This window comes from Colletotrichum abscissum, assembly GCF_030869225.1.
Source record: "Colletotrichum abscissum strain IMI 504890 chromosome Unknown Scaffold_95.1, whole genome shotgun sequence".
Classification (NCBI taxonomy): domain Eukaryota; kingdom Fungi; phylum Ascomycota; class Sordariomycetes; order Glomerellales; family Glomerellaceae; genus Colletotrichum; species Colletotrichum abscissum.
In genome coordinates, this window is record NW_026850542.1 from 1 (window position 1) to 50,771 (window position 50,771).

General features: G+C 52.7%; 19 protein-coding genes across 19 annotated transcripts; 12 read left to right on the plus strand and 7 right to left on the minus strand.

The window, feature by feature from the left end:
* Nucleotides 1-93: 93 nt before the first annotated feature.
* Nucleotides 94-888, plus strand: CABS01_16369 (uncharacterized protein; the record flags this gene model as incomplete). Its single annotated transcript, XM_060549700.1, has 1 exon — nt 94-888. A coding segment is annotated over one exon (795 nt), but the record flags the coding sequence as incomplete, so codon positions are not given.
* Nucleotides 889-3,502: 2,614 nt separating this feature from the next.
* On the plus strand, nt 3,503-4,944 carry CABS01_16370 (uncharacterized protein; the record flags this gene model as incomplete). Its single annotated transcript, XM_060549701.1, has 2 exons — nt 3,503-3,674; nt 3,860-4,944. 2 exons carry the CDS (start codon nt 3,503-3,505, stop codon nt 4,942-4,944), a joined length of 1,257 nt encoding a protein of 418 aa, XP_060389436.1.
* Nucleotides 4,945-5,845: 901 nt separating this feature from the next.
* On the plus strand, nt 5,846-6,250 carry CABS01_16371 (uncharacterized protein; the record flags this gene model as incomplete). Its single annotated transcript, XM_060549702.1, has 1 exon — nt 5,846-6,250. The coding sequence occupies one exon, from the start codon at nt 5,846-5,848 to the stop codon at nt 6,248-6,250; it is 405 nt and encodes a 134-aa protein (XP_060389437.1).
* Nucleotides 6,251-7,146: 896 nt separating this feature from the next.
* On the minus strand, nt 7,147-8,657 carry CABS01_16372 (mitochondrial chaperone bcs1; the record flags this gene model as incomplete). The annotated part of the gene is made up of 3 exons (XM_060549703.1): nt 7,147-8,157; nt 8,302-8,399; nt 8,450-8,657. 3 exons carry the CDS (start codon nt 8,655-8,657, stop codon nt 7,147-7,149), a joined length of 1,317 nt encoding a protein of 438 aa, XP_060389438.1.
* A 1,786-nt stretch (nt 8,658-10,443) lies between these two features.
* Nucleotides 10,444-10,986, minus strand: CABS01_16373 (uncharacterized protein; the record flags this gene model as incomplete). Its single annotated transcript, XM_060549704.1, has 1 exon — nt 10,444-10,986. One exon carries the CDS (start codon nt 10,984-10,986, stop codon nt 10,444-10,446), a length of 543 nt encoding a protein of 180 aa, XP_060389439.1.
* Nucleotides 10,987-12,803: 1,817 nt separating this feature from the next.
* On the plus strand, nt 12,804-13,701 carry CABS01_16374 (uncharacterized protein; the record flags this gene model as incomplete). The annotated part of the gene is made up of 2 exons (XM_060549705.1): nt 12,804-13,005; nt 13,055-13,701. 2 exons carry the CDS (start codon nt 12,804-12,806, stop codon nt 13,699-13,701), a joined length of 849 nt encoding a protein of 282 aa, XP_060389440.1.
* A 361-nt stretch (nt 13,702-14,062) lies between these two features.
* Nucleotides 14,063-14,612, plus strand: CABS01_16375 (uncharacterized protein; the record flags this gene model as incomplete). The annotated part of the gene is made up of 2 exons (XM_060549706.1): nt 14,063-14,140; nt 14,289-14,612. 2 exons carry the CDS (start codon nt 14,063-14,065, stop codon nt 14,610-14,612), a joined length of 402 nt encoding a protein of 133 aa, XP_060389441.1.
* A 726-nt stretch (nt 14,613-15,338) lies between these two features.
* CABS01_16376 (uncharacterized protein) lies at nt 15,339-15,548 on the plus strand (the record flags this gene model as incomplete). Its single annotated transcript, XM_060549707.1, has 1 exon — nt 15,339-15,548. The coding sequence occupies one exon, from the start codon at nt 15,339-15,341 to the stop codon at nt 15,546-15,548; it is 210 nt and encodes a 69-aa protein (XP_060389442.1).
* Nucleotides 15,549-15,952: 404 nt separating this feature from the next.
* CABS01_16377 (uncharacterized protein) lies at nt 15,953-16,531 on the minus strand (the record flags this gene model as incomplete). Its single annotated transcript, XM_060549708.1, has 1 exon — nt 15,953-16,531. The coding sequence occupies one exon, from the start codon at nt 16,529-16,531 to the stop codon at nt 15,953-15,955; it is 579 nt and encodes a 192-aa protein (XP_060389443.1).
* Nucleotides 16,532-18,237: 1,706 nt separating this feature from the next.
* Nucleotides 18,238-20,256, minus strand: CABS01_16378 (uncharacterized protein; the record flags this gene model as incomplete). The annotated part of the gene is made up of 6 exons (XM_060549709.1): nt 18,238-18,878; nt 18,932-19,278; nt 19,332-19,438; nt 19,488-19,709; nt 19,770-20,055; nt 20,105-20,256. The coding sequence occupies 6 exons, from the start codon at nt 20,254-20,256 to the stop codon at nt 18,238-18,240; spliced, it is 1,755 nt and encodes a 584-aa protein (XP_060389444.1).
* Nucleotides 20,257-22,184: 1,928 nt separating this feature from the next.
* CABS01_16379 (uncharacterized protein) lies at nt 22,185-23,015 on the plus strand (the record flags this gene model as incomplete). The annotated part of the gene is made up of 2 exons (XM_060549710.1): nt 22,185-22,207; nt 22,325-23,015. 2 exons carry the CDS (start codon nt 22,185-22,187, stop codon nt 23,013-23,015), a joined length of 714 nt encoding a protein of 237 aa, XP_060389445.1.
* Nucleotides 23,016-23,620: 605 nt separating this feature from the next.
* CABS01_16380 (uncharacterized protein) lies at nt 23,621-24,709 on the minus strand (the record flags this gene model as incomplete). Its single annotated transcript, XM_060549711.1, has 3 exons — nt 23,621-23,652; nt 24,186-24,576; nt 24,626-24,709. The coding sequence occupies 3 exons, from the start codon at nt 24,707-24,709 to the stop codon at nt 23,621-23,623; spliced, it is 507 nt and encodes a 168-aa protein (XP_060389446.1).
* Nucleotides 24,710-27,210: 2,501 nt separating this feature from the next.
* Nucleotides 27,211-29,109, plus strand: CABS01_16381 (uncharacterized protein; the record flags this gene model as incomplete). Its single annotated transcript, XM_060549712.1, has 1 exon — nt 27,211-29,109. The coding sequence occupies one exon, from the start codon at nt 27,211-27,213 to the stop codon at nt 29,107-29,109; it is 1,899 nt and encodes a 632-aa protein (XP_060389447.1).
* Nucleotides 29,110-30,140: 1,031 nt separating this feature from the next.
* CABS01_16382 (uncharacterized protein) lies at nt 30,141-30,966 on the plus strand (the record flags this gene model as incomplete). The annotated part of the gene is made up of 3 exons (XM_060549713.1): nt 30,141-30,549; nt 30,601-30,718; nt 30,834-30,966. The coding sequence occupies 3 exons, from the start codon at nt 30,141-30,143 to the stop codon at nt 30,964-30,966; spliced, it is 660 nt and encodes a 219-aa protein (XP_060389448.1).
* Nucleotides 30,967-32,399: 1,433 nt separating this feature from the next.
* CABS01_16383 (piwi domain-containing protein) lies at nt 32,400-35,612 on the plus strand (the record flags this gene model as incomplete). The annotated part of the gene is made up of 2 exons (XM_060549714.1): nt 32,400-32,589; nt 32,656-35,612. 2 exons carry the CDS (start codon nt 32,400-32,402, stop codon nt 35,610-35,612), a joined length of 3,147 nt encoding a protein of 1,048 aa, XP_060389449.1.
* A 268-nt stretch (nt 35,613-35,880) lies between these two features.
* On the minus strand, nt 35,881-39,755 carry CABS01_16384 (RNA-directed RNA polymerase; the record flags this gene model as incomplete). The annotated part of the gene is made up of 2 exons (XM_060549715.1): nt 35,881-38,792; nt 38,888-39,755. The coding sequence occupies 2 exons, from the start codon at nt 39,753-39,755 to the stop codon at nt 35,881-35,883; spliced, it is 3,780 nt and encodes a 1,259-aa protein (XP_060389450.1).
* Nucleotides 39,756-43,623: 3,868 nt separating this feature from the next.
* On the plus strand, nt 43,624-44,102 carry CABS01_16385 (uncharacterized protein; the record flags this gene model as incomplete). The annotated part of the gene is made up of 2 exons (XM_060549716.1): nt 43,624-43,689; nt 43,758-44,102. The coding sequence occupies 2 exons, from the start codon at nt 43,624-43,626 to the stop codon at nt 44,100-44,102; spliced, it is 411 nt and encodes a 136-aa protein (XP_060389451.1).
* Nucleotides 44,103-46,005: 1,903 nt separating this feature from the next.
* CABS01_16386 (uncharacterized protein) lies at nt 46,006-47,841 on the plus strand (the record flags this gene model as incomplete). Its single annotated transcript, XM_060549717.1, has 1 exon — nt 46,006-47,841. One exon carries the CDS (start codon nt 46,006-46,008, stop codon nt 47,839-47,841), a length of 1,836 nt encoding a protein of 611 aa, XP_060389452.1.
* An 835-nt stretch (nt 47,842-48,676) lies between these two features.
* Nucleotides 48,677-49,474, minus strand: CABS01_16387 (uncharacterized protein; the record flags this gene model as incomplete). The annotated part of the gene is made up of 1 exon (XM_060549718.1): nt 48,677-49,474. A coding segment is annotated over one exon (798 nt), but the record flags the coding sequence as incomplete, so codon positions are not given.
* Nucleotides 49,475-50,771: the final 1,297 nt, after the last annotated feature.

Sequence of the window (50,771 nt, forward strand, 5' to 3'; positions counted from 1 at the left end):
GGTAACCTTATACAAGGGGGTCATACACTCATTATATAGATATGGGGTTTCTTCCCATAGCCATTCGTTCGTCATACTCATCAATATACACAGAATGACCCCTGCCTGTCTAACTGCTGCTCGATACGACTAATCGACGACTCGTTGAGGTTCGATGAGTTCGCAACTAAACGGTTGTGGAACCATCTCTTTTCTAAGGAGATTTTTTACGAGAAGGAGTTTGTCGTGGGCCCTGAGCAGCCTCCAAAATATCTGGAATCTCGGAGACGGGTCGACTTTATCATTGAACGGTTCGACGGCCGAGACTTCGTCTGTCAGGTCATGGTCGAGCTGAAGAAGGCCAAGTCTGGGCCTCAAGACGTCTTAGATGCGGAGCATCAGCTGTACACCGCTTGTTACGAATATTATCTGGAGAACCCCGCCCAGACACGAATGTGGACGTGCAGTATATGGGGTCCCAATGTCCGCATCTGGGCTTTCGACGCTGGGCAAGGCTTCCTGACCCCCGCACTCCCGGCCTATGGCGACACGGGGGACAAATCGTCCTACCTCGACTTTCGAACGTCGGAAGCAATTCTGATGGAATACTTCGAGAAAATCAAGCGAGATCCGCAGCTGCTTGACCAGGTATTCGAATCAGACGACAGCATGACGGACAATGTGATCTTGGAGGAGTTGGACCCAGCGAGTGTCACATTCGCCGTTGCGTTCAAACGGCGAAGCCAGGGACCGAAAATCAAGACACGAGAGGGCGTCGAAGTCAACACTGACAAGACTAGATGGGAACCAGCGCAATGCATGGTGGAGGGGACGATGGCTAAGGGCTACAAGTATGTCGGTAACTCGGGCACTGTCTATTTCTCGACGAATGTCGAAGATTGGTTCTAGTCTTCGAGTGTATTCGCTCGTGTATCCGACGAGCTTTTGTCGATTAGCTTTGTTTTAGTTTTAGTGATCACCATCTGTGTTGCTGTTGACCAAACCTCCAACGTGTCCCCGTGAGAGCAAACCGTCCATCCTCCATCGTCGCAAGTATCCTTCCCCTGTGAGCGGGAACCTCTGATCATCACCATCCGGTGATTTGGGCGCTCTTGTTGTTGAACGACCTTGAATGAGAGCTGCTCCACGGCACCACATCTTTCAGCTAGATCAACCCCTATGCGACACAGCCCCAACGCCTTTTCTGTGCCATCAAGATACTCAACTATAAGACCTCGACAGAATTGAGCTTCCTTGTCGCGGAATATCCAGACGGATTTCACACATGACAGTATAGCCATCGCATGGCATGCGTCTTGAAATGGTGGGTTTCCTGGGGCCGGGAGGGCGCCAACTGAGCAGGCATCGCCTTCTGTTAACACACCCCGAATGACGACAAGGTCGTTTCGCGCCACAACACACAAAAGAGTCGATCGCGATGTGGTGTGAACGGCATAATGTAGCCCCGGTCCAACTGGTGGTGGACCAATATAAAAGTCTCCTCTGTGGGGTGTCCTAACCTTCGGATTGTTAGCCAGACCAATCGGTTCTGTGAGGTATGAGCTTACGAAATAAGTCCGTTGATTCAATTGAAGTTTGCCTCGTGTTATCCCAATCCGAACCCCAAACGCTGAGATCTTATCTCGAGGGGGATTTGGGACATAGACCCACGACACGAACGGCTGAACCATCATCTCAATTTGTGCGAAAGTGGTATCTGCGGTTGGCGCCACGGGTGTATGAGCGTGAATCGCATGCAAGTTCCTCTTAAACAGGAAGAACGTGATTCCTGAGCAGTGATCCAGATCAACGGTGGCGAGTCGATCACCGTGCTTTGGGGACGGAAATTGAAAGCCTGCCTCTGGTGACAAATTAGGCCTGTCTGTGAGTTGGAGCGTTCCTGATTGAGGGGGCGTTGCAAGACGGCCCACACCGAACTGGGAAAAGACGTCAGAAAGGAGCGAACAATAAAGATGCAAACGATACCAACTTGAAAATTAATAACCAAGTCGTCATCAACGCTGACCGTGGTGTATACATCGAATGGGGATCGCAGTCGCGCAGTCGAACACCCGGACCTCTCTAAGCACCTAATGCCCCTTGAATCAATCGCCATCTCTATCGGGGAGGACGAGCCTGCCGGAGCTATAATCGGGAGTTTCCCTCGGTGCCAGAACTGGACTTGGCGAAGTGGTCCCGACAAGGGCGAATCAAGACCCTTGAGGTGTATGAAGTCGATAGTCTCAAGCACGCAACACAGACGCAGAAGATCATGTTGCCCCAAATGCCCCCAAATCATTGTTGTCAGTTCAGGGGGAAGCTTTGCAAGTCCGGGCATCTTGAATTCGGCGATGACGAGCGTGATGGCGCGCTTGCTGGCGCGCGTGATATCCGCGGTAGGAGGAAGCAGAAGGGCTGTGCTCCGCGGCCACGGATACCTCGCAATTGAGAATACCAGTAGTCTGTATAATTTGTCTGGAAGTTCTGTTCGCGAGCTGTAGAGGTTGAAGCAATCCCTGTGAACGGTGGCCGTATCCGCAGCCGCTGAGCACGTTCCGCAATGCGGATGCCGACAAAAGAGGTAGGTAGCACGGGTTTGTGGTGTTCCTATTGCGGCAAATGTTGATGCATCACAGGCGGTAATACGCGTTGAGGAGGCGCGCACTGAGCAGTAATCCATGTCAGCTGAAGTCATTTCGTGTGGAAGGAGTGAAGGCCTCTCACGTGCAACCAGATGATCTCCGAAGACAAATAGAAATCCGCACGCTCCGCATTGGCGATGAACACGTACGTGCTCAAATTTTACCACTTCCTGGGGCTTTTTCGGATGCGACATGATTGCAGGTGTCGTACCAAGGAAGAGGTAAGATGATAGAGTATGGAGCGATAAATCCAGCGAGGCTGATATACGACCTGATTAGTCAGCGGAGTAGTATTCCACCGATACCGATGTCAATCATCGGGCGGCGAAAGCGTTAGATCCTTGAACAGGCAGAAATTAGCAGCGCCACAACCCGATTCGTAAAATTATTTGGCGCCATGTACTCGTCGTGAACCCCAAAAGGGGTCACGCAGTCATGATGGAAACCCATGGCCTCAAGAGCAATTATGGCCACTCCACCGCGGAGTTCGCAGACCCTTAGACAGCAGTCAAATCGATTAACACCGTAAACTCCCTCAACCCGCATGCCGGGGGAGCCGCGCGCATCCCACGAACATCTTCGGCCGCCTGGGCTCGGCCAAGGCCCTTTGATCGGCCGTTCATGCGGCCGTCCTGCGGGGTCGGGCCGACAAGAATGCGTGCACGCTCGGGGAAGGCGCCAATTGAGTTTGCGACAAGAATGCTTTTCGCAAACTATCCAATCATATGCTCTGTTTAAAGCAGGAGAAAGGAAGGGGCAGATCTCCACGCTTCAGCTGTCCACTCCGCACGCAGGAAGGAGAACCCGACGCCACAATCCCCGCCAGACCACCAAGCCAACGTCCGATCTTGATGAGCTGAAAGACCTTCTCACCGGACTTTATGCTGAACTACAGAAAATACAGGAAGAGGTTTCGCGAAAATCTGAGCAGCCAACTCAAGAGACTTTACCTGCCGATGCCGCATCGCCGAGCTCAGCGCTCTCTTCCCCGCCGTCGTCTGTCGTGCCGGACGAACACTCGGACCCACCCGTGGACCATCCGGCGCCCTCACCGTGAGTGGTCGCTCTGCCCACCAACCAGGAGACCGTCCCCAGTCCGCCTCCGGACGCCGGTGGACCCCGCGCAGACCTGCAGCCACCCACGGCGGCTGGCCGGGACTCCGCGGCACCATCACCACTTTCCGATCTGGGCTCCGACGTGGAATAGGCTTTGCAGCATGCGGGATCGCTCCTCGAAGCGCAGGGCGAGTCGCTGACCGACCCAATTCCGCCTGAGCCTGCACCGATCGCGACCAGGCCCAAGTTCAGCTTGACGACTGAGGAAATGGGTGTCAATTTGGTGCCGAACATCGCCAAGATGGTCAGCGACGAAGACTTCACGGGCAAGGTCCGGATCACAAATCTGCCAGAGGTTGACTGGGCCAATTTGAGGTCCAGCAGGTCCAGCATCGGGCAGCCTAAGGATCGCGACCATCTGGGAAACGTGTACACCAAAGGTCCCGATGGGTCCGGATACTCGTTCCTGAAGCTCTCGCCGTCGACCAAATTTGTCCTCCCGGACTTCTCTCAGATGCCAGAGAAGCCGTCGGAGGACGAGATCACAGCGTTTCTCGACGACATCGCCAACGACCCCCCCAAGGGGTCCATACCGTATTATGCCGGGCCGCCACTGACGTCCAGCATCGAATCGTTCCTCCACCCAGGCGACGCTCTTGCGTCCATGGAAGCCATTGCCGGCGGGAACTCGCCTTACACGTACATCGGCGCCAAGTATTCCGGCACCGGCTGGCACGATGACGACGCTCTTCTCTGGTCATGCAACTATGTCAGCTTCGGCTGGAAGCTGTGGCTCGTCGTCGCAGAACACCACAGGGCGAAGTTCGAAGCCTTCATCCGCCGACACTGGAAGGCAAACCGATGCGCGCAGTTCGTACGCCTCCTGCCACTCTTCATCGGTCCGTCAAGGCTTCACGAGGAAGGTATTGACTTCATCGTACACTGCGCTGGGCCCGGCGACATGGTCATCATCCGCCCCGGGCAGTATCATGCCGTCGTCAACTTCTCTTCGTGCTTTGCCACGGCGATCAATTTCTCGCTGCCCGGAGACTGCGTCATGCCGCCAGATCTCGCCGTTTGTAAGCAATGTGGTCTATACCCTCTGCACCGCCCGGACTTCCGCGTTGTCTCGCCCCCTCCCTTGGAACCCGTGCCAGGCGTGGAGACAGAACATGTCAGCATCGCGCAGAGGACAAAGCTCGCGAGACGACCGGCGGCGCGGCCACAGTATTTACAGCTAGCTAAGAGACCGAAAACTTCTGGATGAGGTTATCAGCCAGGTTCTGAAGATCGACAAACTCTGCCACATTCCTCGTATCGACCATAGAAACCCACCAAGCCCCGAAGTCTTGAAGCTCTCCATGGCCGTTGGCAGCCGCCCGGCGATTCAGCAATTCTGCGACCTCGTCCGCAGTAGACGGGAACCAAATAACACACGACTTTGCCTCTCCCATGGCTTGTACACCCGCATCAAAGACCGTCTTGGGGTTATTTCGGTATCTCAACGGCGAACGGCGTTCGAGAAACTCCTAGTTCGCTTGAACTAATTCCACCTTGCTTGCGAAATCAAGCAGGCCAGAGATGGCCGCATAAAAGCAGACGGTGCGGTTCTTGCCGAGATTGCTAAAAAAGCCGGCTGCTCAAAGGACACGCTAGCTTATCATCAGAAAATTGGCAACAGGTTGATGCGTCTTTGTGGTGACCGGCACCAGTTGCTGTGCCTAATCTTCCTGAACAGCAGGAATCCGTTTGGTATATCTCCGGACGCATTTAATGGGCTGGATAACGCCCAACTACAGACGCTACACGACCTACTCGACCAGCCCTACTTGATATCGATATGCTCGGCGGCAACGCTCTTCATCGTTCGCTCGACAGTTCCTCGGAAGACGTAGACTTTCGCTGGGAACATGAGTCCCTGGTCACGGCGGATCTTCCAGAGGAAAAACTGCTCTCGCTCCTCCCAAGCTATACCTTCAATCTCGGAAAATTTGTATGACCCAATCAAACACCCACATTGGGCACCTCCACTGGGCTGGCCTGACGACTATCCCTGGCCAGCTGATCCAACCGCAATTCTTCGTCCAAGCAGCAAGAAATGCGATTTATGTGATGATGTGGGCTGTAACTGCGTACGTCGATTTGTCGAGGACCAAGGTCCGCGTTGCATGCCCCGCATAACGCATTACGGTACCCTGGGCCGTGGACTGCAGGCTGTCGCTACGGAACCCGGACAAATAGCATATCGGAAAAACGAAATCATAGGGCTGCTATTTGGTGAGATCGTGCCCGCAGGGACATTCGACGATGACCACACGCTGGACTTCGTGAGACCAGACCTCCAAGAAGAACCTATCGTTTGCCAGCTTCGCTGCGCTGACGTGGGGAGCCTCTTCAGGCTGTTGAATCACTCTTGCCGTCCGTGTGCTCATCTCGTTCAGATGAGGATGAGTGGAAAGTTTGTCACCACTGTGCAGGCTATTCGAGACATTTTCGATGGCGCTCAAATTACCATTTCGTATGGGAAAAATTGGAAAGGGGACAATTGTCTTTGTGAAGTGTGTCGATCCTGAAGTTCGTTGCCGTGCACGGGCCGAATGTCCATACTCTTCACCTTTTGCGGCGTAGCTTTTGTCGGTTGTATAAACAAACAAGTGCCTAGAGGAAAAGCCTATTCAGTAGGCGGTTTTGGGTCAGGGAATAAAATTTCTCCTCTCAATGAATGGCATGCCAGAGCTCTTTAATAACTATAGCAATTGAACATTTGATCAACATGATAGGATGAAAGTTTAATAATACGCGAATCTCTTTTTATCATTGCAAATGAACACCTGCAAGACTGTACCGATTGCCATGATATCTCCTCCCAACAAAATTCAGGAGCGAAGGTATGCAACATCTCCCTGGCGTCCACAGAGTGAAGTCTGAGTGGCAGCGCCAGACGCTCTGAGGCCATAGGGGGCTCGTCCGCGCAGTGACCTTTCCTCCAGAAGCCGGTTCCCCATCACGCTTGCTGCTCCGAGATAAGAAGCTGTCAAGGAGAATACTTGAGCCTTGAACACATAGCTGCGTGATCGCGACCAGACGTATTGCCATGGCGATTATGACGTGTTGGACGAACTTGAGCGCTATAATCGGTTTAGTGGCACAAATTGCTATCGAAAAGTCGAAAGAGTGATCCACGAGATCGTCGAAGGACTTTGCGACGTCTAATGTATGATCAGCAGCAGTATTGAGGTCTATTTAGCTTTTTTTTGCATGGAAGGAGGGGTCCGCAGTCATAATCTTATCGTAAATCGTTTTGTCGAGGTCCTCTCCACGGTAAGAATCGAGACCGGCCAACATCCACAACGGTCTGTATTACGTATCCAAGTTAATGGCTTTTCTTCGCCCTTGCGTGTACAACAAGGAGTGGCAATTAAACCAAATTAAAAAGGGATGTAGATACAGCACACTTGGCGTCCCAGTTTCAACCACCATGAACCCAAGAATCACCCCTCCTCAGTACTTCCCCCTTTCTGTTCTTCGCTACCCACCCTGCCGCATCGGCCAAAGCGCTTGACGGAGAACTCCTCTTTGCGAGAAGGAACGAGAGAATATCGGCAGGACTATACTCCAACTCCGGAAACATAGCAGCAAACTGAAAAGATAACTGTCGAACTTCCTTATTACTCTTTTCTCTGGCCTCCGCATCAGGGAATTCCTCTTGTGACTGTTCGAACACATTGCAGAAAAGCTTTCTAGTCATATCAGCGTCGGCAAGCTGAAACTCGATTTGCGTGTCAACGCGACCTGGCCGTATTAGGGCGTCATCCAGATGCTCCCGATGATTGGTCGTCATGAAAAGGACGCGTCCCTCCTGTGAAGCTACACCGTCGAGGACGTTGAGGAGTCCAGACAGGGAGAGAGTTGCCGGTGGCTTTGATGGGCTGCGTGACACTTCCGATCCCGAGTCAGACTCATCTGCATCGGTGTTCCGGGCTTGGGTTGTGCCGACTGCGTCGACATCCTCAAGCAGGACGACACAGCGTTGCGGAAGCTCGGCGAACAAGGTGCTCAGACGCCCGTCATTGATTCCAGCAAGGCTGAGGACGTAGATATCCAGTCCGAAGCAGCCCGCGACAGACATGCTGATACTGGATTTTCCGGTCCCAGGTGGGCCGTACAGTAGGTATCCCCTCCGATATGGCAGACCGCGATTAGCGTACCACGAACGCGCCGTAGGATTGAGAAAGTAGCGAATGTCTTCAAGGAGCATCTGCTTTATCTCTTTGTTCATGACGACAGTTTCCATTGGTCTGATGTCTCGGGTCATGGTTCTTTTCCAGCCGTTGTTATGGTGCTCGAAGATCGAGGTTTTGTTCTCCGAAAGCCTCAGGTATTCCAAGCGACACTCGTCCATGAGGTCTCGCAGGATCTGGGACGAACGGCCAAAGCAGGAGACCGTCATCGTCTTGCGCAGGAAGAAGGCCGATTCGTTCTGCGTGCATTGCAGACTGAGAAGGTGCCCCTTATATCAGAAAGACTGCCGCTCTCTCCAAGGGGTGAACCGAAGAGGCTTTTTGGCTGCAGTATCACAGCTGGGTTGAACTAGGGCTCGTCCTCGCCGGCTCTCAACACTGACAAGGGACGAGCATGCGTTCTTAGCAAAGTCCTGCGCAGAGATCCAACATTCGAGCATGTCGTATGCCTCGTCAGGGTCGTGGACATCGGTCTTCGAAGCTGCGGATGTTAAGGCCTTATTAGAGGATTGAGGGAGAAGGGTTACAAACTGAAGTAAGTGTCCACGAATCCTCCAATGGTCCGGCCCAGGAACTTACCACAGACCATCACCAGTCCGCAGATGCACAACAGACCGGCATAGCTATCCAGGTTTCCATTGAGAAGCTGATGGAGCGCAGCCGTGACGCCAGTGAAGCCGGGGAAGAAGATGTCCATGATGGAGACTTGGTGAGAAGTCGGGTGGCTCGGAGGTTGCATTGTGGAAGAGTGTTCTGTGGACTATTCTGGGCAGCGTTGATAACACCACTTGCAGAAGCTTGAACGTCGACTGGTTTCGGACACTCACAACAGCAATGATACTGGCTGGGCACGATTGGAAAGATAGAGCTTTTAAGGGAAGAGGGGGTATGGCAGAGGGTTTTGAACTCATAGGAGCATGGCAGAATAAGTGGCATTGTTACTTAACGCCGGTCCAGGTTGGTGATGGAGACCATCCTGCCGCGCCTCTAAATATATAGTTTATACGCTGTAAGGTGTGGCTTCCAAGGCAAAGGAACGACGAGTTTACTTACACAATCTCTGTATACTGCGGTAGGCTCGTTTATCGGGACGGTGAACAGATCAAAAGCGCGACCCCACGATCAGATCGAGTATGTCTACAGGTCTGGAGATCCTAATGATCAAAGAGAAAGCAACTTACGCTTACAAAGATCTACAGATAGCGGCATGCTGTATTGTAACCCCACGCCTACTACACACTTCCAGAATCAAAGTGGCGGCCTAGAAACGGACCAGGAAGATCCTCCACCTTCAGGTCCCTCAGCTGTGTGAGGGGTGTTCCCAATAACGTGATAGCAGCACTACGTTCTTTTGCACGCAATCATGCATCTAAAAATGGTAAGGGTCATCACGCAACTGTGATCAACAGCCGAGCTCACATAAGTGGGGTACGTCAACAGGCAAGGGTTATCACGTCTGCGTGATCGAGCGAAGCATAATGTCGAAAACCTGTATCCAGCCTGATGTGTTGGCCTGGTTAGCTCTGAAAATGAACGCTTAGACGTCAACATCGGTAACGAACCAAGAATAAATGTTGATTGCGATGCCATGTCTCACTCTAAAGAAGGTGCTTGTGCTTTGCAACCACAACCTCATCATAGCTCAGTCATCCATACTCGGGTCAGTAAACGCCCAAAAAATAATCTAATAAGCACTTGAAATTTGGTTCAACCATTAGTCAGTCAGCGGCCCACTCAGCCTCCTCTCTATAGAAGCGGCATATGGGTCATACTGCCAGGTAAGACTATCAGAATATGGATATGTCAGGCACAATGATTACATATCCAGGGTATGCATATAACACATATATCTCCAAAAATTCTGACGTCGAAATCCAGGAAGAGCACCCCGACTTTTCTTTACCGACTCTTCTTTCCCACAATCATCATCATTATGGATTGATCAATACATATGCTCGTTCAATTCTCTTCCATGTTGACTGTCTTGTACATACACACTCTTGTGACACGTTCGCTGTCTTCTACTCGTTAGGCTAGAATTTACGCTCTTAGCTTTGTATGCCGCCATGATTATATTAGTTATGCTGGTTGCTACGTATTAGATACCTGGCAACACTGCTAATATATCATACTGTCGTATTTAGCCCACACATTAGAACCATGTTGGATTGACGACTGTTTCTGGATAAAGGGATGCTAGGAATGCATTGGATAATATGCAAGAGCCGGTGATGGTGGGTAAATACAACAGAACACTGCTCGGACCGGGATAGGAGGAAATCCCTCAATCAAGCACAGCCATCACCTTTTGATGTTGTATGTCGTTCTTAAAGCTAGTCAATGAGGTCGCAGATGCGTTCGTAATTCCGAGGTACAAATGAGTATAGACGAACGAAAAGCCTAATCTTTTACCTAGGCTTGTAACCCCAATACTTTATGTCCTCCTTATAGTATCAAAATTCCGTTCCATCCTCAGTCTTCACCCTGTCCCAGTCCTCGACCCGGGTGGTAATAATACGGCCTTTTCAATGCTTCCGGAAAAGGTATTTGTCACTTCGGATGAAGCTGTGCTCCTCCTTTGTGATTTTGACCATCTTGTGCGTCGCCCCTTGATGAGTCCCAGTGGCGTGGGAGGGACCAGCCGCAGGTTCGTCCTCAGGATCATCCGGGAGCTCATCAGTCTCCATTGACTGGTCTGGGGGATCCTTTGGGTTGTTCTGAAGCTGTTCCACGGATGAAGTGACCGGGTAGTCTGATTCGAACTGGGTTGAGGGCTCCGGAGGCCAATAGCTCTGGCCGTGATACCCCCCGGACCATGCCGGGATGTACTGATTCGGGCTGAAAGCCGATTCTTCCGCTGGCTGATTGTCTTGGCTCGCATAGCCGTGTGATTCCTCGTTTGGCACTGGGAAGCCCTGGCTTGGGAGAATAGTTGCTTGGCGGAGTGGCCGGTTCTCTTTGATGTAATTGCAGAGTTGTGCAATACAGTCCCCCTCTGCGGAATCTAGCGGAATGAATGCACTGCGACTGCCACGAGGGACATCGCTGAACAGAGGTTCCAGTGCCATGACCTCTGCCGACACTGTTCAAAATCGGAAGCCTTCTCCAATGGTGGTGAACCCGTAGACCATCTCCAGCTCGTGTGCAATTATTGCTTCTCGGGCCCTGGCCAGAAGTTGAGACTCGCCCTCGGAAGGTGGCTTCCATGAGGCCTTCAGTTCCCCAATCATCACCATGAACAGGGTATCGTGGTCGAAGTCGGTACCTTGGACCAGCAAATCGACTCTTGCTGCGCCCCTGTCTACTGATTGCTCGGGATTGATAGCATAGCCTTCTATTGCTGGAAAAAGATTGTCATAAGCGTCTGAAAGGGCGCAACGGCAGCGTATTCCAGATTGTGCTCGCGATGTCTCCTTAGCAAGAGTTTGATGACGGGGTACTGGACAACGAGAGAGCTCATGATGAAGACGTGACTAATCCGTGGACGCGGGCTAACACAATACAAGTGAAGGACAGGACTGAGATGGCGAGCCCCCGGGCAATCAATTCTTTTATACATGTATAATACACTGTACACATATCTTACTGGTCTATCATTTCAATTTGCAGACCGCCTGGCCGTCCATCCATGGCTAACGAGGCAAATCTACATCTCTCATGTGTCTTCCGACTGTGAACTTGTACGAGAATTTGTGCGTGTGAATATACGAACACTGAGAGATATGTTAATTCCTCTTGCCTTAGCTGTCTCGCAGGCGAAACCGATGTACCAATGCACGAATCACGACGTTCCAGTTCACATTGTCCAACTGCATCATTCAACAAAGGTCCGTGGCTGCATTTGAGGGTGGCCGCAACAACACCCTGCACCTGATAGCCCGGATGACCGGTCTGGCCAGAACGGGCTAGATAGCCACTTAACCCCAAATCTATGTCAAGGGTGTTCACCAGAACGTGATTGCCCCACTATTATGCTACTTATAGGTGAAGTCACATAATTAAGATAATCCAATAATTAGGGGTGCTCGCATAAGTGTGTCGGATTTCCTTTGGAATCATGCTAACATCTGTTCTGATTGGGCCCTCCCGTCTGTGGACACCATAATCACAGGCTGTGCTGTCACCTGCTCTGCCCCCTCATAGCCAAGAACCATGGTCTCTCCTCCACAATGCAACTGTTTATCCTTCGATGTCCCTCTCCTGGCTGTAGGTCGAAATCGGTGTCTGTTCAGATGTCCTTTGTTAGCGGTCTAGTTCTCATTTTGTTAGCGTCGATTTCTTACCTTGGATTTTTGAAGAGAATCCCGAGTGATAAGCCGGCCGCTGTCAGACCTTGCCTTTGCCCTTGCAACCCGTGCAAATCCCACCATCTTTGACGCCATTGCCATCACAGTCTCCGCAGTCTGACATGATATAGATGTAGGAAATGAGGTAGAAAGGTAGAAGAGGCGTGGATTTGGTTGTGATGGTGAGTAAACTGTCGACAACGGGATGCACCCGAACTTAAATGTCTTCCGCTCGTTGGGTACAATTAGTAGCCCAACGGCAACCGTGTGACCCAGCCAAGTCAATTAGCACAGTGTGGGGCACCAAACAAGCCTGGGCAGGGTTGGTCAGCCTTAAATTAAGCCCAGGCACCACCCTTTGTTCGTTGAAAAAGGTTGTGTCCCCATATGCCTCATCTGATTCGAACCATGGCTGACGAATACACGCGACATCGTCAATGCCAGACTTGCTATGTTCACTTCCCATCGAGTCAAGAACTGACTGGTCACATCGAGAAATATCGAGTATGTCGCATTCGATTTCACCGATCCCGATTATCTCTCACGTTAACATACAGTCTCGTGAGCGACTCTTGCTTGCCGAATTAGAACGTTGTCGTATGCACATTGCTCAATGCTGCGACGACGACGACGACAATGATGACGACGCCATCAGCAACAAAGGGAGCGGTGGCGACTGTTCTGATAGGGCTCACCAGGGCCCGTTAGCACAACCAAGTACCCTTCACTGTCCTTTCGACGGCTGTGAAAGAAACGAGCCATATACAACTCGAGGCAACCTCGTGAGACACTTTCAGAAGCGTATGTCGCTCGACTACGGCCCGCTGGGTTGCTGAATATCACATCACAGACGTCCCGTGCAACGAGATATGCCCCTTCTGCGGCGAGGTTTTCAAGCAAGTACACCGATACATGAGACACGACTGCAAAAGCAACGAAGATGGATCGAAGAGGCTGTTCGTGCAGCAGAGGATCACTCAATTCAATAAAGATGTGAGCAGAGAGCTGGACGCTTTGCAGAGCCATGGCAAAAAACGGCGGCGGGCTATTCCAGATTCGAACTCAGGACAGGCAGCAACGGCTGAAGGATTCTCGGGACCCATCGCAGAATTTGACGCACCTGGCGGAGCGCCTTATCAGCTTGGCTCTGCTAAGGCGATAGACGGCGAACCAAAGACGAAAGCGCAGAAGCTAGAAGCTCCGGCTAGGTCACTGGATGAATCGATGGCGATCATGGGCGCGAAGAGAGAATGTGACTTGCAATTTACTGCTGAGGAAGTTGACGGGGAATGGGCTTTCGCTAGCACGGGGACGCTAGCATGTGCAAGCAACGACATATGGGGGGGATTGGATCAGTCAGCGCTGGGCTACGGCGAGTGGGCCTTTGCCAACCCAGGCGTGAACTCGACTATAAACAACGCGGATTGGTCATTTGATCAGAACTTTGCTAAGCTGGCCTCGGGCGGCAGTAAATGGGGATTGCCTGACTCGTCGTGATTAGAACTCTGTAAAAATCCCAAAAGAAGCTAGTTTTCCCTCCATGATCACCCGCCTGACAGCTTCGACCGGTCGCCCTCTTCACTTCTGGTATTGGCAGGATCATCGGGTCTGAAAATCAGGGTTTGCACCGTCATGGTCTGATATTGGTGACGTCAGCGTATGATTGGACAGATGACTATGCAGTATGTGCTAACCGGCTGAGGCTTAGCGGGGTCCCTGTGCATTGTCACAGACAGGGCTGCTCACACATTTGTGATGCGGGGTTTTCACTCTGACCGAGATGGGAACAACCCAGAAAATTGCTCCAGTTTGAGAGACTTGACTGAGCAAGCATTATTCCACAACCAACTTGTCATCAATGGCCTCAACCTTTGACCTCGACGACGCTCTAGAAGCCATGCAAAAAGATGGATTCTACTGCATACATGATCCTTCCGTAGGCCACAAAATTCTGGAGATGGAAGAAAACAGGTCTCAATTCTCGACATCTTCTTTTTCCGGCCTAGAATTCTACCGCCTGAACGTATTTCAAGATGAGGTTTGTGTCTGAAACGCAATTCACGATGTTTTGCTAACGCCTGCAGCGCGTACGGACCATCCTCGAATCGTCCTTCGATTGGTGTGCATTGGGAGACTACCGCAGAATTCGTGAGGATCGAGGCCATATCTTCCAACTCCGGAGGGGCGGCGCGAAAGCAGATATTCTGATCGTTCAGCTCTGGAGCGCCAAAGCGCACGCAACGTACTACAGCGGTTCACATCTTGTTTCGCGAGAATCATTAAACAGCGTCCGGGCGGCAAATCGCATGTGGGAGGTACCTCTTGCAAAGCTAGAACGGGCAGGCAGCGAAGCACGAGAGATCTCATTCGAGCAAGGTGGCATGTGGGTATGGCGCACCATCATCTGAAGATTTTTTGCTGATGAATTATTCAGAGTCATTATGGATGCTCGACTCGCCTTTGAAACGACACATGGATCACCGATTACTTGTTCATTTGCCACGGAAGATCAGTTAAAAACCTGGCCGAAACTAGTCCCCCCGAACTTGGACGATGGTAACAAAATGGTGGCAGAAGTACAGTCCAAAAGAATAGGAGCGTATTTTGCGAATGTGGCGAGCGCTTGAATGGTTCAGTCGCTGGGAAAAGGAATCGTCGAGGCAACTGATCCGCTGCCTTGCGCCCGGAAGGGCGCGGGGGCTCCGGGGACCCAGTTTCGGTGCAGCCAGGTAGCAGGAGCATTCTCGGCTCCTAAAAGGCTGACTGCAGGAACATCCTAGAGGGTAGACTCGAATGCTATTCAGATTTTCGCATGATGAAATTGGTATTTTCACAAAATCACTTATATACCACCATCTCCTGTGCTGACTCTGTAGTTTTTCCCTTGCAAGCCGCTTGATGCCCGCGAGTGTTGCCATTTGACCCATCCGCGCCGGCAGTGTCGTTCCTTCTTTGGCCAGCCGATCCGCGGCCTCGTTTCCTTCGATGCCCTGGTGTCCCGGAGACCAGTGCGTCCGTACATCAAAAATCCTGGCTGCTTCTTGGATTTCGAAGAAGGCCTCTTGTGACGAGTCCGGTGCCTTGCCGCGGATACCTTGTATAACGCTGGTGTTGTCGATACATATGTGGATTGGATGACCGCGATTGGTGAGCAGAGCCCTTCTGAGGCCGGCTCGCGCTCCTTCGACCTCGGCGTCGAACACTTCTGCCAGTCCGAGTCGGCCGCACCCTTGCGCTATGCGTTTGGAGTCTCGGTAGATGACGAAGCCGTACCCCACGGCTCCGTTCGTCGCCCTGGAGCCGTCCGAGAAGACGATAGAATGGCTTTCCGGTACTGTCCTTAGCTAGCGCTCGAAAGCTTTCGCAGCCTCTTCTTCTTTGTTAGGGTGGCCGTCTTTACTTCTTCTCCGCCAACATTGTCCTGCCAAGTAATCGCTCGCCTCGGGACGACAGATACATCAAACGGATCACCCGGTGCGTCGTCTTCCGCGCTAAATCTGTCGAGCAGGGCTTCCCGAAGCGCTCGAGCCTTTTCGTTGGTGTCCTCGATCGTCTGGTTGTCCACAACCAGTGGGGGTGCTCTGGTCAGTGGGCTCGCCTTCCGCCAACCCATGATCTGATAGAGGTCCCGGTCTGAAGCGACTCTATCGATCTTTTTGGACCAGTACGCTCGCTTAGCTTTCCTCACAATGCTCAGGAATGCCTTCCGCTCTTCCCTTAGAGAAAGATGTGCGTCCTGCTCCGTCTCCTAGGCTTGTTGGTTGCGGGCAGCCCGGTACGCTCTGTGGGCCTCTGCGCATTCCTCTGTCCACCAAGCCGCGCTTTCCCCGTCCGTCGCAGTGGTGTTGCCCGCCATCGGTGCGGCGACAGCCGCCCAACTCCGAGCCGCTACTGGGGTTGTCTCGTGATTGATCAGTCTCTTGAGGGCTTGGATGACATAGCCACTGGCTTCTTTCGCGATCTGCTTTCTAGAACCGTCGAAGCTGGCGACAACGCTGTCAACGGACTGTGCAATGGTCAGAAAGACGTCTTTCCGTGCCTCGTATTGTCTGGCTTCTTCTGCAAGGGCTGTCAAGACGGACCCTGTGGCGAACCCGGTCGGAGGAGATGATGTAGAGGTTGTGGGCCCTTCGGCCGAGGAAGGGGCGTCGTTGGTGGCGTCAAGCTGGCTTCCCGTTAGGCTAGGCCGAGTCGGCAGTGCCTTGGTGTCGCGTCGTCGCTTAGCTCTTGTGGTGGGGTTCGGCTCCGGAGGTGTCCCGGAGCCTAGTTCGGGGTCAGCAGTGTCGGCCGACATCAGTCCGGTGCCCGGCGGCGGCTGTGAGGCCATCGCGGATGCGGGCTTCGGCAAGGAGAGGTGAAGAGTTTTCGGCTGTTAGTAATTTGGTGGTAGGTTCATTCATTCACTAACAGCAGATGCCAAGAAAAATTAGGCGAGAGGGAAGTTTCTCTTGTTTCTAGTACTTCACTGTCGATACTGGAAAGACAATTGTCTCATAGAATATTGCGAGATGCTTCGCATGGCCTCGAACAGGCATATGTTGCATGCTACAACGCGATCCATATCCATGATTAACCGTCTACTTTTATGCCCTCTTCCTCTTTCTTTTCTGTGTCTTTGCCGGTGGTTTGTGTTTGTGAACCAGCTTCAGGCTCATGTATTTCTCAGCCACCCAAGTATCCTCTTCGTGAGGCCTACCATCCCAGTGAATCTGATATTCTGTCTTTCCCTTACGAAATCTGGTGTTCAACACCTGAACTCCCTTTTCAAAGCCCTCATACTCTTCCTCAAATGTTTCAATCAAGTTGTCATCAAGGAGGTTTTCCCGAGGTTCCCAGCTGCAGGTGCCATCCACCCAACGTAGAAAGAATAAGTTTCTACCCCATCTTCCGAGAATTTGATCCACCGTGAAGGTTTCATTGATATCCCCCTTTATTGGTAGCTGTTGGGGAACGGCTGATTGAGGTAAAGGGTCAGCCGACCGCGGTGAAACATCGTTGTATCCTTCCTCAGCAAGGAGAGATGGATCGACGGGCATGAATTGGAAGGTACCGGCATGTGCTAAACTTTCATATATGTGTGTACTCTCGTCGTCAATCAGAGTTGATCTCTGAGGTTCTCTGCCTTCAGCGCCCGAACGTAAGATAATTCGAACCTTTTTGGGTTGTGAACAGTGTGCCTCCGGCTGGCATGAGATTGAGTCTCTTGGGCTGTCCCTTGATGTACTATCCCAGAGGCCCAAGATTTCATCTGAAGACGTCGTATTTTCGAGATCAGAGGTGCATAATTCCCCATCCAGAGACTCCGGTGAAGGTGGAAATTGAAGGTAAGATTCCATGAATTCATCGCCCGCGATTGTGTTCTCTGTCCCGGAGAAGAGCTCATCATGCATGGGCGTCTTCGAGGTGCACCATGAAATGTCATCTCCAGTGCATTTTGTGTCTGCTTTCGCTGACTCATTGTGAGCCGCTTCGAGTCCGTAATGCAGGTGACCATGAAAAGGTGTGTTGCAGGCCAGCGAGGATTCTTCTGGTGTAGTGTTTGTCCTTCCAACTCGACCAAGCCTTGCCGCAATCTTGAGAAGATGAGAGTCTATCAAATGACACTCTAGAGCCTCCTCATTCTCGAGGGTTTCCGAGCAAAGTGGGCAGAAAGCTGGGTAGATGTTGCGCACTTCCTCTTCTTTAATGTGTCGCACGACCTCTGCATCTCGTTTCCAAGGGCGTAAACGTTCAGCTGGGCTTTTGCCTTCCGCAGCAAGGCACCAAGGACAGTAAGCTGGACGAATAACTGTGCGTCGCGACTCCATTGAGCCGCAGGTCTTGGAAGGTGGCTGTAGATGGGAACGACAGTGCTGGTTCCAAGACTCCCCTTTAATGAACCATTCAGCGCACATGTGACAGAATCGCATATCCCTGGGTAGGACCTGTCGCTCCGCAGCAGCATGGTGCCTGCTGCATGTGTGCGCATGAGAGCTTCGAGCTCTCATTTGACTTGACAAGTTAGCTTCGTACGGTTGCATACAGCGATAAAGCTTACATCGTGGACAAATTTGTGCCGCAGAAACGACAATCGCCACCATCAGGCTCCTCTCCGGGATAATACAAGACCATGCAGTCCTTGGAAGCCAGTTTATAGAGATCTTGGATGGCTTGGCGCATGGATGGTTTGCTGAGTTTGCTCATTGAGACCATCAACCTTTCGACGCGTTCTAATTCAGGGATGAAGGGCGTAAGTTGATTAGCCCGGACGGGTCCCGAAGCTGGTTGAACTTTGCCTCTCGTGAGAACCTTCCAATCTCGCCGCTCTCGCACCCATTCTCGACGATACTTTGTCAGAGCATTTGCTTTCAATCGGCGGCGCAGGCCGTGAAGCGCCCTGCTGACTTGGGGCTCTTTACTTGAATCTTTGACCGAAACGAGCTCTTTTTCAAGGGCGACTACCTCCTCATTCTGCCACAGGGCTCTCTCACGGACAGCAGGCAAAGTTGTCGGAGCTCCTTGCTCGCGAAACTTCTCCACTCCTTGGAAGAATTCCGCAGCGGTATGATCTGGGTTCTCACTGAAGAAAGCGCTGAGCCCGTCCACAGACGAGCAGTTGGCCACGTAGCTGGCACCGAAGATTTTCGTATCTGACTGTGTAATATGCTGCGACCGCTGGACTTCAGTGTACCGTTCTTTATCATATCAGGTCAGCAGGCTGAGGCGATTTACTCTGAGTATGTCATACCGTCAATTTTCTTCCCAAGGTAGCGCCTGATCTGATGCACAGATGCTCCGACATCAACGTAGCCGGCCAAGTCCAATATCCTACGGAACGCTCGTTGAAACACCCCAACGCTCATTTGCTCCCTCGATACAGTACCGTCCCGTTCGATTTTGCGCAGAATTGGGAGATCGAGCACCTTTTCATTCCAGCGGAGGATATTCTCGCTATCGTCAGGTAAAATCTCCAAGTCCCAAAGGTCTTCCAAGGTGTCTAAGCCGAACAGAGCTTGATCTGCGAAGATTAGAGCCTCAAGTAAAGCCTCGACGTTGTGAAGAAGGACAGGGTGTTCCTGCATGGTGGTGCCGAATCTAAGCAAGGGGTCAGTAAAGATCTAACATACGAAGGGACTGCTCTCACGCACGTCTGGTTTTCGACGTTACGGTTATTCTTCACAAATCTTTGATCAAATCTGAAAAAGAAGAAGTAATCGTTGCCCTCAGATCTACGCTTCTGAACAAGTTCGATATCCTTCTCAAATAAGTTTCTGTGTCGTGTATGTAAATCTAGGGACTCTTACCCTGTATGTGACGTTTCCCGCGAAGAGAGCACCGACTCGTGCCCCTGTAGTTGCATAGACCATAAGAATGAAGTGCAACTGGATCCTCATTCTGTCGTGATTGACCTCAAGTTCACTCCAGATGACGTGGAGAATGCGGTCGAGGGCTACGACATCAAGATTATGTTTGGGCCTCTTGGCATCCTCAAGGATGCTCTGCGCAGGCAAAACATAGCGAAGCCACTACTTCGTATCAGCATGGTGATATTGTTTGTTCTTGTCAGACCTTAGTGTAGAGCTTACGTGATAGACCTCACTGCGTTGTTCCTGGCTAGTCTCCGTCTTGGTCTCGAAAGTGAAAGCTCGATAGAAGGCCTCTGCAATACCAATCATAGATTCCACTGTAGGCTTCCCGTTCTTTGCGATTCGACCTCTGCTTGTTTCGATGTAGAAACGAAAGAAATCTTTCACTTCGGTCAAACTTGGAGCCGGCGCATTCTTCTGTAGTATGAATTGTCGAGTGCTTTCGAAATCGGGTGGCATTGCTCCAGAAGCATCTGCTTCATCACTAAGCCGACCCCAATGCCAGCTGACGAGGTTAGCAGAGGGCACGAAGTGTTCCCAAAGCGACTTCTCACATTGCGAACCGTTGAAGTACCGTCGGATGCATTGCCGTCGTGTTTGATCGATACCTCTCGAGGTTTGTCTGGCTATCTTGATCTTTATGAGCGTCTCTTTTGTATCCTTTGGCTTTCGCCAGAGCGATGACGGATTCGGGCGAGGGGGCCATTATGCTAGCGTCCTCAAAAAGATCTCAAGATGCGTTGGTTGGATGAAATTTTTCTGTCCTTGAAAAAGGTGGAATGAGAATAGCAATTCTCACTAAATAAATAGTTTTTTTCACTCTGAGCCCTGTTGGTGCATGACTGTGGTTTCCACAGTCTGAAAACTGTTTACGGCTTTGAGGAGTTGGTTCTGAGTTATCGGATACCCGAAAGCACTAACATCGCCAACCACCCCTGTCTCTCTGCTCACCCTGCTCACCCTGCTCATCTCAGGCATCGCTCAGCGACGCCAAAAGCGGCCACTTTTGGGTGAGCCCCAGAGTGAGGCAGATGCACTTGGACAGTGTATTGTGGTGCCAATAGCGTGGCCAGACATCACGGCGGCTATCATCCGGCTCCCAGATCGAAGGCTGATAGTGGCGTCGTTGTACGCGCCGGTGCAGAACCCGGAGATGCTTCGGCGGGCGTGTAATCTACTAAGGCAGGCCATCACGAATGTCCGAGGAGGAACAGGTGAAAGGTTGAACGCAGTCCTAATAAGAGACTTCAACTGCCACGACTACCTGTGGGGAGGCGATGTGGTGCCGGAGAGCCGGCAAGGCAAGGCGGACCCGATCTGATGAGCGAGTACTCACTTCGCAGCCTCCTTCCGCGTGGCACGCAGACTTGGAGAAGAACGATGCGTCAACGACGATCGACCTGTCCCTCGCATCCGAAGAGCTGTCATGAAGGGTAGTACGATGTGCACTGCACGAGACGGACCTCGGATCGGGCCACCAGGCGATCGAGACGATTTTCGACAATGCAGCATCCGAGACAAAAGCCGACCTCGACTGCTCTCAAGGATCGACGAGAGGATAGAAGCGAGTCTTCAGCAGGCGCCGTCCAGAGGAACGGTGCACAGGTAGACGAATCGACTGATGTCGGAGTGTGCGAGCCAGTGGAGGCACTGACGCCGGCATTTAAGCCCACGGTATGCTAAGAGGTTATGGACGGCCGACCTCACCCAGCTCCGGCAGATCCACTCACTGGAGAAACCGGGCAAGGGCGGAGAGGAGAGCAGGCAACAGACAACCAGAGATTGAAAAACGAGCACGCCCATCGCCTTTGGATCGTCCTATTCCAGCCAAACTCTGATTCTTGTTTGGATCACAAAGTATGGCCTTCGTGAAAATGGGGTCCCAGGAGGAGCATACGAAATAGGGCGACGCCGCGACAAAGACTTCGGAATTGGCCAAGTATCGACGAGCAGGGTCCATTTCATCCCCGCGAGGTCCTAAGATCACGTCGGCATGCGGTTGTAACTCTGTGGGCATGCTGTCATTAACGAAGTCGAGATCCATTGCGCTCTTCGGTATTGTATTATATGCAGGATGATGTTGTAAAGTACTGCCTGGGGTTATATTATTGCCTACGTAGTTGCGAGGAGATTGTTGCCAAGATGGAAGCGCAACCAGGCGAAATTGAAGATGTTCGCAGATTTCTGGAGGCCTAAGGCGAGACATCCGGCGATGGTCTTCGTGTGTTTCGTCTGGAATCTTGCGACACCTTGTGTCCTCGATCATAATAGCTGTGCCACTCGAAAGGCTTATCGAGACGAGTCGATAGGCTTTCGGCGTGCGTCATATGTTTTCGGCAGTTGACTACACCATGTTACACCAACTTAACTCTATGTAGCCGCACGATCCTATCCCCCATCTTTGCCGCCATGACGATATGCACATGTCATCTCGCAAACACTATAGCCGGCGCGGCCCGACAAAATGTGCTTGGAGACTAAGGAAAACCCTCCAAAGCTTGCCTAGCCTAGAATATCGTCCTCGGCACAACATAGTTGTATTGGACGTAACCATAATAAAGCTCCTTCCCGGTCCGCTGCTTCGACGTGTCAGCGTTATCGCCACGGCAAACTCGTCCATCATACGCTGTTGAAATGGCGGAGGTAGATTTCGAGAAGTATGCAACCCTCATGATGCTAGTGGCTTCCCTTGACTGATTGTTGACTAGAATCTTGGTATCCGATTTTTTCAAGTTCGTCGTAGGCGTTGAGAATCAGGTTTTCTACCTTCACAGCGCACTGGTCGCTCTTCAATCTGAAGCGCTCGATGTGTTGGTGAACGGCGGCATGAGAGAGGCCCAAGAACGTTGTGTTCAATGGGCGAGCATTGACGTCCCAACGTTTATTCGCTTTGGCCAGTTCATTTACAGAGAGGATTACGAAGCCCCGCCACACAAAAGCCGCAATAATTCATACCTGAGCGCTGATTTCATTCAGACTTCAAGGGTGACCAAGGGCAAGAAGGGCATTCGGTCGATAGTCCCATACGCTCCGCCTCCGACGAACGGACTGCTCTGGGACGAATTTAGATCGTTGTATCCAGATGCCAGTCTCACCATCGTGCGCCAGAACGAAGCGAACGACGACTACACCGATGTCTTTCTCGGCCATGCCCAGGTCTATGTCTTCGCAGAGTGCTACGGAGTTGAAGGTCTGCAGACTCTGTCGCTTGGCAAGCTTCGGCGAGTCCTTGAGTCATTCGCTTTGTTTAAGACAGGTATCAAGGATGTTGTACGGCTGATTCGATATTGCTATGACAATACGGCGGGCGGAACAAACGAGGATCGGCTCAGAAGGCTCGTCACTATGTACACAGCCTGTAATGTGGAAACACTATGGGAGGATGAAGAGTTCGCCGACTTGATCGAAACGAACGGTGAGTTCGCAAAAGGTCTAGTCAGGTCAATGCTGGGACGCCTCAACTAAAAACAGACTGCGAACCAGTCGGCCGGAGAACGTATTGTGGTATCAACGCTGTCGCTGTTGTCTAGCAACAATTCCGATGGCAAAGATGCACATGTACTCGAATAGAATCTGATTGAATAGGAAATGAGGTATCATAATTTGACGCGGCACTCGGAAAATTCGCAACCGAGGCCGCACATGAGTTAACGAAGCATCGTGACGACCCATCCCCGCGACAGAGCGATCTGCACCGAGTGAGAGAACCTTATGCTCTATGTATCGAGGGCTTAAGCTGGTCACTGCGGCAGTCCTTTGCGGCAAATTCGTCTTTCCGTGCTTATTTGAACGCCAGCCTGAGGGACTCCAAATTCTTGATACCTTTGGGTGACGAAGTCATCGGCCATCACACCAATCGCGAAAGAGAACCTCATGCCTCTAGAGCGAGAGCCTCATTACCGTCCAACAATCGATTTTGCGATTTCCGAAAATCAGTTCGGAGCCCGGGCACACAGGCCCGGAAAACTATGTAGACAATCGTCCTGAACATTCTGAAAACAGGGTGCCAAAACGATTTCGTCAAAACGGAGTAGATCATTTCTCTCCAAGATTTCCTTGATATTAATTACTTATGCTTGAGCTTGGGCAAGTATCGGTCCCTCTGAGGACCAGCGCCATCTACACAGGAATGCATAGTGTGATTGTCAACATGAAGTTTTTTGGCAACGGTGGTTTCGTTTTCTAAGGAAAGTGCCTTCGCCGCCTCAGCTCCGACATTGCCCTTCTCATCCAGTACCTCAGTTCGCTTCAGATTGTCTACCTTCATGGGATAGAGCTCGTCTCGTAGCACGTGTGCTCCAGGACCGAAGCTTTCTCCCGCCATCTGCTTGACAAGCCTATGCTCAGCATCGTCGCGACAATTGATGCGGGTTCTATCCGCGTTCCTTGGGTTTACTGTGATGACCCGACAGCGCCAGCTACCTTGTCCCTCCATCGTGCGCATCACCTTTTCCAGCGTAGCCCGGATCCGACCTGCGTTGGGCTTGTCGCTGCCTTTCTCAACTCTTGATGTGTCGATCGTACAGATCAAAGGGTCGCTGCGGCTCGGCAGCGTCGCGTTGCCTGGCGTAGCTACCTGCGAGTCGCGACCTTGCTCACCTAAGCCGCTTCGCGCGACGTCCGAGTATGACACACTCGGGCTGTTCCGCGTCGCAGCCACCAACGAGATTGCTTCAAGGTTCTCGTTCGTCTTGGCGCTTTCGCCCCCCACGCGTTCTCTCATCGCTTGTAGCTCTCCTTTGACAGACTGTAGCTCGCTCTCAACTGTTTGCCGCTCCGAAGTAACCACGCGAAGCTCTGCCTCAACGTTCTTGTTCCACGTTTCCGACTTCTTCCACGTCTCGAACATGATCTCGATCGCTGCGTGTATCTCTTTGATCTGCTTGCTCATTGTTAGGAGCAGCCCTGTGTCGTCATCCTCAACAGGCTTCGCGCGTTCCTGAGCCAGGGTTGCGGCTCGAGTGGTCGTCGTCCGCCGGCCACCACCAGCGATCTCGGTTGCTCCGTCGATCGCATTGTCGATTATCTCTTGGTGAGTCTGGACTCAGTCGGGCTTTCGTGGATAGGTTTCGTACTCTTCGTGATGGCAGGCTCTCGTTGCTCGCCGCCACCACCTCCCTCGCAACGGTGATGGACGTCGAATCTGGCTCGAGGTCCATCACGTCGGGACGTGCGTTGGGTCGCCACGCGGTGGGTCATGCTCGTGCCACGTAGCGCGTTTCGAAACGTCTCAAAGGCCCTCAGTCTGACAACGTCTAAGAATCCTCCAAGCAAATAAAGTACAGTATGTACACTTCTTTCTTTCAGCACGGACGCTTGACATCTTGCCACCAACACAGTCTGGCTTAGTACGGGAGTACTTAACCCAGAAAAACCTCAGGTTGGCAGGGGTGCTCCATCCATGGTTTGGAGCAAACATTGGCTTCGGTGTCATCACCAGCAGGGGTTCTAAGTGGGTTGGAAAGCCGATTCTGGATTACCCAACCTCTGTTACTGGAGATGGAGAGCTTGCCCAAGTGTATGGGTTGGTCGTCGAATGATGGATATTGTGTTTGGCATGTATCCGCCAGGGTTTAGTATACACTGTGTAAGCATCAAAAACGGCTTACGTGTCCGTGCGGAACGAGATCAGAGTTGAAGAAAGGTGAAGACCTCTTCGCGGACCCCTGTAATCCAAAAAAAAAAAATGCTGTCTGGTAAATTAGACTCACCCCTTGATGACACCAAAGCCATTTTAAGCTTCTGTCATGCACTGACTCCTGCGGGATGGACCCTGCAAGAAGAAGTGGATATTGCTGATTTCCAGAATCGAGTCGTCCAGAAAGCCACAACTAGCGCAAGCTTCTGGAAGTTAGGTAAGCAATCCGCCAAGCCATATGGTATTGAGAAATCTGTCACTTCGCGGAGTGAATCAACTCTCTGGGATTTGTTCTCACAGTAGGATTTCTAAAAGGTTGCTAGGCAACTAGATGACATAACTTCAAGTGAAAGATGATTGCATCGCCGTGCAAGACCGAACTGGAAATAAATCAAAAGCACCATATGGAAATATGCAGGCTACAAGCACTTGACGCAGCAGAAGCAACCATGGAGCAGCGGATACATAATGCTGTGCGTAACCCGTTTTCCAAACACTTGGATCGGGTAGGGCAAAAGCTGTCAGCCGGACCTCCAAAGTGGGTCGGTACAGCAGTGAGAAACCAAACTGTGCTGGTGCCAAGGATACAGACTTGCAGACGGGAAGAGACCAGAGAGTTATGAAAGGAATGAAGCCCTTTTCGCTGACTGCTACTGTATACTCGGTTTGTCAGTGAGGCGTACCAAGCCGTGTCCCTTTGCGTTACATAGAGAACTCGCTACGTAGGATCTTTCCTGCTGGGCGGACAGGCGTACCGATCCGAATAGCAACAGCAACAACCACTTGTGTGGTGGAACTTGAGATCAGTTCCAAGCGGAGTTTTTTGAACGTGATGTTAGTAGTGCAAAAAGAGGCATGCAGCGCACTGGCGCTTGAGCGGCTAAAAGTTCGTGAGCCTCCCGCATATGCTTTGCTTTCCCAACCCAGGCGCGTTTCGTCATATGTTCATAGCCTGATTCGTGGCCGAACCAATCTTGTTCGCCGACACGCCGGCCTCTGTTACACTGGTGGAAAGCCTGCCTATGGCATTCCGGTCTCTTGAGCAGCTCGCGTTGTAGGGCGTTCTCCACTGGGCCGAGGCGAAAGCGGAACACCAGTCGTTTGCTGTCAATTTGGTCTCCTGTGCCCCGCTAGGAAACGTGGCAGTGGGACGGGTACAGCCCTGCACACCGGGGAACAGGTGCGACTGCGCCCAGGGGCAACGGTTGGTCATAAAAAGCTCCAGGCCATATTCTCTGGACCACTAGTTGCTGCGCTGCTCCCGCCCGGACTTGGGTGGCGACGCCACCAGCACCACCGCCACTCCAGGCGGCAGCGGTCGTGCAGGGGTGAAAGACACCCGTCTGTATCAGGGGACACGCATGGGTGGTGCAGGACGACAAACCGCTTAGTACCCAAAAGTACCGGGTATCTCGACCGAAGCAAATGCCTCCACGCCCGCCTAACTAAGTGTTGGCACAAGCTCCGGTGGCGCATGACCCCACAGCAAGTGTTGCAAAGATCCCAATCCAAAGAATGGTATGTTGCAAGCCGTCGAATTCACATGGTCAGTCGGGACCGGCGCACATCGTCCACAGCAGACCGTACAACATTCTGGGTGGCCTTGAACCTTTTCGTCGCTCATTTGGCGCCTTCAGAAGTAAGCCTTGTGGTTCGCTTGCTGTCCCTAGGCGTTGGCATCCCGCTGCTAGCCCGGAGTACATGGTTTGTAGCGCCTCTAGGTACTGATGACTAAGAAGAAGGTGATCTAACCCCGGAACGAAATGGCAAGGGGGTTTTCTAGCAGTGCCCCCTATCGCCGACCGTAGGCTCCCAGAATTCTGTTGTGGTGGCTTGAGCGGTTGGCTAGGATTGCGGGGGATGGGGAATGGTCGGTGGCATCGCATGAAACGTGACGGTCGCGCCTTCCGGCGACGTCACAGGCTTACTGTTCAATATTCACATCATTGCCTTCTCACTCCCGATTACAGCCGCTCTTCGGGAGATGATACATCAGACGTAGTAGTCAACTCATACTCTACGATGCTAGACCCGGATTTGCAACAAGCCTCTCCTTTGTCAATCAAGGGATGCGGCGACAACCTATACAAGACGACTGCTGCGGGACTGCTACACGAGATTGGCGTCGACGAAGCGTTGTCCCGCACGGCGAAACATTGTCAGTCCATGACCGATCGCGGCGAAGGGGAGCAGGCAAGACACATTTGGGAAGGCATGCTCATGGCGATGAAGGACTACGTCGGGGAAGGGCATCCGTCTACGCTTGAATGCAAGACCTTTCTCTATCGGATACTGGCAAAGACCTCAGACCTCAGAGCCGCCGAACGTTTGTGCGACGAGGTATTGCAGGCCAGACGACAATGTCTGAAAAACGATGCCGACATGCTACCTTGCATGCTCGAGCTCGCGGCCATCTTTGACTTGCAGGACGACTACGCACAGTCTGAACGTTTGCTATCTGAGCTCTATGGGAAAGACCTAGTCGAGGACGATCCCCTAAGGCTTACGTGTACGACTCGTCTTGCTATTATCTACAAGCAGCAATGTCGATACCAGGAGGCCGAGACGATGATGAAACAGGTAGTAGAAGTTCGAGCGAGGACATTGGAGGACGGCGACGCCGACTTGCTCCAATCCAAGAACAACCTGGCAAGCCTTTTCGTTGATCAACACCGATTCGACGAGGCGAAGGCCATCTACAGGGAGGTCATGACAGCGAGGATTCGCGCCTTGGGGTCGAACCACCGTGATGCGCTTGTCTCTACAGCCGACTTGGCGACGGTGTACCTCCGGCAAGGTCTCTGGAACCGGGCGGAGCAGCTTCTGTCATCTGTTGCAGCCATATCCAGGCGAGAGCTCGGTAGTGATGATGAAGAGACGCTGTCGATCGAGAGGCGCTGGGCGCAGGCTTTAGGGAGGCTTGGCCGACACGGGGAAGCAGAGAGAGTTCTACTCCGATTGCTGAATTCGAGGACGCAGAATGTAGGTCAAGAGCATTCGAAGACACTGATCTGCATGTGGACTCTGGCAAACACGTATTGCGGGCAAGGACGGCACACAGAAGCGGAAACACTCCTTAAACGAGTCGTGGAACTCCAAACAGAACACTTGGGCGGAGAACACTCCGATACTCTGATCAGCAGGTTTTCCCTAGCCCATGTATGCCATCTTCAAGGCCGGTTTCGAGACGCGATCACACTTGGAAAATCGGTTCTCGCAGATATGGAGCGGGCATTGGGAGACGATCATCATTACACTGTCACTTGCCGTGCCAACTTAGCCTTGGCATATGATGGTGCCCTACAGCATGGAAAAGCAGAGGAATTACTGGTGAAAGTGTTGGATGCGAGAAGAAACACGCTTGGGAAAGACCATTCCGAAACTCTGCGGTCGATGGTTAATCTTGCTTCTTCCTTTGGTCAGGCTGAGAAATATGAAGAGGCGAGGCAGCTCGCAAGCGAATTTTTCTGTCGAGCACCGAAGGTTCTGGGCGAGAAACATAGCATCGTCATTCATGGCGTGGCGGAACTTGCGGCAATTCTTGTGGAAGCGAAAGAGTTCGAGCAGGCGGAGGAGTGGCTCAAGCTGGCCTTGGACGTAAGACAGGAGACCTTGGGGCTGAACCACCCTGATACCATCATGTCCACGTACAACCTCGCCATGGCCTTCGTTGGGCAAGGCAGGGCGGAAGAAGCCGCGCCCCTGATGGACAGAGCAACCAACGGAGCTTTGCGCCGGCTCGGAGATCGACACCCAACCACACTGGTCTGTTGCTTCAATCTAGGCGTAACCCGTCGTTTACTGGGTAGGGACAACGAAGCAAAGGCTATCTGGACTCGGATCTTGCCCGACATGGAACAGATTCTGGGACCTCGACATGTTTGTGTTGTCCAGTGCAGATCCATACTATTTGGTAAATGACGAGGCATTCGGAACTAAACTACGACTATTCTCTTATGGTGCCTTTGTAGTCTTTTTATTGCAGACCGTTTTATAATTGCTCGTGTTGCCATCTGACGACCAGCGCCAGCAGTGTCGTGCCATCTTTGGCTAGCCTGTCTGTAATGTCCCAGAGACTAGTACATTCATGGATTAGATATCCTGGCCGCCCCTTCGAAAGAACGATTCTCATGCAGAGCTGGGCGCCTTGCCGTGGATAGCACGGATAACGCTGGTGTCGTCGATGAATATGTAGATTGGCAGGGCTTGATAGGTGAGCAAAGCACGTCTAAGACCGACTGACGCCCCTTCAACCTGAATTTTGAAGACTTTTGCTCATCCGAACCCACTAAATCATTGCAATACGCGTTCGGAATTTTTGATAGATAACGAAGCCGTGCCTTACGGCTCCGTTCATCGTTCCAGAGCCTTCCGCGAAGACAACCCGTGTGGCTTTTCAGCACCACGTACAGCCTTATCCCGGCGCCTCGTTGGGTCGGCCGACATCAGCCCGGCGTTCGGCGGTGGCTATGATGACGTCGCGGACACGGTTTCCAATAACGAGAAGGGGAAAATTTTAGGTTGTTGATAATTGGGTGGCACGTTCCCCTGTCCACCGAAAGCATATATCAAGGTAAAATTGGGCGATACGGAGATTGTAGATCTGAGCTGACGTGCCGATGCGTACACAGCTACGACACCCACGTGACGCAATGTCTGTTCCATCAGCATGACGTTTCATTGTCGTTTCTATCATATTCCCCATTCTTATACTGAACCATAAGAATGCGGGGCACCTGCGACCGTCATGGTGGCTTGCCTTACCAATGACCCTTTCTCACGATAGCGACGGGCTGTTCATAACCAGTATGGAAACTCCAAGAGACACCCAAGCAAGCACAGTTGTCGAGATTGCTCCAGGTGGCGACCTTATTCTGTTGGTTGGACTGGAAGAGACAAGATTTCTCGTTTGTTCTGTGGCACTGATAGCGGTATCGAAGCCTTTCTCCGCCATGCTCGGGCCAGACTGGAAGGAAGGCCACGATATGCACGACCATGGTAAACCTTCCGAGTTACTCCTACCTGAAGACAACGCTGCTGCATTGCAGATCATATGTTCTGTCATTCACCATAAGAACAGTGAAGTACCTCGAAACCTCGCTGTTGACGATGTCCTCGCAGTCGCTGTAGCCACGGACAAGTATGACTGTGGCAATGCTCTCAGATTTGCGAGCGAAAGCTGGCTTCGAACCTCTGGAAAATCAGCTGGTAACCTCATGCTTCTCACTGCCGCAGCATACCTTTTCCAGAACGCACAAGCTTTCAAGGAGATTACAAGAGCATTGATACTTGACTATGATGGTCCTTATCTTGCTCTTTGCTGGGAAGAAGCTGAATCTCTGATGGCGTGGAGGGTGTTCTGTAAGTATCATGGCAACTGATTGGACATGCGACTGACAAGAAAACGGGCAGGTCTGCTGGAACAGCAGAGAGGATTCGCAAGACTCGAACTAGCAGATATTCTTATGGCAGGGGTGAACGATAGGACTGGGGCGTGCGTTCACAAGTGCGGATGGACGAGCAAATATGCGTATGCATACCTGAAGCTGTTGGAAGAAGAGAGACTTTGGCCTTCACGTCTATTTCACACCTCCATCACCAAGGCACTGGAGTCAGCAGGAAGGATGCCTGACCCAATTCCTCAGGAATCAAGCACTTCGTGTATTCACGAGCGCAAGCACGCTGCTCCAGCCTACAGGAGAGACCGCAGAGGGAGAGTTGACACACTCCTCGACAGTATCGGACTTTGTCTACGCTGCGTTCGGTCAGGCAGCATGAGTTCTAGCTGTTGCCAGTCCTCCCATGGCTATTGAGAACCGGTGTTGGAGATACGTAGTGTTTGGGTCAGAGCATGGGTCACTTTGAATCAGTATCCTTACTTAGCCTTGAGAACATTCCCCATATCGCTTGACAGCTTAGCTTGCTGCTCAGACGGATGATGATTTTGGTCTACAAATGTGTCTCATACTTCGTGTCTAGTCGTGGCCTTGGTCTGGGGTGTGAATCCCAGATATACTCCATGATAATCTTTCAAATAGCATAAGGCCTAGCGGTGCCTGGGAGAATACGTCATGATGGCTGAGAGCCTGCCGCAAGTCGCTGGTAACCTTCCTTATCTAGCCTTGAGTAAGTCCGGCGGCGCCTCATCCGTTGGGGAGTGACTAGTCTCGCCCTCTCCTTATACCATTTTGACGTCGAGATGATCTACCCTCCTGCGTACACCAGTCTCTGGCCCCTCGAATAGTCCTTTTGACCCCAAATCGAGGAAGAAGCTTACCGGTAACGCTCGATCAATGCAGGCTGTAGTCTGGCGTAACTGGTTCCGTCTAGCCCTTGCGTCCAAGCGCGTTGAAACGGACGGCGTCCGGTCTGCCAGGCCGAAAGTCACATTTCTGTCAGCCTCTGGGCTACGATCGTCGTATAGATTGAACGGCCGGTCTACATGGCGGACGTGTTTACCAGTGGTTCCCACAGAGAGCTGACAAAGGAGTCACGTCGAGACGCCACCATTCTCCTCCTTGCGCGTTCTGTATAAACCTCGACAGCCGTGACAGAGGCCAGGGCTTGGCCATTGATCCTGGCCCTCGTCTGAACAGGTAGCTGAAGCACGAGTTTTGAACTGTAGTAGAGGTTTCGCGAGATAGCATGTCGACAGATGGCAACGGGAGATAGGTTCACTAGGTAAGGGTAGTGACGGATCTCTACGCGGCAACGAAACATACTTTCACCCTAGAGAAACTACACACAGTTTGAGGTAAACCGGCTAAGGTCTTTGTTGTACCAAGTTTAATATATTTGTAGGTCACCTCAGTAGGTAGCTCCATCGTTGAGGCTAGATCGGTTTTGCGAAGAAGCACAAATCCAGAACTAAGCTTTGTCGGTACTGCTCAGTCTAATTGTGGTCGTCGCATGAAACTTGTAACAGCTCAGTCAGATCTCAGTCCCATTCCAGATGTCCTCCTTGTCGTCATCAAATCTAGCCCGAATGGTGGCGAATCAATCGCTGTCTCGCGGAGAGAGCCAGAGCCTCGCACGTAGTAAGGCGGGGTCGGGCGGGGTAAAGTGGGGAAAGTATTTCTATACGAAGCAGCGGTGCTCCTGTCTACTCTTGACAAACGAGCACAGTCTACACATAACAACCAAGTCTCTCAATGTGGCGGACGCAAGACACGGAGGCCGCGGCCAGTCTCGCGGGGGTCGTGGCAGAAGCGATGGCGAGCGCGGCGGGCGCGGCGGGCGCGGCAGCTTTTCCGGAGGCCGAGGCGGTGATCGTGAACGTCGTGGCGGTAGCTTTGCTGGAGGAGGCAGCGGCGATCGTGGCCATAGAGGTGGAAGGGGCGGCCGAGGCGGCTCCGTCCCTCGTCGTGACGCTTTCGAAAGCGAGCCATGCACCTTCTACGGGTATGTTCAATGCTTCCTGTTCCTGTACTACGTGATGTTCTCGTAATTTAATACCTTGCAGGCAAGGCTCAGTGATACCTCAGCCCGACATTAAGATTACCGCCCTCGAAGACTCCCTCATCAAGAGCTACCAGTCCAAGGACCAAGTCCTCGTCAAAAAGATGGGCGTCCTCAAACTCACAGACTCTACTGTTTCTCTCATGCCTCGTCGTCCCGCATACGGCACCAAGGGAAAGCAGGTCATCGTCTGGGCCAACTACTTCCGCGTGTCCATCGAGCCCGCCGTGCTCTACCGGTACACTCTGGAGGTCCGCAGGGGCGAGAATGCCAACGCTCCTCCCGACGACCCCAAGGGCAAAGGAAAAGGTAAGGCGCAGGCTGGAGGCGGTGATGGCAGCGGCAGTCATGGACCCCTAGGCACCATCCCAGCGCGCAAGCTGAAGATCATCCTGCAACATGCTATTGAAGAGCTTCAGCGCCTCGAGCCTGAGGCGGTCTTGGCAACCGAGTTCAAGTCCAAGCTCGTCTCCTCCAGTAAGTTGAAGCTTGCCAAGAACCCCGTGATCATCAAGTTCAGGAACGAAAACTCCACACGGGAGGAGCTTTACAACATCAAGGTCGTCGGAGAGACCGAGGCCCCGTTGGCTGCCATGGATCGGTACCTCCGGACCATGGTTGACCCAAGCGACCCTGACGAAGCGCACTTCCCTCGCTGCGAGGTCTCTGTCGATGCCCTGAATGTCGTCCTCGGCCACAGCCCAAGGATGAACAATCAGATCACCGCCGTCGGCAAGGGTCGGTTCTTTCCGTGGGGTCCCGGCTCCGCTACGTCACGACTCGGCCAACAAGGTCCCCTCACAGCCATCAGAGGATTCTTTCAGAGCGTACGCCTTGGCACCGGTAGGACCTTATTAAACGTCAATGTCACTCATGGCGTCTTCAAGACCGATGTGCGGGTCAGCGAACTTTGCAAGTGGTTCGGCCTAGACGTATTCGGTACCGGGAACATCAACACGCACAACAACGCTCGAGCAACGTTGCGTACTTTGTCCAATTTCCTCGCTAAGACCCGCGTGACTGTTCAGTTCCGCACTGGAGACGGCAAGGACGTCACTACCAAGAGAGCGATCCACAGCCTTGCGTGCAAAAACGGACTCGCAAGTCCTCCTGTCGGCAGCCTCGTCTTTTTCTCCCAGGGCTTCGTCTATGGCGGCCCACGGGAGGTCAAGTTTCAGCTGGATCCAGCAGAGGGCCAGAAAACGGTCTTGGGCAAAAAGCCGCCGGGTGCGTATTCTGTCGAACAGTATTGGCAGTGGAAGTACGGACAGGCTCCGGATAAGAGCCTGCCTCTGGTCAATCTCGGCACGGCTAACAAGCCCATGTTCTTCCCGGCGGAGCGATGCCTCATTGCTGCGGGCCAGGCGGTTCGTTCCAAGCTCACTGGGGACGAGACTACGGTGATGCTTGACTTTGCCTGCCGCTCTCCCTTTGCCAACGCCATCTCGCTCGAGCGCGACAGCGCGGCGGCGCTAGGTCTTGATGAGTCGATACTTGGGGAGTTTGGCATCACGGTTGACAAGAGGCTATTGACCGTAGCTGCCCGCGAACTGCCCGCCCCCATGGTCACCTATGCCAGCGCTAAGAACCTGCAAAGTCGCGGCGGCTCTTGGAATATGACTGGCATAAAGTTTGCGAAGGCAGGCCCCAGAATCACCAACTGGAACTGGGTGCGCATCGCCGAAGGTGACAACCCAAGCATACCTATCGACGAGATTGCACGGTCCGTTCAGCAATTCGTGGAATTCCTCAACGCCAGTGGGGTCGCCGTTGAGACTCGAGCCCCGAATACCGCCCACCAGATTACCGTCGGCCGCAGCACCGCCGCCGAGGATATCAAGAGAGCTTTCGCGGCTATAGAGAGCTACACGACGAAGGCGAAGGGTAGCATTAAGGGCTTCTTCCTGCTTGTGATCTTGCCTAGGCATGACGCCACACTCTACGGCGCTGTCAAATCTCTCGCCGACGTCCAGTTTGGTTTTCACACCGTGTGCTCCGTGGAAAAGACGTTCATCAAGAATAACCTCCAGACTTTCGCCAACATTGGTCTCAAGTGGAACCTCAAGAATGGAGGCACCAACCATATAGTCAAGGATACAATCGACATTCTCACTTCAAATCAGGCCATGATTGTTGGCTACGATGTCACTCATCCGACGAACATGTCCAACGACAAAAGCTCAGCGCCCAGTCTGGTCGGCATGGTTGCCAGTGTTGACAAAGACTTGGGACAATGGCCGGCCGTTGCGTGGGAGCAGCCTTCTCGTCAAGAGATGCTCGGAGAGGAGCTCACAGAGAATTTCAAGTCTCGCCTCTTGCTATGGCGTCAGCGCAACCAAAGCAGACTCCCTCAGTTCATCATCATCTATCGCGACGGCGTCTCGGAAGGCCAATTCGCCCAGGTCCTCACAACCGAGCTGCCCATGATCCGCAAGGCGTGTGACCAGCTCTACCCGCCCAAGCAGCGTCCGAAACTCTCCATCATCGTATCCGTCAAACGTCATCAAACGCGTTTCTACCCCACGTCTGACCAGAACATGGACCAGAAGTCGCGCAATATCAAGAACGGCACAGTCGTCGACCGCGGTGTCACCCAGGCTCGTTACTGGGATTTCTTCTTGACTGCCCACACGGCTCTCAAGGGGACCGCCCGCCCTGCCCACTATACTGTGCTAATGGATGAAATCTTCAGGGAGAAGTACGGTGTGGGTAACTCAGCTGCGGACCAGTTAGAGAAGCTCACGCATAACCTCTGCTACCTTTTCGGCCGTGCCACCAAGGCGGTCAGTATTTGCCCACCGGCCTACTACGCAGACATCGTGTGTGAACGGGCTCGCGTTCATCGTCCGGCTCTTTTTGACGTTTCGGACGTGGCATCGACGACCACAAGCGCGTCCCAGCCCGTTGAACCTTCGAACAACGTTCAGGTGCATTCGAACTTGCGAGACACGATGTATTATATCTGATGGGTTTGCGGCGAGTGAAGCCTGGCGTGGAGGACGTTGGGCAAGGCTTTGTTGGTAACGTCTCGGTCTTTGCTTGACAGCAGTGGGCCCTGACGGGTCAAGGACATGAATTATTATTTTTGAAATGCAAATTACCACTGTTCAGAGGTGCAAATTGTCCGCTATGATAGCCACATGATCATCTAAGCACTGCATGTAAGCCACCTCGTAGGTAGCGTATTGTCATCTGGCACATTGCTATCGGTGAAAGCCCGCTGTATCACAACCATCATTCGTCGTCTGCGGTATCATCGCGGAATTCAACCCCAGAGTACTGCATGCCCTCCTTCATTCTGGAGACGGCCTGACTGATGAATTTACTGTCAGGTTTTAGGGCCGCGTACATACTCGGTACCACGGTGACAGGAGTTTTGTCACGCGAGGCCATTGACTTGATGAATTGCAGCTGAATGCCAGCCATACGCCACAGCAGTTTTGGTTTGTGCCGATACCAGCGCTTGAACGAGGCACTGGCTCGAATCAAAGCCCACATTGAGAGCCCCTCGGGTGCATGTGATGGCTTCAGGTATGCCACCAACCAAGGGTCGAGTTCTCGGTCGGCCCTGGGTTCGATGGCGCACCACTCTTTGAAGACGTCCACCATGAGACTCGGACGCTCGTTTTCGTCTTTGACTGAGGCCATACTAGTGGTCCACTTTGTTTTGATTGCCTCTAAGTCCTCATTCAAATTCCTCAAGACATTCTTGAGCACCAAGAACGTTGATGCTAGCCTTTCAACTTCGTTGTATGGCTCTCCCAGATCAGCGTCCCAATACTCTGCGTTGGGGGCCACCTCGGCGCTTGACGGCAGGGTTACCAACTCGCGGCTAGGACTATGACTCAAGCTCGTGTCTCGGTTGAGCTTGCGCAGTTCTTCTTCGATATTGGGTTTTGCGACCGAAAACTTCAGGTGATCGATGATGTGGACAGGGTCGCCTCCGCCCATCCAGGTTTCGTGTTCATAAGCTGGTTGGATCATTTTCTGGATTGCACATCCGTTCAGGACCTGTCTTTCAAATGATCGCCAGTCCCTTTCTGTGAACTCGAACCCTTGCTTCGACTGATCGACCAGGCTCCCAAGAAGTGCGCTCAATAAGAGAGCCTGCTTATTGTCTACATCGTTCAAGTTGTAGCAGAGTTGTTCCTTGAACTTAGTAGCGATTCCCAAAAAGCTCGGTTGCATGTTGAAGACAATACCACGAGTGATCATTGCCAAAGCTGCTAGAGGCTTGTCAATTCCTCGAGTGAGGTCTCCGTACGACGTTTCATCCTTCCTGAGGTACTTCGAAATGTCTGGTTTGGCCGGTATAGCGGCATTCTCAAAATTAGACACGATAGCTGGTTCCCAACATACCCAAGCCCTGTCTCCATCATAGTCGCCGCCTGAAAGCTTGTCGGCAAGCGCAATGTCTCCTTTTGCCGAGAATACGACGACGTCTTTCAATGCGCGCAACTCCGGCTTGAAAACGGCTTTGACCTTCTGTATATCGCTAGCGATGTGCGCCGGAGATCGTGCGACAAGAACATCGCATTCATGCAGCATGGAGTCCGAGAAGCTTTCGGTTCGAAACGTAGATGAGAAGCATATATGCACCTCGTTCTCTTCGAGGATGTCCCAGAAGTCGACCACCATGTACAAATACGCTGAGCTTGGGATCTTGATGTTCATCTTCTTTAGCAGATTTTTACATCTCGCGCGCCGAAGCTCCCGTAGCATGTCTTGCATGAATTTCTGTTTGGTTGGTTCGAAGCCGCCGTCGATCAAATAAGTTAGCTGTTCTTCTTTGGATTCGGGGAGCCCGGCCAGGAACGGCACGCTGTTTTGCGTCATACGTTGCTTCCTAGCGGCGAAATTTTCATTCACCCATTGCCGAAATTGTAGCGGATGCTTGAGGGCATCTTTCTGGACTTTGAATTCGTCGCTGAGCTGGTCTAGGAGCCTGTCTCCCACAAACTTCCTCATGGCCTGCTTATCTTTGGCACGGTCTTCTAGAATGGGAAGGAACTGAATGTTGAGGCTGGCGGATCGAGGCTCTGCAGCAACGTGCTTAATCTCCAGGGTCCGATACTCCTGTTGGATGAAGTCGCAGTCCCACTTTCTTTGTGAGGGCCAGGTCTCTATCCAAATATCGCTTCCAGTGTCTTCGACGTCGACGATCCACACGCCTTTGGCAGAGCCCAGACGACCCTGTATCGTACAAGGAATGTCGCTCAACCCAAGAACGTCCCTGACCTTACGGGCAAGAGATAGCGACATGCGGCCAATGCCATCGTTCATCACTTTCTTGGTTGGTGATTCGATATTTTTCTGTTGGTGTCGTATCTGATTCTGATCCAGACAAGCTACTGCGGTCGTTATGGTGAGACCCAGTTGTATGCGGGCAAACAGCTTACGGTAAGGTTGGTGACCGTTGCGATCCAACTGCAAGAGCCAGTCGAGCATCTCCCCAACCTCCAGTTTGGGTCGCGACTCTCTGAAGATGTGCACGGGCCGGTGGTCGGGAGAAGGACCGTCGTCGAAGTTGATACCGTCTTCAGCAAAATAGCTCAGCCTTTTTTGCAGAATGCTTCTCGGACGTGGATCCAAAAACACGTTCGTCTGAAGAATCTTGCGCCCTGCGTCCCTTGCGTAAAAAGCTTGCCACTGTCTGCCGGCTAGGTGATGCACTTGAGAAGAAAGCCAGCCGATCACCTCTCGAGATACATCGGGCTCTCTGATCGGAGTCGTCCATGAGCTCGGTGACGGGACCACTATTTCAAGGAATCGATCAGATCCAAATTTGCGGTGCAGACGGCATCCTTGATCCAATATGGCCGGCTCCAATTTCAGGGAGAATATTGGGCCAGATCTAGCGTTCTTTGTTTGAACGAGAGAGGCCGCGAAAGAGACATGCTGCCCATTTGACGACTCAAAGCCGCTTAGACCTGCTGTCCAAGCATCAAGTGTTGGCCTTTCGGGGAAACCCTTCCCATTGAATGGATGTTGCTCTCGAAGGACGCGGTATAGAGTGTCGTAGTCTCTCCACGTTTCATCGTAAGACAGGATAATCTCATCAAGATCAACATCACAGTGGAGCGCAATACGGGTGATCTCCCATGCAATAGCGAAAGGAGCTTGTATGAGCCAATATGGGAATTTTGCTAGGTGTAGTCAGCGCGAGAGCTGAGAAGAACATGCCTAGCTGCCGAAGTCACACCACGCTGTAGACAGGGGGCTAGGGGACTAGGGGACTCACGCCAGGTCGCATCGAGCCGGCACTGAAGATTGGCTGGCTCTGTAGGCATCGAGACACAACAGATTGGCTCATATAGGTTTGGGTCATCAATGCCTGAAATCTCCGTGTAGACAGTCGAGAGAACAGGAGAGCCCTCGCCAGGGGTTGGATGGGCGTGTAGCCGCGTCGATACGTTGACAATAGACCCTGGGAAGGAACTATGGGGAACATCTTGAGGAGCCGTTGAATTCCGCAAATTCACTTGCTCGGTGATTGTCTCCTTGGTCCCAGCGGGGAGCGCTTTTGCAGTAGAATCTGCTAGTGGGTGCTCTGAGCTTGTGTTCCTGACGACGCTGCCTACTGATCTAGCACCGCCTTCATCCGGACTGTCTACCTCTGCGGGCGTTTCTCTCTTAGGCTGAAAAACTTCAACATGTGTGCCTGCTGTCGCCATGCTTGGCTCATGGACCGTAATGGTGTGGGCTGCCCTTTTTAGGACACCGAGGAGTACCATCTGGAGTTCCAACATCTCGCCTGGGGAGCCGGCCTTGGGCTTTTGTGTCGTTGCGAGACTCGGATCGCGGCAATCATAGGGGCGAATCCATTTCTCGCTGGCTGCGAGGGCCTCCCAACCGAATGAGTGCAAGACTTTGTCCAGTAAGAACGATTGCTCAGAGGAGAGATACGTCAGGAGACGCACAATCTCGTCGCTCCGGGCGAATGCTGCATTCTGTTTCGGTCGCCTGGGGGCAGAGGCAGAACCTTGACTGGCGTCGGGGATCTGGATAGCAAGATGATAATCGCGGTTCAGCTCATTGACGGTAGCGATGACCTGCTTGTTCAACAAGTTCTTTGATGCGGACAGCCATGAACTGATCGGCGGAGCCATAGTGGAGGGACGAAGTATTCGAAGCGGAGGATTGTACAGAAGGAAGTGAGGATGGAGCCGGATTTGTACGCAGTAGTGCCGATTTGCCAGAAGAGCCCTGCCACATCAGGATGTGGAGATAAAGCGCTGAGCGAGCGTCTCATGCCTCTTTTCCCCCGCGACCAGCTGGCTGTCGACCCCGGCTAGGCTCGTCTCCACATCCCGTGACTGCGTGCATGTATCACAGGTGTACTGTATCGGTACACAGTTCAAACACTTGCATTTTCCTCTAAGGCGTACGACTCGTCCGCCGAGCACGATGAGCTGGCTCATACCCGCGCGAGCGCATTTCAGTAGACGCGAGGTGCCCGAATCACATCTATGCACATTTCGCCCCATGGCATTGTCAGCGTACCAGGTCGTCATGCAGCGCACTTGCTATTGCGAAGCCTTGGCACAGAGCGGGGCGAGGGCGCTTATCTGCATTCAGTAAGTTGGCTGTGGCATTGAACCTCGAGCTCAGCCAGACCTTACGCTGTTTATCCTGGGATTGGGTACCTGAGCTGATCGCTTCGCACCTCCGCAAGGTCTCCCCCATTCATTGTATAGCGCTTTTCCAGGCCGCCATGTAATATGGAGTAGTAAAGGCGGCGACGGGATCCCCCGATTGACTAGCGGCGGGTCGTTTGCGGCTTCCTCGCGACGGCCCGCGTGACGGGTCGTTAATATCCCTTATCCATGCGGAGAACACACCAACTGGTACTCCGTACCATTACGGGGCTTGGTTTGTGCTGAGCAGCTGCCATGGAAGGTTTGTGGTTAGCGTGGCGCTCTTGCGTGTGAAAGAATGGATAAGTACTCATCACTGAGGCCAAGTCACTACCACCCGGCCCTTTCTACGGTGCACTCGGTCACACGCAGATTGGCACTGCCCACTCTTGCACCTACCCCGCCTGGTCCAGATATGCGATCTTCCAGCCAGCTAAGTCCGTTGAACACAAAACGTGTCGCCAGCCTCCTGCGCATTCAGAGTTGTATGATGAGAATAATGTTATCAAATGCTTCCTGGGGCAGCACAGTCTACATGATTTAACTATGTAATTGGCAATGGAACACGGAGGCGCTTATGATAGGCGGGTACATACTGACTGCTCACCCAGTATTCTATGGGTCATCGTACGGAAGAAGCACTTCCTTGTGAGGAAAAGGCATGGGCAGGATGTCTCTGTCAAGCTATAATAACCCTTTGCGTCCTCCTCCAGGGTCTTCAGCACTTACCATGGAAACTATCGTCCCTCTAGTATTGAGGTCAAGAAGCGAATGTGCTTGCGGGGGATAAAGAGGCTTTCCAACCCGCACATGATATGTGGGACATTTGTCTGCAGCTTACGAATCAATGGTGTGCCAGCCACTTGAATGGCCAGAGTCCGTGTTTCGAGACAATACTCGCTGGATGACTTAACATTCCAGGGGGAAGTGGCCAAGACTTGTACGAGTCGTTTTGTCACTGTCCGGTGTCGATGTTGGGGTTTTCCGGAATATCTCCTGCCACACGCGCGTAGAATACATACAATCACAACACGACCTGTTCATACTAGTGCTCTTCTCTGGTGTCTTTAGCTATGATGCCAACATAACGACTACGTATGTCTATTTGCCATCCTTAATATCTCTAAGTGCCAACAGAGACTGTGAACGGAATATTGGAAGCGTCCCGTGTCACCGACGATAGTGGTCAATCAAGCTAGTCAGGACAAGAGCCTAACACTAAGAGGAAATGTCAGTCGACGCGGGATCTCCATCGCGATGTCTGGGTCCCGGGCCATCTTTTTCAACCTCTCCCTCTCAAGCCGATAGAATCCCCTTGAGACCAGGCGTGATTGTGCGACAAGACAATACGCCGCACAACATAGCATAGTATGGTCATCTATTCCTAATCTTTGTTTCCGAGAAGGCTTTGTCACTGGGCTTTACGGAGTCATGCAGGAGGCCGTCGGAATTAGACAAGCCTCATAGGTGAGCAGCTTTTCGGACCAACCTGGCGCAGGGCCACGCACAGCAACGTGGCACTGTATAAGCGCAGCGGTTGGTTCACTGCATTGAAGTGCATTCACCAACTGCAAGCCTACTGCATGAAGTTCACATGTGGCAGCAGGAATGAATATGCCTCATGAAAGGTACCCGTCAGCTAGTGCTGCCGCTAGCAGCACATTTGCACGAGCTTTCCCATCAAAGGTTGAGTAGAGACTACTGCACAATGGGCCCCCGAACTCGCGTTCGCGAATCACGCTCGGCTGCTTGATGCAACGGAGACCAGAGTGTTCATCTACTAAGCCATACTCTAGCATGAGGACAAAACTCACGCCACCACCAAGCATTAAGGACGCTGCCGCCGCGACCTCTGCGTCCTGCGTTCGCCATATTGAAACAAATGGTCGTTTTGTATGGATTGTCATCGTCTGTCAAGGAGCAGGCTGGAGCACCGCTGCATCTTATGAAAACACTTTCCCCGCTCTACTCCGCCTGGCACCGCTTATCTCCTGTGCTGGGCTCCGGCTCCCTCAGTGAAACAGTGCTTGGAGCGGAAAGATAGGCTAGACGGGGCACAAACCGAGGCCGTTGGTGGGAGGGCACACAGGCCCGCAACCGCGGCGAGCCAAGTTTGCACCTACAGAGCGACGGGTCTTCAATGGGTGCTTCCCGTCCCGGAACTCATCGGCCGGTCACTCAGGAGCGGAGCCTGTCGATGTCGGCGATCCCTCACCGTACGGGTCGGTTGTCCAGCAAAGCCGGGAACAGCGCGCACCTGCTCACTTAGAGACGCTGGGGGTCCCCTTGAGTGCGATTGTAGGGCGCAAGGGTTCATCGCCGGAAGCGCAAAATTACTGCTCTTGCCGCCTTGACTTCTTGTAGCATGACCCGAGTCGTACCGTGCTCTAGCCAGGACAGCGCCACATCGAGTGATAAGGGTCCAATGACGGAGAGGTAGAGGTACCCGGAACGATGATCGAGGCGGCCCGTAGGGAGGCAGGGTTGCCGGCGGATGGCCATCCTCCACCAAGTTTGTCGAGTGCACGGGCCAACGCAAGTTCGAGTTTGGCGAGTTTCTATGATTGAAAAAAAAGAAAAAAAGGTTGTTGCTAATTCCACGAGCACCAGCCAGTCACCTATGGAGCTGCAATTGGCGCAAGCTTTTGGGTGCATGTAGTCCATGAGTGGCGGCCTACGCCGTCCACCCTACTGGAAAGAAGGGGAAAAATGAGGATTGGGCCTTGGCTGCCGTGTATTCCCGGCCTCCATATGATCAGTTCGGTTGCTCGGCGCGGGTTCTGGCGCGAGGGTTCAACTGCGTGTCGACCACCTTGCTCCAGGAGACTGACGCAGAGAGGATATGAAGAGGTGAGAACAGATCACACATTCCGACATCGCTATGTAGGGACGGGCACAGATCTGCACGCTCGCTGGGCATGCGCTTTCTTGACATCACGCCAGACTGCAGGGTCGCCCGCAGCTAACGAATCGGACGGCTCCCGCGCCACCTCAGCCGTCCCACCCCACGTACACCGTAATGGTGAAAGCTTGTTCTCAGCGATACGCCTGGTGTCATCGACATCTGTACATACGAAACGTTCCCCACGACATATGCAGCGAGCAGATGCCACAGTGCGCAGCCTTCTCGCGTTCATTGTGGAAGGACGTGCGCTTCGCTGCGCGGCAAAAGCATCCAGGGCCTTTCAGGGGTCGTGAACGCGCCGATGGCTAAACTGACCGGAAGCCTAGTCTACGCCGCCGACATGGGCCGAAGCGCATGCATACAGGCAATATCGAGTGGGAATGAGCTAACCGCCCCCGTAACGGGCGCTAGTCTAGGCTGACACGCTGCAGCACTATGACACTGCCACCACTCGCCTGGCTCGTTGGGTCGACGGTCCAGGGGCCTGATGACGTAGAGTGCGTAGGTTAGCAAGTGTTTGCCTTCACCTCGTCTGGAGAGCACGCTACTTCGGTCACCCTGCGCCCAAGGTACCGCCATATGAGCGTCGTCCAGACCAGGCCCCGCCTGCAGCGACCAGGCGCTCCAACGCCATCCTGACGGCGCGTGATTTCACACTTTGCTACTGCATGCGTCCAAAGTGCCAGCCCACCAACCTGCCTTGCGGCACCGTTTCAGAGGGCTGGCTAATGGCAAGCGATGTGTATTGCCATCCTGGCCTCGGGCAGTCAAAGTGGCTGCACAACACGCGATCACGACGCGTCCTAGATGGCGAACTGCCAATCCCCCGTGACGTCTCCCCAGCACCGCCGTCGATGTTCAGGGAAAGAGACAATGCGACAACGCTGCAGGGGGCGGTCGTGTCACCAAAGTAAACAGCGGAGGATCTCCAGTGGTGCCCGCTGTGAGAAAAATGTGTTGCTAATCGCTTGTGTACGACGACGTCGTCCTGCTGATGGCTGCACTCAGCGTCGTTCACCGGTGTTGACGCGGGGGCTGGGCCCTTCGTTTTCGCCTCCCGCATTCCAATAAGCTTCCATCGCCATGCGTCAAGCTCAAAGGCAAGGTAGGTATATCCACAGGTGAGGTTGATTGGAAGATAGGCACGCACACCTATCGTAATTGCATGAGTACCGCTGGGGTTTGCAATTTAATTAGAACCCATACGGGGAGAGCTTCCATAGGGGCAAGAATCAGTCTAGGGCGTCTGGTTTCCGATCAACTACGGATACCTTACCCACAGCCTTAAGTGATTGCAAGTCATGCATAAGTACTGAGCACCTCTCGCTCCTCGAGGAGTCCTGCCTACATTGTTGGCGCGTATTCACATCGGAGTGCGGTGTGGTCATGCACAACCCTGGTGGCCTGCCAGCAACATGACGAGACAAAATCCGGTTCGCACAGTTTGGGCGGCTCTGCCCGACAGGTAGGTAGCGGAGGCACTGGCTTTTATCGTTCCGAATTTTTATTTCGAGTCTGAATGCTCTTTACTTTCACAATTTCATTTTAACCAAAAGGAGAAAAAAAGGCTCGAAAGACTACTTGACGGTAAAGCGCAGGATTTAACATAAGCTTTGACTCTGCTACAATACGGTACTCAAGTTACATCTTGTGTTAAAGGCCAAACCCCGTCTCGCCCGGATTGAATTAGGACACACAATCGCCTGACTCCCCAAGCCTGCGCGTGCACCAGAAATGGAGCGAATACCTCGAAGGATATCCAGGTCTTCGGGTCTGTCTCAGCTTCGGGTCAGGGTCTGATGTTGAGTGTAGAGCTACTTTTGGCATCACCTCAACAATTTTTGTACGTGCCGAACTTGCTCAGACTAAATGCCATGAGAGGCAACATAATCGTGATGAAGAGCAACTCCCACATCGGTCAACTGCCTAGGCCGACGAATGCCACTTGAAACGTTTGTGGCGTGTATGGTGCTGCACGATACCCCTCAGTCAGGTTGGTTGCGACCGTACCCCTCACTGAGGGCCTCTAACATTACACTTGAGTTCCTAACGCGCGGCTAGAACCACAAAGTGGTGTTTATGGAACCACTGCATATCCATTCTTTGTTCATACGGGCCACTGGAAAACCAACCCGACACCGATCCCTGTTCATTGCCTCAAACGGTTAGTATTGTGCATGTTGGCTGACACCCAAGTGGCAGCTAGCAGCCAACTCCGAAAGGGCTGGGCTCGCTTTGGAAGACGTCTGGTGCTCCGGGCTGAGGTGACCTCTTGTGATGATGAGAGCTGTGGTGCATTTCAGCCTACGCTTAGCCCGGCGCAGCGCTAACACGACCCTACACACGTACTCGCCAGCCAATCGGTGCCAAGATTCGATTCTTTACCATGTTTCAATCTACGGGCCGACTATCCCATCGACTGCTGCAAGGCGACAGTACAATGGTCTCCAGCTTTTCTCCAAATTCTCCAAGATATGAATTTTTTGATTTGCGGATATAGTGGAAATAAATCGGAATAACGCCTGATTAGTTCTTCCCCCGCACTCGGATGTACTGTCGCCTTGCAGCAGTCGATGGGATAAACCAGACAGATACGTTCTTTGAAATGCGGGGTCGGGGGATTCTCCCGCATTGCCTTCGTGAACAGAAATACACCCTCCTCCTCCATCCCAATGTCCTATCGAACACCCAATTGGCGCCGAGTTCCTCGACAACACCACATCTATCCCGTTATTCACCCCAGCAAACCAGATAGATATGGAACCATCATCCTCCATCAATCCGTACGAACAGCTGGTCAAAAGCTTGGGCGCCGAAATGACCTTCCGCGGCGTCACTTTGCGTTTCAAAGAGTCATTCAGCAGCGACAATGCCGAAGCTGTCTCGTTACTCAGGGAAGCGTCGGCTGCAATGGAGAAGGTTGCTGGTCGAGAAAACCTTTTCACGCTCAGAACCAAGTCCAATCTGTCAGCGGCGTTGGTAAAGATTGGTCAATTGGAAGAAGCCGAAAATCTTGGCCTGGAGGCTTTCAACACGATGCGTCGATGTTTGGGCGAGGAACATGACGTTACGATTTCCACCGCGCTTAGTCTCGCAGCTGCGTATTACAACCGAGGCAAGTATGATCAAGCCGAGGGTCTGTTTGTGGACACATTGCGCAATATCACGAGTGAATCGGATTCTCGTAGGCTTGTATGCATGAAGGATTTGGTCCGAACATACAGGCAACAAGGCAAACTCGACGCAGCCCAACGCCTGGCAAAAGAGTCGTTGGAGGCTGCAAGGATACAGGATGATCTCCTAGGCCTTCTTACGGCACAGTCGGAGTTGGCACACGTACTTATCGAGCAAAACCAATACGAGGAGGCCAAGAGCTTGATGGTGGATGTAAGGACACAGAGAGGGAAAGCACTAGGGTGGGATCACTCTGATACGCTTGATTCTACGGCCAAGCTGGGGTTTCTGTATCTGCATCTGGGCGACGGGGAGAAGGCTCGGCAGGTCCTGCAACCTGTGATGGCTAAACTGGAGCAAACACTAGGCGACGACGATACTGTCACATTGTCAGCTAAGGCGGGCTTGGCCTCAGCCCTCGACACACTCGGCAGACACAGAGAGGCAGAGACACTTCGGCTTTCAGTAGCAAAGAAGATGACGCAGCTCCTCGGGGAAGAGCATCCATGGACGCTCGAATCACTTTTTGATTTGGCTTCCACATACCAAAGCCGAGGCAAATATGCAGATGCGGAACAACTTCAACTACAGGTGCTTGGATCGAGGGAGAAAGCCTTGGGCGCAGATCACCGCGATACGCTTGTTACGAGGGCGAGCCTCGCTCACTCCTATCGTCTGCAGGGTCGATATCAAGAGGCGGTGGAACTTGGTGCGAATGTGGCAGAGAGGATGAAGGTAGTCTTAGGAGAGAAGCACCCGGATTTCCTCGACTGTCTTCGCGAATTGGCCCTAGCCTATCATCACGTCCAACGGCATGAGCAGGCAGAAAAGCTGACCGTTGATGTCCTAGAGGCAACGCGTGGACAGCTGGGTGAAGATCATCCAGAGACGCTTCAAAGTATGAGCAACCTTGCTTTGTCGTATCTTGACACAGGCAAATTCAAGGAAGCGGGGGAGCTCGCGACCGAGCTGATGGGCCTAATCGAAAGAGCTACGGGCAAGGGAGGTCACGTCGTTGTTACTGTCATGGCTAATTTGTCTTTTGCACTTTTAAAAATTGGGGCTTTCGATCAAGCAGAGTCGCCGGGAAAATCCGCGCTGGACGAGAGGGAAAACAGTTTGGGGAAAGACCACCCGGACACCATTGTGTCCATGTCAAATCTGGCCATGATATACAATGCCCAGTTCAAACGAGTGGAGGCGGCGAGCTTGATGAGTGAAGCAGTCCAGCGAAGCTCCAACAAACTGGGGGACGAACATCCTATCACGCTTCTTTGCGTCTTCAATCTAGCTGTAATTCGCTGCGACCAAGGACACAAAGGTGACGCGATGCGCGTATGGACGACAATTTTGCCGAAGATGCGGGCTGCGTTGGGGGCTGGACATGAATCCACTGTCCAGTGCGAACGGTATGTGGCGACCTACAAGAAGGCTATAGAGCCGTTGGCGTGTGCAAACATGACAGATGGTCATATGTAATATGCAATGCGATTCCCGGAACGGACAGCTTTATGTTTTCAAAATTATGGTGCACTGCTACGATATCCATGGCTTGCCTCGCAGATTCAAGAGTTAGTGAGATGCGTAATCTTTAGGTACCAACGACGAACACATTTCTCGTCTTCACCTTCTTGTGTACAGAATAGTATGACCAGTTCAAACAGAAGCTCGTCTAGGCTACCTGCACCCTCGGTCCCTACTCCCTCGGTCCCTACTCCCTCGGCTTCCGGTTTTCTTGGACATTGCGTGTTGGTACTGGTATCGCATTCGTTTGACTGCTATCGTCGCAAAAAGACTCTTCAGGATCGCCGAACTGATGACCCTCGTCGTCGCTGCTGCTGGCTAGTGATTGCTGGTCGTCAAGATCGCTGTTATCCTCTTCCCAACCATCCCTGTCGCTGACTTCCCCCATATCTTCGCATGCGCAATCTGCGGAGATATCTGTGTTCAGACTCTCGCATTCCCCGCGTTGAGGAGTTTTCATGTTCAGACAAGGGTAGTTCCAGACCTTCCACAGGCAACCTAGTCCTCTTCCGTGAGGGACACGCCGGCTGCATCTCGTCGGAGATCTGTTGACAACCGATAGACCCGGAAGATCAGCGGTACAAGCCTTTGGAGCATGGAAATGTAGCGTTCTCGAGTGTTCTTCCTTGCCACAAGCGAAAAAGGCTTCGGATAGCACTTGCTCGGGTGCACACTACGTAGCCAGCAGAGTGGGTTCCTGCTAGACGTTCTTGCCGTTTTCTCGCATCGACTGATGATATTGTACGCCGCGTGACAGAGCGCTGCAATCTTGGCCTCGTCATCAGCAGGGCTAACGATCTCGTTGTCGAGCTACGACAGGCCCGCCGAGAGAAGAAGAGGGCGATACGAGCGCTTTACTGGCCGCAGAGTCAGTGGGTAGAGAAGCTGACGGTCCACGTTGGCATACACCCGCTCCCATCCCGTCCGCTCTAGCCAGGGTCGGAATTCCGTGTATGCCACTGCTGTGTTGTTGGAAGACCCCTCCTGGGCGGCAGAGCAAGTTCTTCCCCTTGGGCACGGCTGATCGCTGATGGAACGCCTCTTCGCGTGCCAGGCGTCGCGTAAGTGACGCAGCTCCTTCGTCGCGTCCAAAGGGCCTGACTTCCGTCGTGGCAGCATCGGCCCGTGAATCAGTCCAGTATTGCGACCGGGGCGGGTTACGAACCCAGGCCTGTAAGGATACCGGCATGTGCGACGAGGCAATTGAAGCGTGACTGCTTGCCCACCTTCCGGTAGTCGCCCGAAAGGGCCTTCTATTGAGATGCCGCTCGATTATCGGCTTGCTGATGGTGCGGAACGGGCAGAAATCGTAGAGAAATCCATCGTGACACCGACGCCGGTTATCGATGAGAACGCCGTCGGGTCGTGGGTCAACAGAAGTAGGCTCCTTGAGGCGCAGATCTGAGCGTCGTGGTGTATAAATTACCTGTCTGCGCCTCTCTGCCGGTATCTGATGTTGCGAGCTAGGTGCTCGGTCACAACGCTCGAAGTCGGCGATGAAGCAATACGGCAGTCGTCCCGAGAACAGACTAAAAGCAGCGCGGAGTCGATAACCGATGGCTGGACGCTCGTTGGAATGTCTCCCTCCATCTCTTCAAATCAGCCGGTTAATACGCGGTGAATAGAACGTGTCACTGTCTTGCGTAGCCAGTGCAGAGGTTAGAAGGGATTCAAAGCCTAAATTGTCGCATACCAGACGACGTGTCATTTGGGTCAAGACCTGATTTAGCGAAATGAACCGATCTCCAAGGAACTCACATGGCTGGGTACAGAAAGCGGATCAAGAACAGATTCACAGCCGCTCAGGCGTCGCAGCACTGCCGGGGTGACAGCCACCGAGATCCGTGCCACGCAAATAGGTCGTGATTCGGGACTTCATTGGTACAGTATACAGTCGTAGGTCTATTCACTATAGTTGTCGCGATGCATCTCGTCAAGAATAGCTCGTTTCCGGAACGCCTTAACAGCGGCACCGTTGCGCTGCGAGCTTTCTTGCAACAGAGCTTGCTGTCGTCAGAGGCAGCATACGCGCTACCCGACTTGTTTATGCATCCGCTCTGCCGAAATTTGATCAAACGATACTGCGAATCCGGTGTTTTGAGTTAGACGTCCTAGATGGCGATCTTGCTAATATGCTACGCATTCGTATGAGGCTTCCTAACGCACTTGATGCGTTCTCCCGTCTCTTTATCCTGCATTACGCAACATTGCGAGAGGCTATCCACTCAGACGGCTACACTGAGGTAGTTGGAGATTGTCGAGAAGCAGATGGCTCCATGTCACTCATGACCGAGAGGCCGATGTAAAGGCTCACGCATGACGTGCCCCAAGTCCCCGACCTCTTCGTGTGATGGACCTGGATTTTAGTGTAGTAATTTCAAGATAGACCTCTTTCCAAACCATCACCCAGCATCGTCAGTCACGGCCCACTCGCTGGGACGCCAAGGATGGTCGATGAAAACCAGGGCCAGTATACCGCCTCCGTCCACCAGGCAAGGTATTGGATTACCCGGACGACCTGGTAAACTCCTTCGTGATTCGTTGTCGAGCCTACGTTCTTCTTGGACCACAACAGCTACATTATGAATCAGTAACAAGAACGAGAGGCAGGACACAGGGGGTGCCAGGGAGCACCAGGTTGCATCTTACGGTACTAGCTCCCTCTCGCGTGGAGGCTACAAAATGCCAGTCCTCTCCTTGAATGATAAGACCCGGGAGGAAGGCCAAGCCTTGTAATGTGGCCCCTTGGATTTGTGCAAGGCGAAGGGAGCGAAAATCGATAGCAGTCGTTGGGGTGGTCCTGAAAACAATGCTAGTTGAAATAAGTCATTGCGGTTTTCCGGCTTTGCCAACGTCAATACTAAGGCGAAGATTGTCACCAGTTG